This window comes from Rattus rattus, chromosome X (genome assembly GCF_011064425.1).
Source record: "Rattus rattus isolate New Zealand chromosome X, Rrattus_CSIRO_v1, whole genome shotgun sequence".
Taxonomy (NCBI): Eukaryota; Metazoa; Chordata; class Mammalia; order Rodentia; family Muridae; genus Rattus; species Rattus rattus.
Genome location: NC_046172.1, coordinates 49,908,053 through 49,980,141, shown reverse-complemented (window position 1 = coordinate 49,980,141; position 72,089 = coordinate 49,908,053). Strand labels below are relative to the sequence as shown.

Genomic DNA, 72,089 nt, shown 5'->3' with positions numbered 1-72,089 from the left:
CATTAAACTAAATGGAGAGAAACTTGAAGCAATCCCACTAAAATCAGGGACTAGACAAGGCTGCCCACTCTCTCCCTACTTATTCAATATAGTTCTTGAAGTTCTAGCCAGAGCAATCAGACAACAAAAGGAGGTCAAGGGGATACAGATCGGGAAAAGAAGAAGTCAAAATATCACTATTTGCAGATGATATGATAGTATATTTAAGTGATCCCAAAAATTCCACCAGAGAACTACTAAAGCTGATAAACAACTTCAGCAAAGTGGCTGGGTATAAAATTAACTCAAATAAATCAGTAGCCTTCCTCTACACAAAAGAAAAACAGGCCGAGAAAGAAATTAGGGAAATGACACCCTTCATAATAGATCCAAATAATATAAAGTACCTCGGTGTGACTTTAACCAAGCAAGGGAAAGATCTGTACAATAAGAACTTTAAGACTCTGAAGAAAGAAATTGAAGAAGATCTCAGAAGATGGAAAGATCTCCCATGCTCATGGATTGGCAGGATTAATATAGTAAAAATGGCCATTTTACCAAAAGCGATCTACAGATTCAATGCAATCCCCATCAAAATACCAATCCAATTCTTCAAAGAGTTAGACAGAACAATTTGCAAATTCATCTGGAATAACAAAAAACCAGGATAGCTAAAACTATCCTCAACAATAAAAAAGGACTTCAGGGGAATCACTATCCCAGATCTCAAGCAGTATTACAGAGCAATAGTGATAAAAAAACTGCATGGTATTGGTACAGAGACAGACAGATAGACCAATGGAACAGAATTGAAGACCAGAAATGAACCCCACACACCTATGGGCATGATTTTTTTTGACAAAGGCCAAAACCATCCAATGGAAAAAAAGATAGCATTTTCAGCAAATGGTGCTGGTTCAACTGGAGGTCAACATGTAAAAGAATGCAGATCGATCCATGCTTATCACCCTGTACAAAGCTTAAGTCCAAGTGGATCAAGGACCTCCACATCAAACCAGATACCTCAAACTAATAGAAGAAAAAACTAGGAAGCATTTGGAACACATGGGCACTGGAAAAAATTTCCTGAACAAAACACCAATGGCATGTCTAAGATCAAGAATCGACAAATGGGATCTCATAAAACTGCAAAGCTTCTGTAAAAAGGCAAAGGACACTGTGGTTGAGGACAAAAGCGGCAACCAACAGATTGGGAAAAGATCTTTACCAATCCTACAACAATAGAGGGCTTATATCCAAAATATACAAAAGAACTGAAAAGTTAGACAGCAGGGGGCAAATAACCCTATTAAAAATGGGGTTCAGAGCTAAACAAAGAATTCACAGCTGAGGAATGCCGAATGGCTGAGAAACACCTAAAAGAAATGTTCAACATCGTTAGTCATAAAAAATGCAAATCAAAACAACCCTGAGATTTCACCTCACCAGTGAGAATGGCTAAGATCAAAAACTCAAAGTGACAGCAAATGCTGGCAAGGATGTGGAAAAGAACACTCCTCCATTGTTGGTGGGGTTGCAGACTGCTACAACCATTCTGGAAATCAGTCTGGAGGTTCCTCAGAAAATTGGACATTGAACTGCCTGAGGATCCAGCTATACCTCTCCTGGGCATATACCCAAAAAAGATGCTAACATATAAAAAAGACACGTGCTCCACTATGTTCATACGCAGCCTTATTTATAATAGCCAGAAGCTGGAAAAGAACCCAGATGCCCTTCAACAGAGGAATGGATACAGAAAATGTGTACATCTACAATGGAATATTACTCAATATCAAAAACAATGACTTTGTGAAATTAAATAGGCAAATGGTTGGAACTGGAAACTATCATCCCTGGGTAAACTAACCCAATCACAGAAAGACATACATGGTATGTACTCATTGATAAGTGGCTAATATTTAAATGCTTTCGAATTACCCTAGATGCCTAGAACAAATGAAACTCAAGATGGATGATCAAAAATGTGAATACAGATGCTCATGAGAACACAACCAGAATACAGCAAATACAGGCGCAATGTTCTGAAATTCCCCTGTTCACCACCCATCCACCAATCCCCTTACCCTACTTGGGACCAATCAGTATAAAGGTTCCATGGAATCTTTGGCCATAAAAGAAGAGAAGAAGAGATACATCTTACCTCTCTATGTCATGAATTATACATTATTTAGAAGACTAACTTTTATTTGTAAATAAGTACTTTAACTTTTACCATAGAGCTAATATTCTCTGCAAATAAGAAGTGAAGCCCCTAGAAAGAGCTGCTAGGCACGACCTGTGAGTCAACCCTTGAATGGCTACAATCACAGTCCACTTTAGCTCTGTTTCCCATTTTTCTGATCTTCTAGAACTTCCTCATACATATTAGGAAACAAAAAGTGCCATCATTGCTCTAGGTAAAAATGTTCAGGACTTTAATCTAGGTGATGAAATCACTTACAAGCAGTCATAACATGGTACAATAAGAAGAGTCCAGCCTGGGTGATGTAGTAAGATGATATTTATACAAATAAACAACCTTAAATTAAACATTATAAAATACAATGTTTCTTAAACATGTTTTTATTTATATGGAAATTCAATGAAACCTAAAAGATTTCTGATAAAACAGGAACCAATTAACCAATAAACTGTTTTTGCTGATAAATCTGGGGCCTTTTACTATTCTTATTTGGAAGTGGGAGTGAGAGAATATATTGCAAAACATAATAATCAGAAGTTAAAGTTGCTTGTTCTAAAAAATAGAATGTAGTCTGTGAATATGGCAGAATAGAGAACTCAAAAAGACTACTGGTTAAAAAAACTTGTCTTGTTGATTATGTACATAGCTCTACACCTCCATGATATATTACTGAATTTAAATTTTAGTCTCACTAATGAACATGTCATCTTTCTAAATGGACTTGCCTTTGAGAATTTACATTTACCTAACACTGCAGCTGACACAATTATTTTCCACTGCTCTTCTGACTGATAGTGTCATTCACAGTATTACATTTTCTAAAAACAAAGTTCATGAAATCCTTAATAACTATACATACATCATAAAAGAAATATCTACTCCGATGCCATTTTACCCGAGTTTCTGGGTCACAAAGCTTGCACAGTTTGATTTCAATAGTACTGAATTCTTGAGAAATACGAGTGTTAACAAGAAATTAAACAATGATATATACAAGGAAGATTTTATGAAACCTTTTGTAGAAGAAAATGAGTGCCAGGGATCGAGTAGGAGGTGAAGGAAATGGCAGCACCAACTGTAGAACACCAACGATGATGCAGTACATATGGGAGACATCTCACCAAGGAGCACCTGCCAATGTTAGGGAATTGTAACTAAGCAGAGCACCAGCTCCATTTTCCGTTTTCCTTTTAAAGCGGTCAGTGATCATGATCTTAAGACATTTCTCTATACAGAGAAATTAATTTGTAATTATTTTTATTTGCTTTCCCTTTATAAAAGTATTTTAGAACCAAACAAGAGGCCGAAAAATACAAGATGCATGATTTAATCATTATTTTTAATTTCAATTTTCTCTCTATTATATATTATTCCACTTAGTATGGGTTGTTTTGTATCTTCAAAACAACCCCTATTGTGAAGCTATGTTCCCCTCTGAGTAATCAGATATTTTCATATAGTGATGGCAGCTCTAGCTGTAGCAGTAGTGACAGAATTGGTTTCATATGTGATTCAGGCATTCACTTGCTCATCTCTCAAAGCTTCTTCACAAATCCTGATAAGGGACCAAGGGTGGTTTTGTCGATTTTAGCCAAAACCTGCATGACTTTTATCTTGCTTGTTTCAGCATGGGCTTGGGGACCCCACAGGAACTCATAGCATGGAGGATCACTGTCGGCCACCTGCCGGTACTCCAGGTACTTCAACTTCACCAAATACTGGGTCGTGAGCTTCCTGGGCTCACCAAAGATGCGGTGCTTCTTCCCTGGATAGATTTGCTTCTTCTTCAGGATTTTCCACATGTCTTCTTCACTGGCGCTGTTGCCTTGAATGAAGATGTTACCCAGTATACTCATCAGGAAACTGAGTCTTGGGTGAGCCTCTACCAGCACTGGATCCTCTCATTGTTGAGCTTCAAGCTTGCTGATGAGGTTGTACTGTGAGGAGCTGGCTGGAGCTGACTTCGCACTCTCCACTGCAAAGGCATCTTCCAGCTTCTCAGAGGCTCATGAGGATCTCAGGAAAGTGTTTTTCATATTTCTTGGTGATAACCTTCGTCATAACTTCCTTGGTACTGAGCTTTTTATATTGTAGTTGTGGATTACAAACTGCAAAATCCAAGTCACCATTTGGTATAGATGTTCCTGATATAGAAAATAAGCAGTAATTTGAGATCTCATAAAAGCTTTCCCTTCTGTTACTGTCATTACTGACACAATTGTGGATCAAAAGCAAAAAGTGACTCCAGTATTGGTGGATGGTGGAACGTTCTTCCACTGTTTATGTACACTACAGTATCCAGCCTCATTCTGGCTATAGGAAGTAGAAACCTCTTTTGTTGAGTCTTCTGTTTTCTGAGCACCCTACAAGCCTGAGCATCTCTTTGAGTTTGGTGGTGGTGACTGCCTTTTCCACATGTTTGATGCCTACCCTTCTGATCTCAAGGCATGACTGATATAGAAATGATAATAAGGAGTGTAAACACTCTGCTGGAGTAGTAGACAACTGATTAAGGAAGAAACAGATGATATGAACACCTTCAGCATGGAACTCCTTTGTTGCTTTTCACAATGAAGGCTACTTTTGAGCATTTTCATGCGGGACCTACTTTACAAACACTTTTTACAAAGCCAGAGCTCCTGTTCTAATCAACCTGTCTCATGGGAATAAGGTGATTAAATGCTATTCTGAAGACTGTCTTTAGGGTCAGCATTCTACAGAGATGGCAACAGGTTTAAAGAGGTGTTTTTCACTCTACATCATCATATCAGCTCTTGCTAAATCCTGGGTCTTCTACTCCAACAAGTAAGTCAATAGGTTTCCTCCTGAGGTACCTAGGAAGAAGTTAAAGAAATTCTCACCCTATGATCCAGATTGGCTAGGGAGAGAAACAACTGAGAGTTATCAGGAGCTCTTTATATAACAGGACACATGGCAAATGTTTTGCACTAATCAACTTTACCTAATTTATAGGTACTTCTTTTCTCTGCTAAATGATGTACTCATTTTTCAAATATCTCACTTATTCTAGTTTTTTGTACCATGAATAAGATATAGTTATAAAGAGCTGCAATACCATATACTTGGGAGTCTGAGGCAGGATAATCACAAGTGCAAACCCTTTCTGGGCTGCAGAGAGCGTTTTAGTGCAGTGTGGGCAAATTAATGATACCAAGTCACAAAATTAAAAGTTGGTTTGTGATAGTCTTTTCCTCAGAAGTGTTGCTATTGAGGATAAGGAATTGGATGAATGATAGGAGACGGAGGTATGGTATGGATTATGAGGAGAGAATAGTAGTAAAAATAATATACTTATGAAAACATTTTGAAACATATGTTACATGCTCACTTAAAAACACTACAGTGATTAAAACATAATTAATTCAAAAGTAATGATTTTGAATATTACATTATAGGCACCTCAGCACAGTATATATCTATACATAGGCATTTCAGAGGAAGAAAAGGCTGACTCATCTTGTATATCTGTACTAACTTGTGCTACCCTATCACCCTAGCCTGGCAGCTATTTTATATTTGGTGATATATGTTATAGATATACTTTTTTTAACCCAATAAAATGATTGTTAACTCTGTAGATGTTAACATAATTATGGCCCTTATCATGCATCAAGGGAAGGGGAGGCCCATGGTCCTGTGGAGGCTTGATGCTCCAGCAGAGGAAGACCCCAGAAAGGTGAGGCAGTGAGGTGAGGAGTGAGTGAGTGGGTGGAGCAGCAACTTCATACATGCAAAGGGCAGGAGGAATGGGATGGGGAGTTTGTGGATGGAAGACTGGGAAGAGGGATATCACTTGAAATGTAAATGAATAAAATGATTAATAAAAAGTGAAAAAAACAAAAAAAATGAAGGTTCAAATGAGAGTTGAGATATCAGGAAGAAAATCCCACTGTGGCTATAAGGAAGTCTACATATACACTTTTCATTGGCAGTATTGCTCTGGAAATCTCCCTAGAATAAGCTTAGAAGCCTGTTCTTTTCTAATGACAAACCAAAAAGGAATGGATCCATAATGGAGGGCTACTAGGGCAGGAGTTAAGAGGAGTAAAGAGAGGGAGAACTATAGGCAGGATATAATGCACAAGAAAAGAATTTATTTTCAGTAAAAGGAAAATAGGAAAAGAAGACACAACAAAACTTCTTAAATACACAAAAAGCAACTCAATGAAAGAAATTTATAGCTTTAAGTGCCTTCATTAGAAAACATCACTATTTTAACGTGATATGATAATAAACTTAAGTGGCCTCAAAATCCACCAGTGAACTCATAAACCTGATAAACAACTTCAGGAAAGTGGTTAGATATAAAATTAACTCAAACACATCAGTAGGCTTCCCCTACTCAAAGGGTAAACAGGCTAAGAAGGAAATTTTGGAAATGACACCCTTCAAAATAGTAACAAACAATATAAAATACCTTGGTGTAACTCTAACCAAGTGAAAAATTTGTATGAAAAGAACTTCAAGTCTCTGAAGAAAGAAATCGATGAAGATCTCAGAAGATGGAAAAACCTCCCATGCTCATGGATTGGCAGGATTAATATAGTAAAGATGGCCTTCTAGCCAAAAGCAATCTACAGATTCAATGCAATTCCTATCCAAATTCCAACTCAATTCTTCGTGCGAGTTAGAAAGAGCAATTTGCTAGTTCATTTGGAATAACACGCAGGGATAGGGAAAACTACTCCTCAACAATGAAAGAACCTCTGGAAGATCTTAAACCTCCACAGTCTCAAGCTGTATTACGGATCAATGATGAAAAAACTGTATGGTATAGATACGAAGGCGAGCCCAGGTAAATCAAAATGGGGTGAAGACAGAGAAATGAATAACCCACACCTGTATAAACTTGATTTTTTAATAGAAAGAATAAAAGCAGTCAATGGAAAAGGCATTCCAGAAATGATGGTTGAAGGGAGGTGAGTATGTAGAAGATGCAAATTGAACCATTCTTATCGCCCTGTACAAAGTTTAAGTCCTAATGGATCAAGACCTCCACAAAAAAAAAAAAAAAAAAAAAAAAAAAAAAAATACCCACTCAAACTAATAGAAAGAAAAATGGGAAGATGGCAAACACATGGGCTCTAGGGAAAATTTCCTGAACAAAAACACCATGGCATATCTCTAAAGATCAAGAATCAACAAATAGAACTCCATAAAACTGCAAGCTTCTAACAAAGCAAGGACCTGCCATTGGACAAAATGGCAATAACAGATAAGAAAAAGAAGACAATTCTACATCTGATGAAGGCTAATATCCAAAATATACAAGGAACTCAAATTTAGACTCCAGAGGCAAATAACCCTATTAAATAGAATTACAAGTTAAAACAAAATTCACAGCTGGGGGTATCAAGTGACTGGAAGCACCTAAATAAATATTCAACATCTGCAAGTCATCAAGGAAAAAATCAAAACATCCCTACACTTTCTAAAGATCAAAACTCCAAAGTGACAGCAGATGCACATGGTGAGGGATGTGGAGAAAGGAACACTCTTCCATTGTTGGTGGGATTACAGACTAATTTAACCATTCTGGGGAAATCAATCTGGAGTTCACCTCAGAAAATTAAACATTGAACTACCACAGGACCCAGCTATACCTCTCTTAAAGCATATACTAAAGATGCTCCAACATATAACAAGAACATGCTCACTATGTTCTCATAGCCTTATTATAACCCAGAATCTGAAAAAAAAGCAGATGCCCTTCAGCAGAGGAATTGATACAGAAAATGTGGTACATAATGGAGTACTACTCAGATAGTAAAAACAATGACCTCATGAAATTCTTATGCAAATGAATGGAACTAGAAAATATAATTCTGAGTGAGGTAACCCAATCACAAAAGAACATACATGGTATGCACTCACTGATGAGTGAATTTTAGTCCAAAAATTCGGAATATTCGATACAATCCATAGACCACATGAAGTTCAAGAAGTTGGAAGACCAAAAAGTAGATACTAAAGTCCTTAGAATAGAGAACAAAATATTCACAGGAGGAAATACAGAGACAAAGTGTGGAACAGAGACTGAAAGGTCATCCAGAGATGGTCCCATCTTGGGATCCATCTCATATACTTCACCAAACCCAGACAATATTGTGAATGCCAAGAAGTACATACTTACAGGAGCCTAATATAACTGTCTCCTGAGAGGCTCTGTCAGATGCTGAGAAACACTGAGTCAGATGCTCTCAACCTATTCATTGGACTGAAAATGGGGCCCCCAATGAAGAGTTAGAAAAAGGACTGGAGGATCTGAAGGGGTTTTTAACCACATAGGAAGAACAACAATATCAACCAACCAGACCTTCCAGAGCTCCCAGGGACTAAACCACTGAACAGAGAGTCAACATGTAGGGACCCATGGCTCCAGCTACATATGTAGCTGAGGAAGGCCTTAATTGGTATCAATGAGAGGAGAGCCCCTTGGTTCTGTTAAGGCTCAATGCCACCACATAGGAGAATGTCAGGGTGGCAAGATGGAAGGGGTAGATTGGTCAACATTCTCATAGAGGAGGGAAGGGAATGGGATGAGGGTTCAAGAAATCAGGAAGGGATAATATTTGCAATGTAGGGAAGATATCCAATAAAAATTAACACAGGGATTAAGTAACATATTAGCTGAAACATACTGCAAGCTGTCAAGCAGAAGACATCACTAATAATATGAGTTTGCCAAATTTTTGGTGCAGTATCGGAAAAAGATTATTTGTAAAAAGGAATCCTTTAAAATACCTTTGCCTTCACCAACTACATAAAAAAAGACAAAGCACAAATGAATGAATTAATGTGGCAACCCTCCAAATTAGATAAACAATACCAAACCAAATACAAAGCCAGTTGATGTCAAATAATAAGAAAAATCAGAGCAGAAATCAATGAAATAGAAGCAAAGAATATAAAAACAAAAATTTCTACAAATGTTAAAGAAAACTAACAGAATGGCTAAGATAAAAAACTCAGTGACAGCAGACACTGGCAAAGATGAGGTAAAAAAGGAACACTCCTCCATTGTTGGCGGGATTGCAAAATGGTACAACCACTGTGGAAATCAGTCTGGAGGTTCCTCAGAAAATTGGACATCGTACTACCTGAGGACACAGGTATACCTCTCTTGGGCATATACTCAAAAGATGTTCCAACATAAAACAAAATACATTACTCCACTATGTTCACCAGCCCTTATTTATAATAATGAAACTAGGAAAGAACTCAGTTGCCCTTAACAGAGAATGGATTCAAAAATTTGTGGTACATCTACACAATGGAGTACTGCTCAACTATCAAAAACAATGACTTCATGAAATCCCTAGGCCACTGGAATGAACTAGAAAGTATCATCCCGAGTGAGGTAAACCAATCACAGAAAAACATACTTGGTATGCACTCACTGATAAGTGGATATTAGCCAAAAAGCTGGAACTAACCAAGATGTAATCTACAGATCACAAGAAGCTCAAGAAGAAGGATGACTGGATGACCAAAATGCAGATGCTCCCACTCCTTCTTAAAAGGGGAAAAGATTATCCATAGGAGGGGATATGGAAGCAAAATTTAGAGCAGTGACTAAAGGAACAGCCATTCAGAGCCTGCCCAACATATTTATATGTGACATATAAATATGTATACAGTCACTAAAGCTAGATAAGATGGATGAAGCTAAAAAGTGTATGCTGAGAGGGACTGGATATAGATCTCTCCTGAGAGACACATCCAGAGCATGTCCAATACAGAGGTCAATGCTAGCAGCAAACCACTGAATTGAGAATAGGACCCCCTCTAGGGGAATTAGAAGAAGGATTGAAAGAGCTGTTCTCACTGGTGTGAGGTGAAGTCTCAGGGTTGTTTTGATTTGCATTTCCCTTATGACTAAAGATGTTGAACATTTCTTTAGGTATTTCTCAGCCATTAGGAATTCCTCAGCTGTGAATTCTTTTGTTTTAAATTCTGGACCCCATTTTTATTAGGTTATTTGTCCCCCTCGGTCTAACTTCTTGAGTTCTGTATATTTGATATACCTTATCTGTTGTACAGGATTAGTAAAGATCTTTTCCCAAATCTGTTGGTTGCTGTTTTGTCCTAAATCCACGTGTGTCTTTGCCCAGAAGCTTTGCAGTTTTGCTGAGATCCCATTTGTCGATTCTTGATCCGACATGCCATTGGTGTTTTGTTCAGGAAATTTTCCAGTGCCCATGTGTTCAAGATGCCGCTAGCTTTTCTTCTATTATTTGAGGTATCTGGTTTGATGTGGAGGTCCTTGATCCACTTGACTTAAGCTTTGTATAGGTGATAAGCATGGATCCAAAAATCTTTCCATGTTGACCTCCAGTTGAACCAGCACCATTTGGTTGAAAAATGCTATCTTTTTTCCATTGAATGGTTTGCCTTTGTCAAAATATGCCAATAGGTGTGGGTTCATTTCTGGTCTTCAATTTTGTTCCATTGGTCTATCCTAATTGTCTCTCAACCAAATACTATGCAGTTTTTACCATGCTAGTTATGTATTACTGCTTGAGTTCAGGGACAGTGATCCCCTGTCCTTTTATTGTTGAGGATAGTTTTAGCTATCCTGGGTTTTGTTATTCCGATGAATTTGCAAATTGTTTCTGTCTAACTCTTTTTTGAATTGATATTTTGATGGGGTTGCATTGAATCTGTGGATCGCTTTTGGTAGAATTTGACCATTTTTACTATATTAATCCTGCCAATCCATGAACATGGGAGATCTTTCCATCTTCTGAGGTCTTCTTCAATTTCTTTCTTCAGCTTGCAACCCCATAAGAACAACAATGCCAACCAACCAGAGCTTCAAGGGACTAAACCACTACTGAAAGACTATACATAAACTGACCCTGGGCTCCAACCTCATAGATAGCAAGGAATAGCCGAGTAAGAGCACCAGTGGAAGGGAAGCCCTTGGTCCTGCCAGGTTGGACCCTGTGCAGGGAATGTCTGGGGGTACAGTAAGGAGGGTGGATAGGGGGACACCTGTATGGGGAGGGGGGCTTGGCCAGAAACCATGAAAATGAATAACATTTGAAATTTAAATTAAGAAATATATCTAAGAAAAAAAAGAAAAGAAAAAAGAAAAAGAAAACTAACATATCCTGAGTCCAGTTAACCAGGTAAAAGAAAGAGGACCCAAATTAGAAGAAACAGGGAAAAAATAGAAACATTATAACAGATACTAAGACAATTCAGGATATTATAAGGAGTATTTTTTAAAAACCTGTATTCCTTTAAGCTGGAAAATTTAAAAGAAATAGATTATTTTTCTAGAATCATCTAGTCACCAAATTAGACTATGAAGAAATAAACAACCTAGGCAGACCCATAACAAATGGGGATATTGAAATAATAGTACAAAGTTTTTCTGATAAAGAAAACAAAGGGTCCAGGGCCAGATATATTCACAGAAGCCTTCTATTAGCCATTTACAGAAGATATATAGACAGTACTTAAAGTATTCAAAAAATAAAACAGATGGAACAATTACTAAACTCCTGTAACTAGTTTCTATATGACTGGAACCATGTGAGACACCCACACACACACACACACACACACACACACACACACACACACACACACACACAAAGAAAAAAAGAAAACTACAGGCTAATATCCATAACAAACATAAACTAAAAGATCCCCAATAAAATACTTCAGAATAAAAGAAAGGCATACATCAAAAAAGATTATGAAATTTGAATATGCTGTTTCTATCTCTGAAATGCAGGGAATGTTCAACATAAGCAAGTCAATAGAGGTAATAAACTATACAAATAGATTAGTTAAAAGACAAAATGGAATTATTATCTATTATATATACAAAATTTGGCACCTTTATAAAAATTCCTGGAGAATGTAAATAAAAAAGTGCATACCTCAACATATTAAAAGTTTTATGTCAGAAACTTAAAGCCACCATCATGCTAAATGGAGAAAATCTGGTAGTTACACTGATCTCAATAATTAGAAATGGTTTTCTCTATTCTTTTCAATATTATGCTTGAAGTAGAAGCTTGAGCAGTTAAGCAAATGAGAAAATTTAAAGGGATAAAAGTAAAGAAATTCAACTATCCCAATTACAGATGACATGATACTATATATTATAGATCCAAAAATTGCTACTATAAACTTAGAACAATTTTAACAATACATCAATGTGGCAGGACACAGAATCATCTTACACATGGAACAAAAACATACAAACAAGAAGAACATGGACACACTACCAACCAGGATAGACTCAAAGTAAATAAACCATATAGAATAATGCTGACCAGGAAAAAGGACCTTGAAATTGAACTTTCAAATCACTGTCCAGAAAGAAATAAAGAAATGTAAGGCACAGGAAAATGGAAAAGCATCCTATCTTTATAGACTGGTAGAATTAATACTGTAAAAATGACCATTCTACCAAAAATCTTTTTATAAATTATATGCAATCCCAATCAAAATCCCCATCCCTTACTTGACAAAATAGAGAAAACTGATCCTAAGATCCATATAGGAAGACAAAAGATCTCCAGGTAGCCAAAACAATCATGAACAAAAAGAATAATGCTGGCAGGATTACCATTCCAGATCTTAAGATATATTGTATATGCTATTGGCACAACAGTCATATAGTGAAATGGACCCATATCAAAGATCCACATGTGAATATATGTAATATCAGCCTCTTATTATTTGTCAAAGAAGCCAGAAAGCATCTTCAAAAAATCGTTCTAAGAAAACTGGATGTCCACATGCTGAAGAGTGAAATTAGACTTGAACCCATCACCTTAAACCTGGTAAAAAAATTAATATAAAATGAACAAAAGGCATAAACCTGAAACCCCAAACATTGAAAGTGCTAGAAGACATTATATTACATGATGTAAGTGTAGAAAAAGACTTCCTAAGTAGGACTCCGTTTGTTCAAGAGTTAAGGCCAACAGTTGATAAGCAGGACCTCTTTGAACTCAGAAGCTTCTGCATAGCTAAAGAAACAATCAATTGAGTTACAAGGAAACCCATAAAAATGGAGAAAATAAATTTGTAGAGATTTACTATTCAGACTATCCAAAGACACAAACCACAAAATAAAAGAAAAGGGCCTATTTTAAAAAATGGGTCTAGGGGTCTGAATAGAGAATTCGAAAACAAAATGGTTACAAACATCTCAAAACAACAAATGCCTGAAAAACACCACAAGAACTCACCATTACCTACTTACCAAAAAAAAAAACAAAAACAAAAAAACAAAAACCTATAATACATGTAATTTAATGCATATAAACACACATACATTCTTTTTGATGAACATTTGTGATCTGGGCTGCTAGTGTACCTTCCAATAGCCAAAGACAAACTAAAACCTCAGTATCGGACATGAGAAACCCTCCTTTGAGGCTGGCCAAGGCTGGCCAAGAGATTCCTAAACATTTTACACTATTGCTATTTCCACTGATTACCTCTCAGAGGTGAAAGATGCACCTCTATTGCTAAAGACACCATATATTTCAGAAACAGAGCCCGTAGACCCCTGAGCTGGAACTGGCCTGAAAGTCATATCCCTGAGTATTAGTTTTCTTGGTACCAGAAGGTGCCATCCAAACTTCCAAAGGAGGGAGGCAACCAACAGTCCTACCTAATTATCATATGTATGACACATATCAGTAAACAGTATGACACAATAACTCTAAGTGGTCAGTAGTGACACACATACATTGGTAGTAACAGAACTCTCTAGTGGAACCTAAGACCTACCAAACAAGAGGAAGACCATGACTGCTGCTGGAAAACTAGCTCAGTTTAGTGACGTCATGGCTGTTGGAGGAGAATCTAAAATAACTATTATATTAACCCAGTATAATCCCTAAAAAGATCTATAAATATTTGTTCTTATACTTACATGTAAGTGAAGTCTTTGCCCCTAATAAAGTAAACCATTCTTTGTAATAAACAGAGACTATTACAGAAAACTACAACCAAAAAAATACAGAGTTACAGAGTCTGGTCCCAATGAATACATTCATAAACCACTCATATAAGGCTCATGGGACATGACAGAATAAAGAGAAGACTGTGAAAAATACAGGAATGAATAGTTTATTTGGATACTCTATCACCTAATAGCAGAAGCTATACTCATCAAGTCTCACCAACAAGACTGCACAAATGTGAGCTTCACGAAGGCAACACCAATGAAAATGCCAAACAAAATGGACAAAAGCCCATGAGGTCTCAACCCTACACAAAGAACTATAAGTAAGTGAAGAAAGATGGGAGCAATAGAAATGGCCTTCCATAGAGAGTAACATACCAATTGGTTTTGACAGGCCAAATAAGCCATCTTGAAAATAGACATACAGTTTGCATTATATGAACTAATATGTTATATTTTAGGAATATACATATCTAAGCAAATATACATGCAATAACAATTACTAAAATATTGTAATTAAAGTATATTAAATTATTTCTTTAAATAAATTAAAGGAATAAAAAAATTACTCCTCAAGTTTCTTTAGGTCATACTGTTTTATTACACAGATATAAAGCAAACTAGGACATAGGGTTACAACTGGGTAGGACTACTGCTTGCTTTTCTACCTTGGCAGTTTGCATAATACATTCTGATACTGTGAGAGCTATTCTTCAAGGAAGAGGCTTCCAGGTCAGTACTAACTCAATTTCTCCAAGTTATGAGGCTTAAGGTTATGGTGTGTTCAGTGATAGGGTCTTACATTCAAGTTCTAGAGAGCAACCAAGGACAATGCTAACAGCCTACATTACTGTGGGAGTCTCTTTGATTCTTTTGACCGCAACTCCAAAGGAGGTTTCTTATGTGTTGAACTTAGGTTTTTGTTAGTCTATGGCTCTTGGAGTGAACATTATCGCCTATGTGGCATCATTTCATTAAAACTATATATGAATATTCTTGGTTTTATTTATCTCTCCTTCCTCTGTCTCCCTCTATATTATCCCTTTTCTTCACCCTGTTAGAGATCCCCCCCGCCAGATTTTATCTTCCATCTTCATAGCAACTATATCCTATGACTCCCTTACTAGAGCTCCTTCTTCCTCTTCCTTAATTTCCTTACTTCTCCATTTACTCAGTTATATGCTCAGATCTAAAATTTAGGAGCTAGGAACTGTTCTCCTACCCTTATAATTCCTATATTTTCACATTTAATCTTCATCCTACAGCAACATGCCTGAAGAAGCGCCTTCTCCCATCCTAATCCTATTCCCCAGGGAGTCTATCTCTTTGTACTGCTCCACCTTATCTCTTGACTTCAAATCTTCTAAACTAATTTCCATTCCTTTGTTTCATCCAAAATTCTGCAATACCACTTTCCACCAAATACATCAGTGCTGATACTAGGCTGGAACACAGTATGTAGTGTTTTCACTTCCCTTTCTGCTCCTGATTCTGATCTCTCTAGATTTACTCTTAGTTCTGTAGCAGACTGCCTATAGGATCCCTTGTTCCAACCAGACATCTAGTCCCAGTTCGTGGGAAAACTTCCTTTTTTTTTTCCCTGAAAAAGAAAATCCTTCTGATTCTTTCTTTTGGTTCTTCTCAGCTTTTCCTTCTAACATGTTCCAATTCTCTTATGTTATCCTCTGACCTGCAGAAGCACTCTATACAAAGGAACCTATAGTCACTACACTTGAAAGAGGGGACAATAGCAACTAAATAACAAATCAACCATCCCAAAAGATAAGACCAGATATTTGTACGAAGAGTCACCTCAAACAGATGCCTAGATCCCAGTTCAAAAACACAAACATGAACTGTAAGGAAATAGGACTTTTCCAGAAACCAGTAACTTATTGAAATAGGCTCTGAGAAATATAATTTAGATAAAGCACATGGCAAAATAGCAATAATGAATAGTGAATATCTTCACGGACCTCAAAGATGCCTTGAACAAATGACTTAATGAAGGCCATAAATACACAAACAAATAGTTCAATGAAATAATCAAAACAGTTTAAAACATGAAAGTAGAAATAAGATCATTAAAGAAAATCTAAACTGAAACAAGATCAGGAGTGAAAGATTTAGGGTATCAAAAAAGAACCTCAGAGTTAATATGCCTTACCAACAGAGTAAAAGAGATGAAACGGATACTATTGGGAATTAACGTCAGGGTAAAAGAAAGTCATGCCTTAGTCAAAGAAAACCTGAAATTTGAAATATTGAAGCACAAAACAACCAAGAAACTTGGGACACTATGAAAAGACCAAATAAATAAGACTAAAGGAAGGAGAAAAATATCAAGTTCAATATACATAAAATATTTTTTTAAAAAAATCATAAAAGAAAAACTTCTTAATCTAAAGAAAAAGTTAGCTTTCCAGGTACAAAGACCATATAGAAAGCCAAATAGGAGGGACTAGCAAAGAAATTCCTCATGACACATAATATAAAACACTAAATGTATATGACAAAGTATATTAAAAGCTGCAAGAGGAATAAATCAAGTAACATTGTAAAGGCAGACCCATTAGAATGTCACCCAAATTCTCGATGGAGATTCTAAAAGTCAGGGAAGCTGTACACATATTTTACAAACTCTAAGGGACCAGAGATGCCAGCCCAGACTATCACACTTAACAAAACTATCACAATAGATAAAGAAAACATAAAAACATATTCAAGCAGTGTCAAGCTAGCAGCTCAGCTCTACAGAAGGCATTAGAAGGAGAACTTCAGTCTTAAGAGGATAATCACATGGAATCAATAATCCCAAAGCAGCACAGCAAAAGAACCCATACAAGAATAAAAAATAAGAAGAATCAATAAACATGGTTCATTGATAACTCTCAATATAAATGGTCTCAATTCTTTAATTGAAAGAACTAGCATTGTTAGGCCAGCAGATTAGAAGATACAATCCATCCTTCTGCTACATTCAAGAAACTCATTGTAATATCAAGAACAGGCATAACCTCAGGTTAAAAATATATAAAACAGTATTTCAATCAAATGGCCCCAAGAGGGAAGCAGGTATAGCTATTTTAATATCTGGCAAAAGAGAAAACATAATTAGAAAAATAAGGAAGAACACTGCATGCTCAACAAGGTAAAATCCACAAAGAAGATATTGCAATTCTAAACATCCATGTGCCCAACACAAGGGAATCCAAGTTCATAAAAGAAACATTACTATAGCTAAAATCACATATTGGTTCTCTGGCAGGGGTAGTGAGTAACTTTCATACCCTACTCTTAACAATAGACTTGTCATCCAGACCAAAAAAAAAAAACAGAGAAATGCTGCTGTTAAATAACATAATGAATAAAATGGACCTAGCAGACATCTACAGAACATGTCACCTAGCGCTTCTCAGCAGCTCATGGAAATTTCTCCAAAATCGATTAAAGCAAGTATCAATCTATGTAAGAAAATGGAAATAACTACCCTGCATCCTACCTGAAAACCAGGGATCAAAGTAGTACACAACAATAACAAAAACAGAAGAAATTATACAAACCCATGAAACTGAACTCACAATTGAATGGAGAGGTTCAAGACAGAAATAAAGAAGGATTGTTTTTTAAAAAAATAACTTTTAGAATTGATGAAAATTAAAACACAACATAACCAAACTTGTACACAATGTATGCAATACAAAGAGGCAATTTCATAACACTGCATGCCTACATTTAAAAATAAAAATGGGCACAGCAGTGACGTGTCCTGACTCTACAGATGTCTGCTTTAGGTATCGCAACAAGATCCGAAGTACACCCGAGAACCTCAGGAACCATGCAGAAGCCATACAGCGAAGCAGGGACTGCCTTCATTCAGTCCCAGCAGCTCCATGCAGCCACAGCTGACACCTTTCGGGAACACATGTGGCACATGGACATTGACTCCGTGCCCATCACGGCCTGCAACACTGGCATCTTTTTTTATTGTGCTTCCTAGTCTGTGGAGATGCTGAAGGAGATGATTAAAACTAGGATGAACGTGACAAAGCTGAATTTCTCTTACGGAAGCTATGAGTACCATGATCAAGAATGTCTGTGTAACCACAGAAAACTTTACATCTGATCCCATTCTCTACCATCCCATTATGTTGGCTCTGGATACAAAGGGACCTGAGATCCGAACTGGATTCAAGGGCAGTGGCACTGCAAGAGGTGGAGCTGAAGAAGGAAGCCACTCTGAAGATCACCCTGGACAAAGCCTACATGGAAAAATGTGAAGAGAACATCCCGTGGCTGGACTGTAAGAACATCTGCAAGGTGGTAGAGGTGGTCAGCAAGGTCTACATGAACAATGAGCTCATCTCACTGCAGGTGAAGGAAAAAGTTGCTGACTACCTGGTGACATACGTGGAGAATGGTGGCTCCTTGGGCAGCAAGAAGGGCTTGAACCTATCTGGTGCTGCTGTGGCTCTCCATACTATGTCAGAAAAAAAATCCAGGACCTGAAGTTTGGGGTGGAGCAAGATGTGGACATGGTGTTTAAATGCTTTTTCACCCAAGGCAGTCGAACGGCAAGAAGTTATGAAGGGTCCCTGGGAGAGAAGGGAAGAACATAAAGATCATGAGCAAAATCGAGAACCACAAAGGTGTCTGCAGGTCTGATGAGATTTTGCAGGTCAGTGATGGAATCATGATGGCCTGTGGTGGCCTGGTCATTGAATTTCCTGCAAAGATGGTCTTCCTAGCTCAGAAGATGATGATCGGACAATGCAACCCCATTGGGATGCCTGTCATCTGTGCCACACACATGCTGGAGAGCATGATCAAGAAGCCATGCTGCACCCATGTTGAAGGCAGTGATGTGGCCAATACAGTTCTAGATGGAGCAGACTGTATCACACTGTCCAGAGAAACAGCCAAAGGGGACTACTCTGGAGGCTATTCTCATGCAGCACCTGATTGCTGGAGAGGCAGAAGCTGCCATCTACCACTTGTAGTTATTTGAGGAACTCCACTGCCTGGTGCCCGTTACCAGAGACCCCACAGAAGCTGCCACTGTGGGTGCCGTGGAGGCCTCCTTCCGTGCTACAGTGGGGGCCATTATTGTGCTTTACCCTAAATGGGTCAAGAGTGTTCACCTAGTGGCGAGTACTGCCCAAGGGCTCCCACATCATTGCTGTGACACACAATCCCCAGACTGCTCACCAGGCCCATCTGTACCATGGCATCTTCCCTGTGCTATGTAAGGATGCTGTTCAGGATGAGGATGTTGATCTTCTTGTAAACTTGGCAGTGAATGTTGGCAAGGGCGTAGACTTATTAGAGAAGGGAGATATGGTCATTGTGCTGACCGGGTGGTACCCTGGCTCTGGCTTCACCAACACCATGCTTGTAGTGCCTGTACCTTAATGGCCCTCTGAAGCTTCTCTTCTAGCCCCCGTCCCTTCCCTTTCCCTAGCCTATCCTTTAAGCCAGCAACGCTTGTAGTGCTCACTCTGGGCCATACTGTGGCGCTGGTGGGCTGGGACACAAGGAAAATGAATGCTTCTGAAACATGCAATAGAGCCCAGCTATTTTTCATGGCCCTACCTGAGCCTAGGGTGAAGGAGGAATTCAGGATTGGAAGCCCTCTGACTTTATGACAGAAGGGCAGCATCATCTCTGTGTATTTTGCTACTGTAGAAAGTTATCCGAAGAATTCCCAGACCTAGCCTGGAGTCAGGAGATTTCAAGAGCAGGGGATGAGGGCTTAGAACCCAGGGTTCCAGTGTAGATGAGTTTTGGCCCTGGCCCTGACTTGCTTTCCCTACAGCTTTTTGCCACCCACCCTCCATCCCTACCCCGCCACGCGCGCACTCCACTGCTGTCACTGCAGACACCCCACTCTCCACCTTGTCTTCTTCAGAGTCTCCAGACCTGTTGCTATAATGCCCACCTGAATGTCAAAAAACAATAGCTGAAGCAAAAAAGAAAGAAAGAGAGAGAGAAAGAAAGAGAGAGAGAAAGAAAGAGAGAGAGAGAGAGAGAGAGAGAGAGAGAGAGAGAGAGAGAGAGAAAGACAGACAGACAGACTGGAGAGTGCTCATATTAGTAACTTAGCAACATACCTGAAAGATCTAGAACAAAAGAATAAGTAACGCATCAAAGGAATAGGTGGCAAGGACTGCACTAGGTCTTTAATCATTAAAATAGAATAAAAAAGCTATATTAAGAATCGATGGAATAAAAATAAATCAGTTCTTTTGAGGAAATCAGCAAGACTAACAACTCTTGGCTAAATGAGCTAAAATACAAAGAAAGAAGATACAAATTAATATTGTTAAAGGTAGAAATTGAGGATTACAACAAACATGGGAAATTCAGCGAATAATAAGATCATATTTTAATAATTTATACCCCACAAAACTAGTAAACCTAAAAGAAATGGATGGATTTCTTGACATATATAAGCAATTTAAACAATTTTAGTGTATGACACACTAATGAAATAGAAACACTAAAAAGAAAAAAACCTCTCAGCCAAAAAGAATCTAGGTTAAGATGATGAATTCTATAAAAACTTCAAATAAAAATTAATGTCAATACTGCTTAAATTATGATGCAAAATAGAAACTGAAAGAACATTTTCATATTCCTGTTTAAAAGCCTCTAATACTCTGATGTCAAGACCATAACAAAGATTCAACAATTAAAAAATGACAGAACAATATCCTTTATGAATATAAACTTAAAATTGTTCAGTAAAATATTTGCATATATCATTCAAGAATACATCAAAAAGATCATCCACCATGACCAAATAGGCATCATCCAAGAGATGCTGGGATGGTTCAACATATAGAAATAACCACAATATAAACTGAAAGAAAAACAAAAACTCCGCATGATCATCTTAGTAGATGTCAAAAAAGACTTTGAAGAAGTCTAAATGCTTTCTTGATAAAAATCCTACAGAGAAATTATGAATAAACATGATGTATTTTAACAAAATAGCAGTGCATATCAAGCCTATAGCTAACATCAAATTAAACGGAATGAAAACTCAAACAAATTCAATGAAAATTAGGAACAAGATGAAGTTATCAATTCTCTTCATACCTATTCCACATAGTACGTGAAGTCTTAGCTAGAGCAATAACACAACTAAAGATCAATAGGATACAAAGAGGAAAAGAAGAAGTCAAATTATCTTTATCTGTAGATGATATATGATTGCATACAGAAGTAACACTAAAAATTTAACCAGGTGACCCCTATAGTTGATAAGCACATTCAACAAAGTAGCAACATATGAAATAGATACACAAAATTAGTAGTTTTCTTATACAAAAATGCCAAAAAGACAGATAAAGAAATCAGGGAAATAGTTAACTTTCACAACAACCTCAAAAATATCTTGGTATAATTATAACTGCATAAATGAAAAACTTTTATTGTGAAAACTTTAAGACATTGAAGAAAGAATTTGAAAATGACATTAGAAGATGGAAAATCTTCCACAATCATAGATTGGTATGACTAATATTGTAGAAATTGACCTCCTACCAAAAGCAATCTATAGGAATAATGAAATCACCTAAAAGTTAGAACACAATTCTTTATAGAAATTAATAAAAGAATTTTCAAGTTCTTATGAAAAAGCTAAAAACCCAAGATATCTAAAGCAATCCTAAATAATAATTAAAAAAAAAACTGCCAGAGGTATCACAAGATTTCAAGTTATTGTATAAATCTGACTTAATAAAAATCATGGTATTAATAATAGATAAAATAGACAAAATGATCAAGGAATCAAATTGAGGACACAGACATATATCTATACACCTATGAAAAACTGAATTTTGGCAAAGAAGCCAAATATAAACAATGGTAAAGAAAGAGTATCAACAACACCCAGCATCTTCAAAAACTATTTCTGGTCAAATTGAGCGAATGAATGTAGAACAATGCAAATAGATCCATATTTATCACACTGCCCCAAAGTCATCTCCAAATGAATCGAGGACCACAACGTAAGTCCAAGTACACTGAATCTGATAGAAGAGAATGTGGAGATTAGCTCGTTGGCATGGAAAAATCTTTCTTAGCATAAGTACTAAGACAAAAAGCCATTAAATGGGACCCCTTAAAGCTGAAAATCATCTGTACAACAAAGAATACCATCACTTGTGCAAATCAATATCCTACAGATTGTGTAAAATTCTTTATCAGTTATACATCACACTGAGGGTGCATATCTAAAATATATTAAGAAGATGTTTTAAAAATTGAACTCAAGAAAAAAATCCAATTAAATATGGGGGAAAGAACTACAAAGTTCTCAAAGATTAAAGACAAATGACTAAGAAAGAAATATTCAACATCCTTATGTACCAAGAAAATGCAAAGCAAAACTAATTTGAGACTTTGTCTCATCCCAATCAGACTAACCAAGGTCAATAAAACATGATAGCTCATGCTGGCAAGGACTCAGAGAAAAAGGATCAGTCATTCATTCCTGGTTTGAATGCAGACTTGTACATCCAATACAGAAATTGCTGTGCCTGTCCTCAGCAACCTAGAAATAGAGCTAGCACAAGTTCCAGCTATACTGCTCTTTGGATACTACACAAAGTACTCCACAGCATACTGCAGAGATATGTGCGCATCTACATTCATTGTTACTGTACTTATAATAGCAACACATTGGAAAGAGCCCAGATGCCAATCAACTGATTAACAGATAATGAAAATTTGGTATATTTACAGAATGGAATATGATTCGCTGTTCAAAAATGAAATATTAAATTCAAAGGTAATGGTAGAACTAAAACAATTATCTTGATTGAGGCAATGTAGATCCCAAAAACAAATAATGCATTTTCTTCTAAATAGGGATGTTAGTTTTTAAGCTTTAAGATGTGTACTATAATCAGAATAACCACAGAGGTTACGTATCTAGTAGGGGACTAGAGGGAACAGACAATCTTTAAGGATGGAGAATTACATCATTATAAAGAGAAAAAATTAATCTAGAATATTTGTATTAAATGGGGAGGAGTTAAAAGAGAAAGGGGGGAAAAGAGTATGAGGTGAGACAATAACACTATGACCCTTAAAAATACATAAAAACCAACAGAAATAAACTACACCCCAGAGCCTGCATACCATTTTCACTCCACCATTCTGCCTGCTTTCCAAGAAGCTTACCAAACTCAGACACAAGGTAAGACCTTCCCCACCCAAGCCTTTAAACCACCAACTCTGCTGAAAACACCCCTAACAGCAGTAAACTGTACCCTATACCTTGTCTTCTATTTACCACCCCACAACTCTGCCTGCATTCTGGGAGGCCCACAGTTACCAGGGACAACCAGGTAAGACCCTTCCCCAAGCCATTGCTCCCTATATTCTCCTAAAACACAACCATCAGCTTTAGACTGCACCCCAATCCCTGGACTCCATTTTCTAGCCCACAAACTGGCTTGCTTTTTTGCAGGTCTGTCATCACCAGGAACTTCAGGCAATGCTGGTTCTAGATAGGACCCAAAATCCAGAGGCCACACAGGCTACAAAAATTTCAGGAAAGATACCCTACTGGTCCTAAAGTGTAACTAGTCACCAGAACTCCAGGCAACCCAGAAACTAGACAGAGGAAACAGAACAAAACGTGTAAAACATCTAAAAATACCCACCCAACAAAGATAAATTAAGAAATATGTATCTAAGCATATAATAATAGCCCAGAAGCCTAAAGGCCACAATAAAAGCACATTCAATAAAGCCAAGGCACCACGAGAGCCCAGTTATCCTGCTACAGCAAGCCCTGGATATGCTAAAAGCTGAATCACAAGAAAATAACCTTAAATCAAATCTTCTGAAGATGATAGAGACCTTTAATATGGAAATGAATCAATCTCTTAAAGAAATACAGGAAAATACAATCAAACATGAAGAAAATGAATAAAACTGCTCAAGACCTGAAAATAGAAATAGATGCAATAAATAAAGCACAAACTGAGGGAATACTGGAGATAGAACCTAGGGAAAAGGTAAAAAACAAAACAAAACAAAACAAAACAAAAACAAAAACAGAGTAACTACAGATGCAAGGATCTCCAACAGAAAACAAGAGACGGAAGAGAGAATCTCAGGCATAGAAGATAAAAATGGAGGAAATAGATCCATAGGTTAAAGAACATGTCTAACCTAAGTGTGTCTGACACAAAATATTCAGGAAATCTGAGGCATTCTGAAAAGAAAAACGTATGAATATTAGGAGTAGATGAAGATGATTCCTACCTCAAAGGTACAGAAAGTTTTTTCAACAATATCATAGAACAAATAGCTCAAACCTAAAGAAAGAGATGCCTATAAACATACAAGAAGCTTACAGAACATCAGTAGCTTCCACCCGGTAAGAAAATCTCTTGTCACATAATAAAACACTAAATGAACAGAGAAAGAATATTAAAAGCTCTAAGAGTAAAAGGCCAGATGACAGATAAAGGAAGACATGTCAGAATTACATCTGATTTCTCAACAGAGAATCTAAAATCCAGAAAGGCCTGGACAGATAATATTGCAAATTCTATGAGGCCACAGATGCCAGCCCAGACTCCTATACTCAGCAAAACTTTCAATCACCATAGATGGAGAAAAGTAGGTATTCCATGAGAAAACTAATTTAAACAGTTTCTGTCCATAAACCAAGCACTGCAGAAGAAATTAGAGAACAAATGCCAAGCCATGAGGATTTTCTACAACTAAGTAAACATAATTCGGCACTAAGAAAACCAAAAGAATGGAAACACACACACACACACACACACACACACACACACACACACACACACACACACACGGTGTGGGGAGAGAGAGAGAGACAGAGAGAGAGAGAAAGAGAGAGAGAGAGAGACAGAGAGAGACAGAGAGAGACAGAGAGAGACAGAGAGACAGAGAGACTACTATCACCAATGTCAAAATAAGAGATGTCAAAATAAGAGAGATTAAAAATCACTGGTCATTAATATCTCTCAACATCAACGGACTCAATTCCCCACAAAATAGACACAGATTAACAGAATGAACATGTAAAACAGGATCCACCATTCCACTGCATACCAAAACCAGACCTAAACATCAAAGATAGGTATTACTTCAACGTTCTGGGAAAAAAAAATTTCCAAGCAACTGGAAAGCAAGCTGAAGTTGTCATTCTGATAACTAATAATTCCAATTGAAGGGGGAGGGGTTGGTGAAGGGGAACACCCTTATAGAAGAAGGGAAGGGGGACAGCATAGGGGGCTTATGGATGGGAAACTGGGAAATGGAATAACATTTGAAATATAAATAAAAATATCCAATTAAAAATAATTCCAACTGAAATTAATCAAATGTGATGGAGAAGGACATTTCATACTAATCAAAGAAAAAGTTCACCAAGATGACATGAAGCAATTAAAGAGTAAATACGAAATTTATTATAATTTACTGGTTCATACATTGAGTAATCAAATCCAAGTTTGTCTCAATTGATATTACAAACAACAGACAAAAATCACACAGTTAATTAGTTTATTACTGTATTTGTTTCACCAATATGTGACATTACATTTCCATGAGAATCACTTTTACGAATTTATGTTTTCTTATGTAATACTAAAAAGGAACTTGTGGAAATTTTCCAATTTGTTTTTAAAGTTAAGAGTTCTTGGTTTTAACACTGAAATACAGCAATAAATGTATCAATCATAGCACTGAGAAACAAAGATTGTGAAACAAATTAACTTTCCATTAGCGGAATATTTGCAGTTCACCAAAGCAAATATACTTATCATTTACTCATGTATAGACAAATAAAAGAAGCTTTATTCCTGTAACCCATGAACTCGACTTCATAGAAAGCAACTACATTTCACACAGGAAGTGAAAGCTCAACTTTGGTTGCAGCTATTTGTAGAAGCTGCAGGACATGCATAGAGGACAATCCTTGCCCGCAGCAGCTGTGGGAACCAAGACTACAGATTCACGTTCTGCTCTCTCTATTTTTTCTTTAAGAGCTTCTTCATACAGAGCAGGGAAGAAGCTGGGAATGGTGTCATTGATCTTAGCCCAAACTTCTAGGACTTTCATTTTACTGGTTTCTATATGGGCCCGGTAACCCCACAGGAAATCATATTTTGGGGATTTACCTTTGGACATTTTGTGGATCTCAAGGTACTTTTGCTCAACCAGATCTTTGGTGATGAACCTTCGGGGTTCCCCAAAAATCAAGTGCTTCCTCCCTGCATATACTCCTAATATATTCAGGAATTTCCAGATCTCTTCCTCAGTGGCACGGTTGCCTTTTGTGAAAATCAGACCCAAGATGGTCATCAGAAGACCCATCTTTGGCAACCCCCTCTTGCCACTTAGAATTTCAGCAGTGGAGAGACCTAGTTTGCTGACAATAGCATAGGTTTCACTACTGTCATTGATTTTCTTTAACTGCATTCCAAAGATCATTTCCATGCGGAGGGAAGATTTCCTCAGGATGTCAGAAAATTGTATCTTGTATTTCTTGCTGACCACCCTCTGCATATCAGCATCTGTAAACTCTTCACTTTTCTTAAATTTGTCCAGCAGGAACTCTACCAGCATACTAGCATTCTTAGTAAGAGCATCATTAGATATCAGCTGAGGGATGGATTCTGCTTTGAAGGTACCTAGACATTCTGCATCACCACAGCCAACAGAACCCTCAGCCCCTTTATCAGAACCTGTACTGGACATATTTGCACCAGCAGATGCAGAAAACACAGCTCCCCAAGGCGTGCAGGCCTCAGAAATGCTTGGGGAATTAGCTTGACTAACAGGAAGAGATGCTGACCCTGTGCCTGACATACGGCGATCACCCTGAAGACCTTGGCTACCCCCACATGCATGGTGACGTTTGGCACGGGAGTGACCCTTCTTCTTGTGGCCCCGTGGCATGATAACAGGGGTCAGAGGCAACAGGCAGGGCTATGGTCAGGAGAGTTGGCAAAGCAGGAACCTGAAAGAATAGAATGACAACATGTGAGCACCATATCATTGCAAAGTAGAGAATACCTTTGCTTTTAGGAAGGTGTCTTTCATTGCTTTCCTGGAGGGAAACATACCGTGTTCCTTGTTCTCCTGTTCAGCTTGGTTAGGACTACTATTCTCTTGGTCAGTTTGAATCCCAAGAACACTGCAAAAGAAATTAGAGTTTGATACATTGCTGCATGATAGCCCAGTTACCTAGAGAGAGAGAACAGACTGTTCCCCCTGAATAAGACTCAAAATGCTCATGATCTATATTCCCAACTATCTATGTATTCATGGTTGTTAAAGTCTGAGTATAACTTTTCTCTGTTACTTCCTCTGAAGTTCATTCTGTAAACTTCTCTAGTTGCATACAGGAAAGTTTAAAAATCATTTCACTACTACCACATTATTCAGGGGACCTCAGGACTCCAAATTCTACATCCGAGGATATATTGAAGAGCCCTTGTCGCTGTTACCAAGAGTATATTCCCACACTCCACATACCCAAAAGAAGTTAAACAAGAAGGAAGGCACAAGTGAGGAAGCTTAAATCTCACTTATAAGGAAGAATAAAATAGTCATAACAGGCAAATGGAGGGAGGGAACTTGAAAGAAGAGGGTACAGGGAGGGAAATGGGCGGATTCGGGATCAGGTGTAGCGAAGGACAGGAAAGATGGCTATATGGACATGAAAATTAATGAAAATCTGCAACTGAAAGGGGTGACGAGGTGAGGACCTATCCAGGAGTAGACAGAGTCCTACGATAAGGGAGGTGTCCAATAATTAATGAAGGTGACCTTAACTGTGACTCACAGCATTAGGGATATGGAACCTAAACAGACCCCCTCTGCAGTCAGGCAGGAACCCCAGTAGAGACACAACCCACCCACAAAACTTGCACCATAATTTGTTATGTCTACAAAAAATGCAAGCACAGGGGATGGAGCAGAGACTAAGGGAATGACCAACCAATAATGGGCCCAACTTGAGACCCATCTTAAGCATCAATCCCTGGCACAATTAATGATACTTTGTTAGACTTACACACAAGAGCAAGTTATCCTCTGAGAGGCTCCACTCAGCAGCTGACTCAGATACAGACACCCACAGCCAAGCAGTGCATTGTGGGCTGCAAGGGGGATAGGAATTCCATGGGTAGACTAAGAGAGTCAACTAACCTGGACCCTTAGAGCTCTCTGAATCTGAACCACTAATCAAAGTACTTACATGGGCTGGACCTAGGTCTCCTGCATATTAGAAGCATAAGTGCAGCTTAGTCTTCATATGGGACCCAAACAACTGGAATGAGGGCTATCCCAAAAGCTGTTGCCTGTATATGTGATATATTCTAGCTGTGTTGCCTTGTCTGGCCTCAGTGGGAGAGGGGGCCCCTAGCCTTCAAAAGACTTGAAGTGCCAGGTGGTGGGATGATGGGGGGGGGCACCTGCTCAGAGAAGAAGGGAAGAGGAGGGGGAGTGATTGTGGGAGGGGTGACTGGAAGAGGGCAGTGAGCAGGATGTAAAGTAAATAAGTAAAAAGAAAAAAAAATTAAGTATGATTCCCACAACGAGCAAAGTCCCCAGCATGCAAGGCCCCTTGCAACAAAGCTCTCATCTCCCTATTCTACCAGAGACAAAGGTGGGTAGTACATCATTTTTTGTGGCTGCTTTCATCCCCAATTACTATCATACAGAAATTTGCTCTCTGCCCTCCTCCCAACCATGGATCATGATATCTGTACAGTTTTAACAATAAGCCTGTTTGTAACGCAGCAAATCTCAAAAATTTCCCTTTTGCTGCCTGAGTCAACCAGCCTTACCCCTGAGACTTCATTCCCTTAGAGACCAGACATTAGGAAAGATAATGGCCTCTTATTGTAACTGCCAGTGTTCCGGAACTCCAGAGACAAGTGTAAGGGTGGGGCCTGTGTGACGTCCTTTCTAGGATTAATTATGGTTTAGGAGAACTCACAGGGTTTAGTTTTGCCACTGTTTTAATTCAGATTATCCCCCAAGGCACATAAAATTTTTAAGTCTCTCTTACTTGGCCAGAGGACACATTCGAAAGCCTCAACCCTACAGGCCGTGAAAGCGGAAATCAGAGTCCTCTTCTTCCGGTTCCCTGCCTCCACCCTTTTCTAGGCGGCCAGTTCCATTGTTCAAGGCAAGGGGGAATTGTTCTCCCCCCCAAAAATGTTTTTTTTTCCTGTTGATATTTCACAGGCTAGGATATCTCTTGAATAAACTGACTGTAGATGTAAACCTCTCATTTCTATCAGAGTCCTAAATAGAAAGGAAGATGAAACAATTTTAAGTTTATGATTCATACCCACCACCTTAAATTATGGACAGTTCTCTAGGAGGTCAATCTTTCTTTGAGAGTCCTGAATCTTAAAGTTTTGTCTCCTTTCCTTCCGGGAATAGCTATATAGCCTAGGGTTGCCTGAAACTCTTGATCATCTTTCTTCAGTTTGCAGAATCCAGAGTTATCCAATGCTTGGTTGCTACCAATATTCTATTTAGATATTAGCTTATTTTAAATGTTTACTTTTATTTTGAGGCAGCATCTAGCTATATAGTCCAATGTAGCCTCACATATTCTGTATAACAGAGGGTGACTTCAAATTTAAAATCTAACTGGCTCTGCCTTTTTAGTGCTCCCATTTGTAGGCTTGAACACCTAAGCTCTTGATTATGTGTTAAGTGCTCAGATACATCTGTATTGCAATCCCTATGGATTTTAGGCCAGCCATCCAGAACCGGACCAGTCCTTAAAACTGCTGATATGAAATACTATATGATTTGTGTGACCACTTCTTTTTTTTTTCCATTTTAAATTTGAGTATGAGTTGATTCTATTTTATTACTTTTTATTGGATATTTTTTACTTCCATTTCAAATGTTATTCCCTTTCCCAGTTTCCCATCCACAAGCCCCCTATCACATCCCCCTCCCCCTTCTTCTATAAGGGTGTTATCCCTCCCCATCCACCCCCCTTCCCACCTCCTCGGTGTGACACACTTCTGATTGAACTGATTGTTATAGGTATATCAGCATGAAGGGAAGATAGATGCATGTTGGGTCCTTTGTAATTTGAGGTATGGCATCACTCTCTCCTTATGCAGCATCATGATACTGACTGCTGGCTGAGCCTGGAAATACAACCATTCTGATATAAAATCATCTCTTTCCCCTCAACATGGTATTCTGCAATACTACCTAAACGTAAAGGTGAAGGTATTAAATGAACTAACATCCAATTTTTTTTTTTTGGCATCATACTATGTTCAAGAGTTAAAATTTGAGTTTCAATCATATCAGATAAAGTCAGAAGACTTGATACTTGATTCCAACCTCATACTTGTGGGCATATTTTGATAAATGTGAGATTAAATGAATAACTATTAATCATCCGTTAATCTTTTATGATTTAGTGGCATAATCTCTCAACACATTGACTGAAAAGTTCTATCGTAGTCAGTTTGATCATTTGCTTTGGTATGTTTCATATCTGATTCTACTTCCAAGTACATTTATCTAGTTCTAAACATATTTGGTGGCACTGCTGTTAATTATTAATATCTCTTATTTACTTCACAATTTTTTCATGGTTGATTTCAATCACAGAAAGAGCTGTTTAATGGGAGTTGTCATATGTATGGTCATTAATGTAAAACAATGAATGTGAAAAATTAAAAATTGCTGACATCCTTACAGTGTTCTCATATGTAGCAAATAAATAGTATATATCATGATGTAGACATAATTCTTTCCTGTTTTATGAATAGGTTGTTATATCTACTCCATAAAGAATTTTTATGTTTCTATTTAGTTTTATATTTTTATAGTTGGAATATTCTTGATGTTTTGAAAGCTGTCCTTTCCATCAAATGATTAACCATGACTTTTAAATATATTTTTTTCATTTGTTTTAACTCCTGCACATGGTCATGTTTGCTTACGCTCTTAGGGTAGCACTGGCTTCCAGTGTACTCTTATCTAATGTGAATTCATTTTCTTGTTTTTACTTCACAAAAGCACAACACAACACAACCTATCTTGTGTACTCCTAAATTAGATACACATGAGCTTGTAGAAAATACTGTCTCCATGAGTAAGTTCTCTTACATACCCTTTTAATGGTGTATTGTCGTCTTGTTTTTGAATAAAGGGAAACTAACCTATTAAAATGGTTGAGTGATTATAATTATATAATTTCTCCTATACTTTTCTCCTTCCATATTCTAATATCCTTTCTCTCTTTAAAATGTATAGATATAAAATACCCATAAATAATATGTACAGCCAGATAGGCCGTATAATAGTATTTGAATGTATGTCTTCAGGGCTGACCATTTGCTATTAGGTCACCAAGTAGTGTGCCTTCCATTGAGAAAACTATGTCTCCAGTTTTTGGCAATCCTTATCTACTTGTAGTTCTTTAATGTAAGGTTGGAGCTTCATGGACATTTTATAGTACACTTTGGCATGTACATTGGTGTTATGTATATTCAGCTAGTGTTCAGGTACTCATGCCAGAGAGATATTGTATATAATCACAAAAATAAAATAACTTTTAAAATACTAAAGTAAGCTTGATATTTTGACATCATTTGAATAGAGATAAATTAAATGGCAATTTGTTCATTTCTACATACCTAATGAGATAGGTCCATAAACCTAATCTTGTCTAGAAGACTTTTTGGAAGTGTGTTGTACAACTTATTTAACTATACAAACTACAAATCATTGGTTTTCTACTTCTCTAGACCCTCTCTTACTTATCCTAGTTTTTTTTTTTTTTTAACTTTACTACACAGAAAACATTATCAAGTTTCCAAATACTACATGTGTTAGTGTTGTTTTAGGATGGATTTCTTTTTTGGATATTTTATTTATTTACATTTCAAATGTTATCTCCTTTCCCAGTTTCCCCTCCGCAAACCCCCTATGTCACCCTTCTCCCCTGCTTCTGTGGTGTTGTTCCCACCTCACCGCCCAGATATTTCCCTACACTGGGGTATCAAGCATTCACAGGACCAAGGGCTTCTCCTCCCATTGATGCCCAACAAGACCATCCTCTGCTACATATGCAGCTGGAGACATGGGTCTGTCCATGTGTACTCTTTGAGTAGTAGTTTAGTCTATAGGAGCTCTTGGGAGGAGGGGTCTGGGGGGGTTGACATTTTCATTCTTCCTATGGGGTTACAAACCCTTTTAGCTCCTTCACTCCTTTCTCTAATTCCACCATTGGAGACCTCATTCTCAGTCCAATGGTAGGCTGCAGCCATCCCTATATGTATTTGTCATGATCTGGCAGAGCCTCTCAGGAGACAGCTTTATCAGATTCCTGTCAGCAAGCACTTACTTCTTCACATTTGCAATAGTGTCTGGGTTTGGTGTCTGTATATGGGATGGATCTCCAGGTGGGACAGTCTCCAGATGGCCTTTCCTTCAGTATCTGTTCCACACTTTGTCCACATATTTCTTTTAGACAGGAACAATTCTGGATTAAAAATTCGGAGATGAGTGGGTGGCCCCATCCCCCATCCAGGGACCTTGCCTAACCTCTGGATAGGATACAGATTCTTCCTCTCCTTTGTTAGTCATTTCAGCTAATATCATCCCTATTGGGTCCTGGTAGCCTCTTGCTTTCCTGGCATCTGGGGCTTTCTGCTGGCTACCAGTTCCCCATCCCCTAATCTTACACAACACTGTTCAAATTCCTGGCTCTCTGAATATCATCCCCATCTCCCCTCATACCTGATCCTGCCCCCATTTTACCCTCCCCCATTCTCTTCCTTCCAAGCTTCCCACTCTCTACCTCCTGTGAGTATTTTGTTCCCCCTTCTAAGAAGGACTGAAGCATCCACACTTTGGTCTTCCTTCTTCTTGAGCTTCATGTGGTCTGTGAGTTGTATCATGGGCATTCCTAGCTTTTTTCCTAATATCCACTTATCAGTGAGTACAAACCATATGTGTTCTTTTGTGACTTGGTTACCTCACTAAGAATGATATTTTCCAGTTCCAACCATTTGCCTACGAATTTCATAGTCATTGTTTTTGATAGCTGAGTAATATTCCATTGTGTAGATGTACCACATTTTCTGTATCCAATCCTCTCTTGACGGGCATCTGGGGTCTTTCCAGCTTCTGGCTATTATAAATAAGGCTGCTATGAACATAGTGGAGCACGTGCCTTTTTTATATGTTGGGGCATCTTTTGGGTATATGCCCAAGAGAGGTATAGCTGGATCATCAGGCAGTTCAATGTCCAATTTTCTGAGGAACCTCCAGACTGATTTCCAGAATGGTTGTACCAGTCTGCAATCCCACCAACAATGGAGGAGTGTTCCTTTCTCCACATCTTTGCCAGCATCTGTGGTCACCTGATTTTTTGATCATAGACATTCTGACTGGTGTGAGATGAAATCTCAGGATTGTTTTGATTTGCATTTCTCTGATGACTAAGGATTTTGAACATTTCTTTAGATGCTTCTCAGCCATTCCATATTCCTCAGCTCTGAATTCTTTGTTTAGCTCTGTACCCCATTTTAAATAGAGTTATTTGATTCTCTGGAGTTTAACTTCTTGAGTTATTTTTATATATTGGATATTAGCCCTCTATAAGATGTAGGATTTGAAAAGATCTTTTCCCAATCTGTTGGTTGCCATTTTTTGTCCTGTTGACACTGTCCTTTGCCTGACAGAAGCTTTTCAAGTTTAAATTAATTTTATTATAATTTTCTATGGCAGGAAGTTTGCATGATTATTGTATATATCATTTTGATACAAAATAATTCCTACAAATATCTCTCCAAATACTGCTTTTTATGGCACTCAGATATTTTAAATAATTTGTTTCATTTCATTTATCTTTAATAATGCTTTAAAGACTCCTTAGATTTGTGTTTTCTTTAGAAGTATGTACTGCAATCTCTAAATGTTTTAAGGTATTCTTATAATGATTCTGTAGTCAATTTCTAAATTAATTTCTATGTGACCTTATAGAATACATTGTAATGTTTCTGTTTCTTTAAAAATGTTGTTATGAGTTATTAAAAGGGGAAGAATGTGATCCTTGTGTATGTTTATTCTATGTAAACTTCAAGGTGTTCACTATTGTGATCGATATTGTATAAAGATTACATACATGATGATTCTTTTCAACTAAATCATTATTAATTATTTGCTTTTGGGCTTGTAAATGACTCATAGGGGAATGTTAAAATATTTAACTATATAAGTGGATTTGTCTTTATTTTCATTAAAAAATTGTTTTATTTTGTGTATCTGGGTGTTTCATTTGTACGCATCTTTTAACTGCAAGTGTTGTGTGTACCTTGTGCCTCCAGAGAGTAAAAGAAGCTACCACATTTCATGAAACTGGAGTTAATGATGGCTGTGAGCTGCCATTATGGTGCTGGGAATTAAATCTGGGTGCTGAGGTAGAGCAAGCAGTTCTCTTAAATGCTAAACCATGTTTCAAGCCCTTTACAATTATTTGTAACACAGGAATATTCAGTATATACACAACTCTGATTGTTATATATTTTGGATAATTGATTCCTTTAATATCATATTGCACTGTCCTCTCTATGATAATTTTCATTTATCTAAATTCCATTTTTCAAAAACAAAGATGGCTATTTTATTTCTATTCAAATGTTAGAACTTTCTCTGACAGTCACTTTTAATATATTTTAACCTTGTATTTAATGTCAGTTTCTTGTATATAAGATGGCTGTTGTTTTCTAATCTACTTTGAAACATTTCAACATTTAGCTAGCATGTTTATGTCACTGACTTCTAGCATCCATATTGTGATAGTTATACTAATACATAGCAAGTGCTCTTTTGCTTTGTATGTTTTGTCATTTTGGGGCTGTCCAATTTGCTTTTGATTTTCTATGATAATTGAGAATTTTCACTTTCCTGTTTCCTCTTTTAACAGATATTGTTTATTTTCAAAAAGTTGTTGCTGATTTCTTTAGATATTTAAGTGAATCTTTGCAAACAGTTTAAGTCCACTTTAAAAGTCTCTTATAACAGTTTACTTATTTTTTAATTTGACTTTTCTTCAATATTTTATATATTGATATTTCAAATGTTATCCCCTTTCCCTCCATCTCCCAAACCCTCTTCCCCTTTTCTCTGCTTCTATGAGGATGCTCCTACTCTCACCCACCCACTCCAAACTCAACTCCTTGGCATTACCCTACATTGGGGAAATGAGCCTACATTTCACATAACCAAGGGTTTTTCCTGCTATTTATGCTGGACAATTCCAAACTCTATTAGCTATATGGCTGGAGTCATAGGTCCCTCCATGCGTACTCATTGTTTGGTGGTTTAGTCCCTGGGAGCAGTAGTAGGTCTGGTTGGTTGATATTGTTGTTCTTCCTATGTTGTTGCAAACCCCTTCAGCTCCTTGTTCTTTTCTCTAACTCCTCCATTGGGGTCCCCTTATTCAATCCAATGGTTGGCTGCAACCATCCTCATCTGTACAATAGGGCTCTAGCAGAGCCTCTCAGGAGACACCCATATCTGGCTCTGGTCAGCAAGCACTTCTTGGCATTTGCAATAGTGACTGGGTTTGATGGCTGCTTATGGACTGGACCCCCAGGTGCAGTGAGCTCTGAATGGCCTTTCCTTCGGTCTCTACCCTAAACTTTGTATAAATGTACAATATTTCTGATGACTAATGATATTGCACATTTTTATGTGCTTTTCAGCCTTTAGGTATTCCTCAGTTGAGAATACTTCATAAATGTTGCAAATATCTTTTAGCAGACTACTCTCAACTTTTGCTTCCTCTTTCTTGTACTATTGCTCTCATGTGTTTTTGCTATTCATAAGATGTAACTGAATGCAAGCATTTCATGCAAACTTTTATCTGCTAGATGTACTTAGAAAACAGAATAAAATGTTATAGTTTATGTTTATTTATTCTACCACACAATCACGTTTTCCTATAAACCTGTGCTTCTGACTTACATTTATTTTTTATGAAGGAATTCTTTTAATATGTCTTGCAAATAAGGTCTTGCCAAGCAGGCCAGATTTTGCTTTTCACATAGGAACTTTCCATTCTTCATGTTGAAAGAATATATGGTGACTATAGAATTCTAAGTTAGTGGGTTGTTTAAAAGAATTTATTTATTTAACTTCATTTGCTCTGATGTATCTATTTAAACTACAGTTAATGTTTGTATTTTTCCATTCTATTTTTAAGAGTCTTAATATATTATGCATAGGTATTTTTAATTGCCTACACTGATAATTCCTAAATATATTCCATATTAAAGGCTAATTCTAAATATTCATGGTATTTCATAGTTTTTGTTTTATTGAAAGCATGGTATGATGTCTTGATTTATAAAGAACTAATATCTGCACGCATTATGATATTTTATATTTTTCTGATTACGATTCATGTTGTATTCACTATATCCATAGGTGTTAAAAGCTGAAACTTTTGCTATTCTTCATTTTTGTCTTCTTTCTTCTTTCAAATATGTAATATTATCTTTAGTATTCCTGTGCTATTAACATAGAAGCCTTCTAGTGGGAAATGAGAAGAATCATTATATAATGCATCTTGGTGAGTCTGGCTTAACTACTTCATGAGGCCTTCTTAAAAATTTTATAACTCAGGCAAGGAAAAAAAAGTGAGGCACTTACGCTACTTGGCGTTTTACTGCCAAGTCTTAGAAAGCTAGAGTGGGGGCAGGGGGTTGTCTATTCACCTTCCCAATTTGTTTGAACTGTAGTGAAATCATATGTCACTTAGATTATGCTAAATATTAATAATTTTTCTTTTGAGGGCTTTGTTTTGAAGCACAGATTGCTCTGTCCATCTATCATATTAGATATTTCACTTCTTCAGCTGGCCATACAAAGGCATATTCATCTAGTCTACAGGATATATTGTAGGGACCTACATGGACTGACCTTGGCCTCCAACCGTATAAGTAGCAATGAATAGCCTAGTAAGAGCACCAGTGGAAGGGAAGCTCTTAGGTCCTGCCAAGACTGAACCCTCAGTGAATGTGATTGTTGGGGAGGAGGCGGTAATGGGGGAGGATGGGGAGGGAACACCCATATAGAAGGGAGGAAGGTGTTAGGGGGATGTTGGTCCAGAAACCGGGAAAGGGAATAACAATAGAAATGTAAATAAGAAATACCCAAGTTAATAAAGATGGAAAAAGAAAAATAAAGAAGTACAAGAAGTAAATCTCAAAAAATTTTGAGTCTCTAGCACACTGGAAAACACTTGCATTCTTACGTCTAAATAATTTATAGTATGGCCCAACAATTTGCCAAATAGTTTAGATTTTCATGCTGCCTCCATTTGTTGCTTCTGTTTCTGGACTTTGGTCCCACTGAATTCTTTATAACTTCCAGTGTATTTCTCTAAATTGAGAAATGAGTAGCTTGTCCTGTGACCTCAGAGGCTATCTTCTTCTTCTTTTTTTTTTTTTTGCTGTAGCCTAGAGGCCAAACTCAATACTATACTATGTAACATTTTCTCTTTCCGTAGTTGGTAAAAAATATGGTAGCTTTCTTCTTTAGGTCAATCAGAATATCAAAAGCTAATTAATATCAAAATTACATCATATATAGTATTCATTATCAGAACAGTGTTTTCTCACTAGTACCATATAGCATATCTTATAATACCTAATGTAATTATAAGGTGCTATTCATTTTTTCATAATCAAAATCTTAGAATGAAGTCAGCCTTCCTCCCCACATTAGGTCAAAAGTATATACAACTTATGATCATCAAAGCAGGATCATTGAGGAACTGTATGTTATTCTTTTTCACATTCTGTCTTCTAGGTCCTATTGCTTATAACCGTACTATGTAAAAACATTCTAATCTTATCCAGATATGACCCTCTAATACCAATCACATTAAACCATCACCTCAAAATTAAGATTTCTTCTTCTAAATCATATGAGGATTCTCTGGGAAATTAAGTGTCAAAAATATGCCCACCGAGAAATTTACACTTTTTGGCATAGACCCATAAGAACTTGAAAAGTACCACCTGCTCCATACTCAGTATACAGTAGGATAGATCTAGAAATATATTTGCTCTGTACCCACTGACACACATGGATATGTCTACACTTACTTTTTCTTGGCTAGACCTTATCTTTAAAATGATTCCTCTGTGTTCTTTTACTCTTCATCTTGCAATTGTTTGTATCACAGAAATAGTTAAAAATAACTATTTTTTTCAGAAAAAGATAATAATTTTCTTAGTCTCATGTACACATTATCCCACTTCAAATATCTCCTTTTTTCTGTTTTATTGAAAATATATTTTTCTCACACAATATATCTTGATTACATTTCACCACCCTCTATGCCTCCCCACCTCCATCCAATCCAGATACAGCCCCTTTCCTTCTCTCATTAGAAAAGAAACAGGCTTCTAAGGGGTAATATAACAAAATTAATACATAGGTAGTTGAGCAAACTAAAAGAAGGAAGAACAAACAGAGAAAGCACATCAGACCCACTCTTTTGCATACCCAGGGATCCCATAAAAACACTAAACTAGAAGCCATAATATATATGCAAAGGACCTATAGGGCAAAAGTGTGTGTGTGTGTGTGTGTGTGTGTGTGTGTGTGTGTAAAATCAATATTATAGAAACAATAATAAAAAGAAACAAAAAATTTAAAATAATAATTATGTATATTCATAATTATATATTAACAAATATATATGTTTAATCCCTGAGAAGTCACAAGACAAGATGCTGTTGAGTTTGTTTTATGTTGGCTATCTACTCATGTGGCCTACACTTAAGAGTATTTCTATACACACTGAGACTCCACTGGAGAAAACTAGATTTTCACTTACAAGTGGTTATCAACTGTAGATAGTTTCTGGATTAGGGATGGAGGCAGGTGGTTGTTTCTCCTTTCAGCTCTAGGACTCCATCTGGTGCAGACCCGTATGTGCCCCGTATGTACTACCTCGATTTCTATGACTCCATATGTGCATTGATCCTGTTGATTTAAAAGGCCTTGTTTTTCTTTGTGTCCTCCATCCCCTCTGGATCATACACTCTTTCTGTTTCTTCTTCCATGGTGTTCCCTGAGCACACAGGGGAGGGATTTATTTCTAAACAGAGACAACCTGCTTAGAGTTGGTGTTTCAAGGTCTTACAGTGAGTCTCTGTATTTGTTCCCATCTGTTGCAGGAAGAAGCTTCTCCTATGCTGGCTGAATAAGGCACCAATCTATGGGTAACTCATACAAGCAGTGTTGCTACCTTGAGGTGTGTCACCAAGTCATTGTGTTCCCCTGGCCAACTCAATACTGACCTGAGCAAGCTAGCTATGAAGATGATCCCCTTCCCATGCTTGCATTTCTTCATCCTCCACTTCAACCCTCCATCACAGCCCAAGGTAATCAGCAGTTTGGTGCCCTGACAGTGCCTGAGTTGACACAGGAGATGCTGATGCTAACAACATAATGGCTGCCTGTGACCCATGCCATGGATGCCACCTGACCATCACTTCTGTCTTCAGGGGCCCCATGCCAATGAAGGAGGTGGATGTGTAGATGCTGGCCATCCAGAACAAGAACAGAAACTACATTCCTAACAAGATTAAGGTAGATATGTGACATCCCACCACTGGGCCTGAAGATAGCCTCCACCCTCATTGGCAATAGCACTAACATCCAGGAGCTATTCAAGTGCATCTCAGATCAGTTCTCAGCCATGTTCCATCATAAGACCTTCCTGCACTGGTTCACCAGTGAGGACATGAGCGAAAGGGAGTTCACCAAGGCTGATAGTAACAGGAACGACCTGGTCTCCAAGTACCAGCAGTACCAGGATGCCATGGTCAATAACAGGGAAGAGGCTTTTCAAGATGAGGATGAAGAAAAGATCAATGAAAACGGAACCTCAAGCTGCTACATGAACATTTACTTTTTTCTTAGTTCTGATGATGTAGAATGGTGCCCTGGTCTAAGCATGTCACAGGTCACTCTCAAACCAAATACACTAAACTGATCTCCAGGTTAGCTGCAACAGAGAACTTTCCTTTACCAGAGAATTAGCAGTCCCAGCAGACAGGGAGATTTTATATAAAAACACTGAAAGCAAAGTAGTGGGTCTTACAGTGAAAGATCCCCGAAGAGAGACACTTACTCAAGTCTCAGGAAGTCTCGGACCCCAGACACAGAGAGACCATTTTGGATGTAATATGCAAAGGCGAGGTTTATTACGGAGATCTATTATGGAGATCTCCGGGCCGACACATATCCCACACAGGAGACAGAGGTGTCGACCCCGAGTGGCTGGGAGAAGGGCTTTTTAAAGGAAGAAGTCACAAGCTCCAGGAGATGGGGGGATGTCAAAAGGAAATACCAAAAATGTCCCAAGGGGAAACTCTCAAAGTCACAGGATTGTTCTTAAGGCTTTAGGGTTTAAATGAGGGGAAAGGTCAAGCTCTCTTTCTCCTGAGAACAGATCTTGATTGTCCTTTAGGGTAAATGTTTGTCAGAGTTGACGAGGCATCTGCATCTGAAACACATCTGGTTAGGCTTGACCTGCGGGTTTCTTGGAATACTCTCCACAGGACACAAGGTCTGGAGGGCACAAAGGGGACTTGAACAAACATCACTGGGGCAGAACAAAATCCATTACTCATTTACTCAGTCTGGTGATAAGCGGGAGGGTCAGTGTCTCTGAACCAGTTCTGTATTTTTAACAATCTGTCTTCCTGAGTCAGATCCTATTGCTGAGTTTTGAGCTAATTTAAAACTCTATCTTTCAACAGGGCTAAAGAAAGTGACTACCTTCTGATAGTGCCCCCACCAATTAGCAGTGGAGTTAGAATAAGGATTTGTTTTTCATCCTTGGTGATAAAAACTAAAGCTGCACAATGTTATCTTAATCGAATACACAATATGGAACTTTATGAAAATCCATTCATAATAAAATGCTAAACCTGCCCACCGGTCTCTTGAACTTCATCAAAGCACTACTATACATAGGTCTCATTTTTCAAATACATGTTTTGTGAGATACCAGAGAAAATCTTGGCAGAGGAAACTTTCAAGAATGCAGCCTATTATTTAACCAACATAATAAGCCAAGTGTGGTCAATAGTTCTAACGAAACTCTGGCATCTCAACCTTCAGAATACAAAGTTGAAGGTGCTTACAAAACAGAATACTTTTTTAGTTATAATACGAGAAAATTGATGGCATAGGAATTTTTACAAGAGGAAAATCTTCTAGAGTAAAAGGTAGTTTGGTATGGTATTATGGAAAATATCGAACCCTGTTAATTTGAAATAATAAATATAGATTTCTGCTGATTGATGACCTTCATCTTGTTACCTTTTCCCCTGTTCTCTAAAATAAGTTAGGAATGAAGATTTGGTCATTTAAGCCTATATAAGACAAGTGTGGCTTTCTACTTCCTAGATGTTCTACTCTTCTTAAGTAATTTACCCAGTTTGATATTTTGGTACAATATATCTTTCAATTTAAAAGAATACTATTGAATTTCATTACTGCTGTTTTTCAAATTGTGCTTTTTTCTATAAATTTCTGTCTCCAATGGCATACTTTCTAAGTCATTGAAATTTAATATCAAATTTTGCTACTATTAAAAAATGCATATAAGGCACTGGGTGGTTTGTTTTGCAGCAGGATTGCAATGGACAAGGCCACAGACCTCTAGGTTGCTTGAAGTTAGAAAGTGTTGCAGAGATTGACAGAACTAATTCTGAGTAGCTACTGTAGTCTTTCCTAATAGAATTCAATCTGAGGAAACATGACTAGGCCTGTTTTATGACTATTTGAGATCTTCATAAACAACCCAAAAACTCTAACTTTCATTTTACAGAATCAATTCAAAGCACAGTGCTATTGAGTTGGGCTTTTTGGTTTGCTTGCTTGTTTGTTTCTAATTGTAGTTATTTTCAGATTTGTGTTATTAAAAATGCTAATGTGGAGCAGGAGAGATGATTCAGGGTTAACAGCACTGTCTACACTTCAAGAGGCCCTTGGTTCATTTGCTACCACCTAACACAGTGCTTGAAACCAACTGTAAGTTTAGTCGCAGGGAACTTAGAGGACCAGACAGGCACAGGACAAATATACAAGCAAAGCACCCAAGAACATTGTGGGCAAGTACTAATGATTTTTCTGTAAAGGACTTGTTTTCAGTAAATTAAATATAGTTTAATACTTAAAGAAAGGAAGAAAAATCTTTTCTTCATTGTAAATAAAATAACCAAAAAGGTTTTACATTCACTTTGCATCCTGATTGCAGCCCCACTCCCTCCTCTAATCCCAGTCCCACCCTCACAAACCTCTCTACCCGCTACCCCCTCCCATTCTCAGAGAAGGGGAAATGCCCAATGGGTACCAAAAATACGAACACATTAAGAAGCATCAGGACTATGCACATCCTCTACTACTGAAGCCTGTCAAGGCAGTTGAGCTAGAGGAAATGGATCCAAAGTCAAATAATACAACTCGTGCCTGGTATAGAGGTACATATACAACATTTGTGCTTTTAATTAATAACTATGATTTCTTCTCATATAAGCAAGAGTTATATAGAAATAATGTCATAATTTGGTTATAAACTATAGCTGTACTATCTTTTATACATTGCTGCTTATATATCAGACCTCACTTGTCCATCTTTTTGTTTCTTTTTCCTTTTTTTTCTGTTTTTTTTTTCTGTTTCAAAATCAGTTGTTACTTTTTGTTTTCTTTGAGTTTTTTTTTGTTTGTTTGCTTGATTTATTTTATTTTATTTATATACATTTCAAAAGTTGTCTCTTTCCCTGTCTCCCTTCCACAAACCCCATCCCACCCCAGTCTCCTATACCCTGGCCTCAGTGGGATAGAATGTCCTTTATCCTGTAGAAAATTGATGCCCCAGTGAAGGGGATGGTGGTGGAGGTGAGGTGGGGGTGGGTGCATGGGTAGGAGAACACCCTTTCAAAGCAAAATGGAGTTTATTTCCCGCCTTCTACTCCTCCTAGGTTTATTTGTTTCTTTTTTTGTTCTAGAGCTTTTAGTGCTATCAAGCTGCTGATATATGCTCTTGCCTGTTTCTTTCTGCAGTCACTCAGAGATATGAGTTTTCCTCTTAGCACAGCTTTCATTGTACTCCTTAATTTTAATATTGTTCCTTAAGGAGCATTAAGTTCCAAGAGGCATTAACCTAAGGTACATGCATTTAATTTCATTTTCAAAATAGCAAAATCATGTCTTAAAATATCAGTTCAAAATATGATTTAAAAAGTAAATCAATAATGAGCAGTGTAAAAGTTCTTATTTGCACAAGAAAATAAAATAAAAATGATATTCATTTCCAGGTGTCTTGATGGACATGTGTTTTCAGAACTCTGTATGCTGTCCATCTGGAAATGTATATTAAAGCCTTTTACTAACTTCTGAAGCACAAGACTCCAGTGGACATTTTCCACATACTTGTTTGGCCACTGCTATGCTTAGGTAACTATGATTTTTCTTCCAACCTTACATGAAAGAGTCTATATTCAATTAAAATAAATTTGCTTTGGAAATCCATAGGGCTTACCATGATTGCTAACAGGTACCACTACTAAGTTTCCTAATGAATCCACCTTGTTTTTCAAAGCACTGAAAATCATTCTCAGTAAATCCCTTATTTCCAATTGGTTTTAAAACACAACTTTTTCTTTTCCCAGCCTACTTTTCCAGAGCTCACCATTCATCTTCCTATCACTTCATCCACTTTCATTGTCTTTTGCTACAGTTTTTCTTAGCATTTTCCCATTAATTTTTGCACAGAATATATTTTGATTATGTTTCCCCTTCCCACAGCTCCTCTCTGCCTCATTGTCTACCCAACTTAATGTTTTTGTCTCTCCAAAACAACAAATATAAAAATAACAAAAAGTAAACAAAACAAGTGTCAGAGCAAAACAAAATGAAACAGAAAAGTCTTACACAGAAAAACAAAAGAAAACAAAACAAAACAAAAAAAGAACAACAACAAAAACCCATGGAGTTCATTTTGTTGTTGTTGTTGTTGTTGTTGTTGTTGTTGGCCAGATATTCCTATGCATGGGACCTATCCTAGCATGTGCTTGATATACCAGGTGAAAACTCCACAGGAGAAAACTTCTTTTCCCCCTCCCAGTAGACATCAATTGCAAATAGCTCCTTTCTTAATGAACCTAGTGTCTACTTCTCACTCTCTGTGTTGAGAGAGACCTTCAGACTTTAAACTGAATATGCTGCCACAGTCTCTGCAAGTTCATAAGTGCATTAGACTTGAAGTGTCTGGAAGACCCTGCTTCCTTGGAATTGTTCACTGTCACTGGTACTAAGATTTAACACCTTTGTTTTGTCATTCTCCCAGTTTTAGTGGAAACAATTTCAGTTTTCCCATAGTCAGTAATTTTTGTTTTTAATTTGTCATATTTAGCCTTTTATTTTGTTATTATGCTTTTTGTATTCCTAAATTCTTAGGAATTATGTTAATCATGAAAGGCTATTATATTTTCTCAGACTTGTCTGGTAGTTGTTGGAATAATCATGCAGTTTTTATTCTTCTTTTTATGTGCTGCAATATGTTTACAGATTTGCACACTGCAATTTACATATTCCTGTAATAAAAGAAATTGATCATGCCATATTATCTTTGCAAACTATTGCTACATTCAATTTTCAATGAGTTTATTAAGGATATTTGCTTCTATAATTAGCAACGATGTTGGTGAATAGTTCTGTCTTTCCTCATGTCTGTATCAAGTTTGGTTACCAGGGTAGTTTTGTCTTCATAGAGAAATTTCAGAAGTGTTTCTTTCCCCTCCATTGTATGACACAGTTTTTGGAACACTACTATTAATTTATATTAATTAGTAGTATTAATTTATATTAATTTATATTTTCATGTGTGATATAATTTAACAGAGAATTAATTTATTTTCCTATGGTTTGGACTCACTACAGCTTCAATCTGTATTTGTTTTAAGGTTGTTTGCCTCCAAGTTTCTACTTGACTTCCTGTTCTGGCTTTTGCTAGCTTCCTCCCCAAGTTGCTTTTGACCTTGGTGATTTTCATTCAAAAGCAAATGAAGACAGTATCGCATATTTATTATCCATTCATCAGTTGATAGATAGACATATTAACTGTTTTTGTTTCCGGGCTATTGTGAACAAAGCTGAGAGCAGTATGGATAAGCAAGAATCTCTGTAGTGGATATATAGAGAACTTTGGGAATATGTCCAGGAGTGTTAGAACTATTTCTAGCTTTTTGATGAAATGTCACATTGATTTTAATTGTAGCTGAACCAGTGTGTGTTTCACTAACAGCTAATACGTTTGCCTTTCCTATGCTAGCACTTGTTGCTGCTGTTGCTTTACATTTGAGCGTAATTGTGACTCATAGAAGGAATTCGGTAGCGCTCCAACTATTTCAATTTTGTGGAATAGTTTGGAAAGTATTGGTATGAGGTCTTCTATGAAGGTCTGATAGAATTCTGTACTGAACCCATCTGGACCTGGGCTCTTTTTGGTTGGGAGATTTTTAATAAATGCTTATATTTCTTTAGGAGTTAGGGCACTATTTAGAAGGTTTATCTGATCCTAATTTAACTTTGATAACTGGTATCTGTCTAGAAGTTTGTCCATTTTATACAGATTTTCCAGTTTTGTTGAATATGGGCTTTGGTAGTAAGATCTGAAGATTTTTTTTAATTTCCTCAGAATCTTTTGTTACGCCTCCCTTTTCCTTTCTGATTGTTCATTTGCATACTCTTCTGTGCCCTTTGGTTAGTGTGGCTAAGGGTTTATCTATGTTGTTAATTTTCTCAAAGAACCAGCTCTGGGGTTTGTTAATTCTTTGTATAATTCTTTTTGTTTCTACTTGGTTGATTTCAGCCCTGAGATTGATTATTTTTCTGCCGTCTACTCTTCTTAGGTATATTTGCTTCTTTTTGTTCTAGAGCTTTTAGGTGTGCTGTCAAGGTACTAGTGTTTGCTCTCTCCTGTTTCTTTCTGCAGGCACTCAGAGCTATGAGTTTTCCTCTTAGCACTGCTTTGTGTCCCATAAGTTTGGATATGTTGTGCCTTCATTTTCATTAAATTCTAAAAAGTCTTTAATTTCTTTATTTCTTCCTTGATCAATTTATCATTCATTAGAGCATTGTTCAATTTCCATGTATATATGGGGTTTCTGTCATTTTTGTTGTTTTTGAAGACCAGCCTTAGTCCATGGTGATCTGATAGGATGCATGGGATTATTTCAATTTTCTTATATCTGTTGAGGCCTGTTTTGTGACGGATTATGTGGTCAATTTTGGAGAAGGTTCCATGAGGTACTGAGAAGAAGGTGTATTCTTCTGTTTTAGGATGAAATGTTCTGTAAATATCTGTTAAATCCATTTGGTTCAGAACTTGTGTTGGTTTCTCTATGTCTTTGCTTAGTTTCTGTTTCCATGATCTGTGCATTGATGAGAGTGGGATGTTGAAGACTTCCACTATTATCCTGTGAGGTGTAATGTATGCTTTGAGCTTTAGTAAGGTTTCTTTTATGAATGTAGGTGCCCTTGAATTTGGGGCATAGATATTCATGATTGAGAATTCATCTTGGTGGATTTTTCCTTTGATGAATATCCTTCCTTAAAATTTTTGATAACTTTTGGTTGAAAATCAATTTTATTTGATATTAGAATGGCTACTCTGGCTTGTTTTGGGGGAGCATTTGCTTGGAAAATTGTTTTCCAGCCTTTTCCTCTGAGGTAGTGTCTGTCTTCGTCACTGATGTATGTTTCCTGTATGTAGGAAAATGCTGGATCCTCTTTAAATATCCAGTCTGTTAGTCTATCTCTTTATTGAGGAATTGAATCCATAGATGTTAAGAGATATTAAGGAATAGTGATTGCTATTTCCTGTTATTTTTGTTGTTAGAGGTGTGTTGTTGTAAATAAATAAGAAAATAAAAATAAAAATAAAAACAAAAAAGGTAAAAACAAAGACGGTGAAATGTTTTCCTTCAGGGTGTTTTTCCCTGCTAGGGTTCCACACCTCACTGCCCCAGATATCTGCTGGATATCTTGGCATAAACTCAGCCCAGCCAAATAAAAATAAAAACGGTAAAAGTTTTCTGGCGTTTTACCCTGCTAGGGTCCTACACCTCAGTGCCCCAGTTATCTGCTGGATATCTTGGCAGAAACTCAGCCCAGCCACACACTTTCTTATACTGAGACTCTTACATAAAAGAGCATACAACTGGTGTTTTACCTTGCTGGGGTTCCACCTCACTGCCCCAGATATCTGCTGGATATCTTGGGCAAACATAGCCCAGCCACACACTTTCTTATACTGAGACTCCTACACAAAGGAACACACCACACAATAATCTTTGGTCCAATTGGTAGGATATAATTGCTCAGTTAAACATACAAAGTTCCCAGTACCATCTATCCCTTACCTTTTTATTTTACCAGGTCTCCAGCTTCTCCTTCTCCCACAACGACTCCTTGCTTCTCCTCTCTCTCTCTCTTTTCTTTACTCACTCTCCCAAATATATCAACTCTTTTTATGCTTTAGTTTCTCTTTCTCTTACAACGACTCCTAGCTTCTCCTCTCTCTCCATCTCCTGTCTCTTCTAACCCTTCTCAGTTCCCCATCGTTTCTCAACCTATTTTCTTTACTCACTCTCCCAAATATATCAATTCTTTTATGCTTTAGTTTCTCTTTCTCTTACAACGACTCCTAGCTTCTCCTCTCTCTCCATCTCTTGTCTCTTCTAACCCTTCTCAGTTCCCCATCTTGTCTCTAAACCGTTCCCTTCTTTCTCCTCGCTTCCTTCTCTTCTGCTCACTCTTTTAAACTGTACCATCCTCCCCCCCTCCTGCTCAGGTTCCACTCGCTCAACTGTCAACAACTGTCCTCTCTCAACCTAACCTCTGAATCTAATCCCCCTCCTGCTCCTGACTCCTTCCTCTGCCCAAATCTAGTGCTCTTGCCTTTATTCCACAAATTCAGAGAAAACTCCAAGGCAAACCACAACATTTCCCCCTTTTTGTCCAGTTAAAAAACCTTTTCCCTATACATAGGTGAACCAAGTATTATTACCATTCTGCAATTTATAAAACCAACAATACGCTGATCACCCAGTCCATCAATTCTGTTCACTAACCATGTCATCTATATTATATCTTGGCAAGGCAAACCACAACAGAGGTGGAATTTGTGTGGCTCTCTTCTTTTGGGTTTATTGCAAGAAGATTACTTTCTTGCTTCTTCTAGGGTGTTGGAGATTTCCATATATTATCCTTTGTAGGCCTGGCTTTATGGACAGATATTGTGTAAATTTGATTTTGTCATGGAATATTTTGGTTTCCCCATCTATGTTAATTGAGAGTTTTGCTGGATACAGTAACTTGGGCTGGCATTTGGGTTCTCTTAGGGTCTGTTTGACATCTGCCCAGGATCTTCTGGCTTTCATAGTGTTTGGTGAGAAATCTGGTGTGATTCCGATAGGTCTGCCTTTATATCTTACTTGACCTTTTTCCCGATAGTGCTTTTAATATTTTTCTTTCTATTGTGTGTTTTGTGTTTTGACTATTATGTGACGGGAGGAATTTCTTTTCTGGTCCAATCTATTTGGAGTTCTGTAGGCTTCATGTATGTTTATGGGTATCTCTTTCTATAATGGGCATCTATAATTATGTTGAAGATATTACTGGACCTTTAAGTTAGGAGTCTTTGCTATCTTCTTTACCTCTATCCTTAGGTTTGATCTTCTCATTGTGTGCTGGATTTCCTGGATGTTTTGGGATAGGAACTTTTTGAGTTTTAAATTTTCTTTAATGGTTGTGTCAATGTTTTCCATGGTATCTTCTGCCCCTGAGATTCTCCCTTCTTTCTCTTGTATTCTGTTGGTGATGCTTGCATCTATGACTCCTGATCTCTTTCCTAGGTTTTCTATCTTCAGGGTTGTCTTCCTTTGTGATTTCCTTATTGTTTCTATTTCCAGTTTTAGATTCTGGATGGTTTTGTTCAATTCCTTCACCTGTTTTGTTGTGTTTTCCTGTAATTCTTTTAAGGGATTTTTCTGTTTCCTCTTTAAGGGATTCTACTTGTTTACATGTGTTGTTCTGTATTTCTTTAAGGGAATTATTTATGTCCTTCTTAAAGTTCTCTATCATCATCATAAGATGTGATTTTAATTTTAAATCTTGCATTTCCTGTGTATTTGGATATCCAGTATTTGCTTTGGTGGGAGAACTGGGCTCTGATGATGCCCTATAGTCTTGGTTTTTGTTGCTTAGGTTCCTGTGCTTGCCTCTTGCCATCAGGTTGTCTCTGGTGTTAACTGGTCTTGCTGTCTCTGACAGTGGCTTGACCCACCTGTAAGCCTGTGTCAGCACTCCTGGGGATCAGCTTTCTCCAAGAGTGTTCTGTGTACAGAGAGCTTGTGGTACTGGGTCAGTTCTGGACACAGGAAGAAACCGAAAGGATCCTGTCCCAGAACCCCAGACTGCTCCTGGGTTTGTGTGTCCTGAGGATTCCAGGCAGGTCCCTATGAACAGAGGGAGTAGTCTCACCTCTGGTCTTAAGTGTGTCAGTGCTCCTGGCGACTGGTCTTCAGCTCTGGACACAGTCAGAAACCTGAAGGGTCCTTCCCCTGACTACTCCTAGGTTCCTGTGTCCAGAGGGCACTAGGCAGGTTCCTCTTGGGCAAGGAATGTGACCAGAAGTGGTGGTCTCCCCTGAACTCTCAGGATTGTCTGCATTTCTGAGAGTCCAGCTCTCTCCCCCATCGGATTTGAGTACAGAGAGCTGTGGGACCCGGTCAGCTTCAGGCGCAGGCAGAAACCTGAAGGGTCCTGCCCCTGTTTGCTACTAGGTTCCTGTGTCCAGAGGGCACTGGGTGTGTCCCTCAGAGCAGAAGTGTTGGTCTTACCTCTACTCTCAGGTGTGTCAGTGTTCCTGGCGACTGGCTTTCAGCTCTGGGTGCAGGCAGAGTCCAGAAGGATCCTCTCTCTGGGTGCTCCTAAGTTCCTGTGTCCAGAGGGCTCTAGGGGTGTTCCTGTTGGGCCAGGAGTGTGAGCAGAAGTAGTGGTCTCCCCTGATCTCTGAAGATTGTCCACACTTCTGAGGATCCAGCTCTGTTCCCAAGGGATTTGTGTACAAAGAGCTATGGGAATGGGTCAGCTCTGGGTGCAGGCAGAAACCAGAAGGGTGGTACTTTCAGAATAATATGTGTTCACCTTCTACTAACTGCTTTTTTCTTAAGATTGATTCCTTAATATCTCAAAGACCTTCAATGTTCTAGGCATTTCTTTTTGTTTTCGGACATAATACTAGAAGATAATAATTCATCAATATTATGGTAAATCCTGGTAATCTTCTTTCTGATTGATTTAGAATTCCAGTGTGGTTTTCTGCTGAGTTTATTTTTTAACATAATTATTGAAGTTTTATTTCTGAGAAATGGTGTTTGTAAGCTGAGAAGGCCTAAAACAGAAACAGGTTCATTGTGAATTAGAAGCCAAACTGGGTTATCTAACACTGTATCAAAAAGAAACAACTGACCTCTCTTACAGTCTGTCTTTCCACTTTGAGCTTGTACTCTCCCACCCAACCTACAGCCCTCAGAAATGCTTCAATTGGGCACTGACTCCTCTTCTCATTTGGGTCTATGATAAAATGGTATGGGTGCCCTAAGGCCTCAAGGTGTAGATCTTTTAGCTAATTCTGTGGATATTACAGTGGGATCCAAGAGAACGGTGATTTTTAGAACAGAGTTGGAGAAGTCTGAAAGTAACAAAAAATGAGGCAGCAGTTGATAATCAATTGATTTAAAGGATAAATATGAAAAATCTGAGAGTTAATCTTATTAAAGTTGTTGCCAGCAAACACAGAGGCTTAGACTCACTGCATCTGTTCTGGCGTGTTCAATTGCCAAGGAGGGCTTTTACTACATCAGCGAAGGTACTATCCTAGTGGAAATGAGAGAGCTGTGATTTTGGCTACTGACAACTGTCAGCTGTTGGTGCTATAATTGCTGAACTTCTAAAATAGTCTAAATCTGTGACAACCACTGAAGAAATTGCTCAGGTTGCTAAAGTTTCTGCAAATATAGACAAAGACATTACTTTTCTGGTGCATTAAAAAAAGGTTAGATGAAAGGTTACACTGAAATATGAAAAATCCCTGAATGATGAATTATAAAGTATTGAAGAAAGTTTGATAGCGGATATATTTCTGAGGCTTATGTTCTCTAGAGTAAAAAGAAAGTTTCTAGTATTCAAACTTGCTTTTGAAGTTGCCTGTGCTTATTGGAAGCCCTTGGCCATAATCATTGAAGCTATTTATGCAGAAACTCTAAGTACACTGGTTTGGAACAGGCTAAATGTTGGTCTTCAGGTTGTAGCAGTCAAAGCTCCAGTGTTTGGGGACAGTAAGAAGGATCAACAAGAATATATGACTATGGATGGCGTCAGATTTAGAGAAGAGTTGAATCTAAATCTTGAAACGGTTCAAGATCATTACTTAGCAAAGGTAGAAGAGGTCACTGGTACCACCAAAGAAAATTTTATGGTTTTGAAAAGAAATTGAGGGGCACATATCATATGCTCCAGCCCTACTCCCCACCCCCACACCTAGAGACAACCAGATTCCCAGGAGATCTGTCACAACCAGTAATACCTGACATAACTGGGATCCCCTAGGGTCCTAGAGGACTCAAGACTTACTGACCTGTTGGAGATGCATCATTCTTCCAGTCCGAAACTGTACAATTGGGCATCCCTCCCCACACCTCCCATACCCAGAGACAGCCTTATCCAAGGAGTTTCATCATAACCAGGTTCACAGGAGGAACATGCTCCAGTCAGAGACAGCAAGGCCAGTTAACACCAGATATAACCAAATGCTGAGAGGAAAGCAAAAGAACTTAAACAACATAAACTTAGGCTACTTGGCATCAACAGGAACCAGTTCTTCTATCACAGAAAGATGAACTCTCATTTCTGAATATCTATGTCCCAAATGCAAAGGCACCCACATTCATAAGAGAAACCTTACTAAAGCTCAAAGCACACATTGCACCCCACACAATAATTGTGGGAGATTTCAACACCTCACTCTCACCAAGGGACAGATCATGGAAACAGAAACTAAACAGAGACACAGTAAAACTAACAGAAGTTATGAACCAAATGGATTTAACAGATATTTATAGAACATTTCATTCTAAAACAAAAGAATATACCTTCTTCTCAGCACCTCATAGTATCTATTCCAAAACTGACCATATAATCAGTCACAAAACAGGCCTCAATAGATACAAGAAAATTGAATTAATCCCATGCATCCTGTCAGATCACCATGGACTAAGGCTGGTCTTCAATTAACAACAAAAACAACAGAAAGCCCACATACACATGGAAATTGAACAACACTCTACTTAATGGTAACTTGGTCAAGGAAGAAATAAAGAAAGAAATTAAAGACTTTTTAGAATTTAATGAAAATGAAGGCACAAGATACCCAAACTTATGGGACACAATGAAAGCAGTGCTAAGAGGAAAACTCATAGCTCCGAGTGCCTCCAAAAAGAAATTAGAGAGAGCATACACTAATGACTTGACAGCACACCTAAAAGCTCTAGAACAAAAAAAGCAAACACCCCTAAGAGGAATAGACATCAGGAAATAATCAAACTCAGGGCTGAATTCAACCAAGTAGAAACAAACAGAAACAAAGAATCAACAAAACTAGAAGCTGGTTCTTTGAGAAAATCAACAAGATAGATAAACCTTTAGCCAAACTAACTAAAGGGAAAAGAGACAGTATACAAATGAACAAAATCAGAAATGAAAAGGGAGACATAACAACAGAAGCTGAGGAAATTAAAAAAAAAATCATCACAGCCTACTACAAGGATCATGTGAAGCTTAACAAGAAGAAAGGCCAACGTGTGGATGCGTCAATCCCACTTAGAAGGGGAAAAAATCATGGGAGGTGGACAAAGGAGAGACCTGGGTGGGAGAGGGGAAGGGAAGGGAATAGGGGCATGGGATCAGGTGTGGAAGGAGACAGGAGAGAAGTCCAGAGGGCCAGAAGAATGGATAGAATTATGTAGCAATGAGGGTTGGTGAACAAGGAGAACCACTAGAAAGTGCCAGATGCCTAGTATATGAGAGGCTCCCAGGACCCAATGGGGATGACATTAGCTGAAATGCCCAACAAAAGAGAGATAGAAGAGACCACCTTCAGTAGGTAAACATGGCCCCCAGTTGAGGGAAGTGGCCATTCACCCATTTAAAAAAAAATAACTCAGAGTTGTTCCTATCTAAAGGTAATGCAGGAACAAAAAATGGAGCAGAGATTGAAGTTAAGACTATCCAGAGACTGCTTCACCTGGGGATCTATCATATCCACAGGCAGCAAACCCTGATACTATTGCTGATGCCAAGAAGTGCTTGCATACAGGAGCCTAGTATGAATGTCCTATGGGAGGCTCTGCTAGAACCAGACTAAGGCAGATGCAGACACAATCACCCATTGGACTGAGCACAGGGACACCACTGGAAGAGTTAGGGAAAGGCTGAAGGAGCTGAAGGGGTTTGCAAGCCCATAAGAAGAACAACAAGATCAACCAACCAGACCCCTCAGAGTTCCCAGGGTCTAAACCACCAAACCAAAGATATTACATGCGTGTGTGTGTGTGTGTGTGTGTGTGTGTGTGTGTGTGTGTGTGTGTGTGTGTGTGTGTGTGTGTGTGTGTGTGTGTGTATGGCTCCTGCTATATAGGTGGCAGAGTATTACCTTATCTGGCATCAGTGGGAGGGAAGGTGCTTAGTCCTATGGAGCTTCTTGCCCCAGCAAAGGGAATGCTAGAGGGGGTGAGAGCAGGAGTGAGTGGGTGGTGTGGGAACACCCTCCCAGAGACAAAGGCAGGCAGGATGGTATGGGCTTTTGTAGAAGGGAGACTTGGAAGGGGGACACCATTTGAAATATAAATAAATAAAATAATCAGTTAAAAAGGAAAAATAAAAGGAAATTGAAATTGGAAAGCATGTGCAAGAAATCACTAATAAAGTATATATGACACCTAGTGAACATGAAAAGGAAAAGGTGAATGAGAAATTTGATAAACCTTCAAATGTAGTAGCTATTCTTAAGTTGATATTGAAGTGGGAAAGAAAAACAGTTATAAATTTCTTCAGTTCTACTAGGGCAGCCTTTAAGAAGGCATGGTTCTAGGAGGTCTTTGGTGCCTTGAATTCATTAAGGCCTGCTAATGAAGATCAGAAAGCATGCATAGACATTTTTAGTGGTTTCATTTGACAATATCCAATTGTTTACTGCTGTCATTATGTCTAAATATAATTTGTTATATTTTTGAATAAAGATATTTATAAATTCCTTAAAAAGATAAATAAATGAAATAAAAACGAGACAGAAAATGTAGTCTATAAAACAAGGGGAAAAAGAAAGGAAGAAGAATGATAAGGACAAAATGACAAAACATCTCTTCCCACAGTGCTTGGATTTGAGAAATTTCTTTGTGTTGGGGTCTATGAGTTACCGCACAAACTGTAAAAACACCAATCTCAGTCAGACAGGGTCAGTTTATTGAACACACACAATAATACTGTTCTATCAGGACCATGGCTCAGAATTCAAAGAGTGAGACTACTGTCCTGAACAGTACAAACATTTCTCAGGACAGCTAATAAGTTAAAAAATGAAAAAAAATACAGTGAGCTCATAGGCAGGTGCAGGAAGTACTGCCAAATGGTAAACCTATGACACCAACTATTTTAGACATAAAAGTTTCTATTGATCTTGAGTTTGATGGGTCCTACATAAAATGTGGAATTTCTTGAAATTAACAAACCTCAGAATATACAGACCATAACAGGATATGTGATCAGTATGGCCTTGCTCTGAGTCAAGTTTTCTGTGTCGGTGACTAGCATATTATAACAACAATATGAAATAGCTGGCAGGCATGAAAGAAAATGACTACAGTTATACTGGAGAGAGTGTAGACCTTAACATTAGTGTACTGGAAAAGTCATTTAATTTCTGTCTGTTCCTAAGTATGCGGGCTAGGACTTAGGACCAATCCAAATTATGACATAAATGACAAGGCACTATTCACTCAAAATACTTAACCTTCTTGAACACTAGTAACTACTTCTGGTACTAGTGAGCTTTGAGATTTTGAACTAGATAGAAGTGGTTGTATTTGCTGCTGAAACTCCCAATCTGGGCACCCCTTGGCATATCAAATATTATCACCATGGCTTATTTTCACATGTGTTGGAGAGTTGAGGGAGTAGTTGTTTTAATTCCCTAGAGTGAAAGTTTTAGTAAAACAAACAAAAAACCACCAAAAATATCCAAAACAAACAAACAAACAAAAAGTATTTGGGTCTTTGGCTCTAGGCTAGCAAGGCAACAATGTCTCCTTACCACAGAGGATTTAGTCCAGCAACACCAGTGTACTTTTTTATAAAAAAAAAAAAAATCCCTGCTGTGTAACTCCTCAAATGGGTTTATATCAGAGACTTATCATCTCTATGAGTTGATTTTATGTCAGCCTTCCACACAAACATTTTGACAGAGTGTTCTCAGGTTTCCTGACTAGTAATTATTATGATTATTTCATATATTCCGGTACCCAGAGTGGCTTATAGTCAAATATTCAACTCACTTTTAAGATTTCCAGTAGATACAGCATTTCCAGATATGGGAAATGACTAGGTGGTATTCTCCAATTCTTCAACTCAAGTATATGTTACCACCACACTTATTGTAGGTGCTGGATGTAAAGTCTGGAAGAGCTATGAGTTTCTCCTGTGGCTGGGACCACCAATATGTTGTTACTAGGAGTCCTAACTCTCTCAAGTTTCTATGCATGAGACCTTGCATCCCCTTACAATTAGAATGGAGCTTACATTCTAATTATAGGCTACTTTCTGCTTCTCTCTGGTCTACCTTTGTACTTTTCCACGTTTTTGAGATTCCTTGTCTCCTCTACCTTGGTTCATGATGTGATTTATCTTTATTTTTTTTAGAATATAGATCATTTTTCTAACAGATTTTGTTCACTTTACATTCCAAATATCAGTGCACTTTTTCTCCCAGCACTCCCTCACACAGGTCCTGTCCCCATCCTGCTTCCCCTTCTCCTCTCAGAAGGGGAAGCCTCCCTCTGGGCATCACCCTCTTCCCACAGACACATCAAAGTCACTGCAGGACTAGGAACAGGCTGCCCATTTAAGAGGAAAGGGACCCACAGTCAGGCAACTGATTCAGGGACAGCCCCCACCCCAGTTGCTTGGGGATCCACCTGAAGTCTAAGCTGCACATGTGCCACCTATGTGTAGAGAGGCTAGGTCCAGCCCATGCTTGCTCTTTGGTTGGTGGTTCAGTATCTGGGAAGTCCCAAGCATCCAGGTTAGTTGACTCTGTTGGTCTTCCTATGGAGAATCTTGTGAAACAGTCAGGGGAAGTATTGGGACACCAGAAGAGGGGTAGGAACTCCAGAATGAAGTTTCTTTGGCTGTGCTCATTTGCAGGCTCAAATGGAAAAATCATATGATTTCCTACCCTACCCAAGATTACAAGGCCTGTTAGTTTAGTGAAGAATCCCTGTGAGTTCTGATCATCTCTTATGATCAATGCAGTGAAGTCAGAATTGGTTGATAATATCATTTGAATGTCATCTAAACAAAAATATTATATTTCCTGATCTGAATGAGGTGAGCTACAAGGCTACAGCAGTAGATATACTTCAATTTCTTAAACATGCCTTAATCCTTCCTAAGAAATCTACCTGATTTTATGCAAACAATATGGTTAAATAATTTATGTACATACAAGTCATCCGTTCCCCAACTGATTCTCCTTCCCCAAGCCTTTAGATCTCTTTAAATAGTCTTACAAAGAATGCAAATTTGCATGGATATATAAACACTTTCATTACCCTTTTGCATGACACTATTTAAACAATTGGACTCCTTGGAAATGTGTTTCATTTCCACCTTTATAGATCTGTATAGATATTCCATGTCTTTTATATAATGTGATAGAAAAAAAATTGTCCTGTGGTAGTTTACAAATTAGTCTTACATGAAAATGTTGTGAAGAATTATTTGTGCTACTAGAAAAATACTGGAGAACCAGAAACTTTATGACATTTATTATATTATGTATTGGTTTTGGATTCTGAGACAAGATAAATGTGAACATATTCCAGTGGGAAAGATGAGTCATATGATTCCCTACAATTATGAACTGATATCAAGTAAAATGAAAATTAAAAAATCCTTTCTCCCTTGGTTTCTCAGCTAGTCCCGCACAGTAAGGAGACATCACTAACACAATGTTGATGTTATCAAAGACACTGGCCAAATCACCTGCCCTTCTTCATTCATCTGATTTTATCACAGTTTCTTGAAAATCTTAGAATTCATACTATGGATGGTCATTGGTAGGCACCTACGAATACAGAAGGGATTTCTGTGCTCAAATGTATATTGGTAAATTCAATGACCCTTTATATATGAAGCATTTGTCCTAGCAAGTGGCTATCTATTTAAATTTATTTAATGTGTATGTATGTATGTGTATACATATGTCAATACCATAGCATATATGTAGATGCCAGAAGACAGCTTTCAGGAGTCTTTCTCTGGCACCAAGGTGCCATGTGGGTTTCAGGAATTGAACCCACATGTATCATCAGGTTTTACAAGAAAATTTTTACCTACCGATCTTTATATTTTTATATTTTATAAGAAACATCATATATTTTAGTTTAGCTTTGTTTTTTGAGGGAAGTTCTTGCTATATAGCATTAGCTATCCAGGAACTAACTGTGTAGACCAGATAAACACATAAACCTGTCTCTTCTTCCTGGGTTCTAGAATAAAAGGTATGCAGTGTCACAAGTGGATCTATGCACATATGTTATTCCGCAAAACTTCTTATGTAAAGAGCTCTTTCATTTAAAAAATATCAACCCTTTGACATACAGAGCTGCAGCCAAAGTCTCTGTAGAAGGCCGCTCCATGTCCTGGACAATCACACCGAAGCAAGGCAGGAGTTCCCCCTCCTCTGGTCCCAGGCTCCTCCTCAGAGGTCCATGGGGTTCCTTTGTTCAGACTCCGTGCAGTTTCCAGCAGCATCTGGATGGACAGGAATTTGGGAACCCCTGGCTCTATGGTCTCAACCTGTACCTTTTCTTACCCAGGCTGGGGTCTTCATTCTAGACTTGTTCTCCCACCCCCGAGCCATTAATGCCTCAGCGCTTCACTCTAGCCCAGCACCTGATGTTGGCAGAGGGTAAATGTAATCCAGCATCTGCCTGAAAGGAGTTCACACACCCTGACTGTTTTGAGAGGGAATGCAGAACCATAGGGATCATATAAGTATTCTCATGTGTGTTTTTAGAAGGGTTCTACATGATCAGTGGGGTGGAACTTCCTGCCTGGAAGCTCCTTGATCTTTACTAATTTTGAGTCTGGGCTATTTTATCAAATTTTTACACTTGAACTGCTGGCAAAGTTATAGTAATGGCAAGATTGCAGAGGAACCTCTCAACAGTAAGAGATCTCTGAGAAATATCTCTGCAAGAAAGAGGAAATGAAGCCAGATATTCTTGATGGGCTGAGTACTCTGGTAGGCCTGAGTATTCTGAAGTCCATGTGACCTTTCTCATATACACATAATTTGGTAATTTTCTCTGAAACCTATCTTGGGTAAGGGATACCTAAATGGGTGCCTTTCTAAGCATATCCTCTGTGTGTGAAATAGAAGAAGCAAAACAACCGTATCCTGTCACCCCTTTTGGGATCATACTCATGAGACTGTATGGCTTTAGTTAGGCACCTGATGTGTGGGAATAGGAGTCCTCCCAGTTTAAAATCAGGATCAGCGTGTCATCTTGTAGCAGCACTAAGGAAAACTTTCCAACACAGATAACTTGAAATGACAAGACTTAAATAACTGGAGCCTCATTATATACCACACCTACTACAGGTGATGCAATTCTAAGTAAAAAAAAAAAATGCTAGGAAACCCTTTCTTCCTTGGGATCACTAAACCATAGTTATGTTCTTTTCTGTCAGAAAACTAGTCTTTACCTCTAGCAGTAGATAGGTTGGAGCCTTGTTTTTGCTTTTGCTTGGGTTTAGTTGTCTGTTTCTGTTATTGATACCCTTTTGGCCTTTTGTTGAAAATAGACTTTTTTGCACACAGTATGTCCTAATTATGGCTTCCCCTTCCTCTACTCCCCCCAATTCCTTTCTACCCCCAGTGCAGTCCAGATCTGTTCACTTTCTGTCTCTCAGAAAACAAACAGGCTTCTAAGTTATAATTATAAAATAACCTATAATAAGGTAAAATAAAAACTAACACATTTGAATTGGACAAAACACATAGAAGGAAAAGTGCCTAAGAACATGGATGAAGCTGGATCCTGATGTACATTGATTCCCATTTTTCTGGGGAACCACCACACTAATTTGCTTAGTGTTTGTACAGGTTTGCAGTCCCACTCCCACCGGCATCCTTGCCAATGTGAGCTGTCACTTGTTTCACTGATCTTAACCATGCTGACATGTGTAAGATGAACTCTCAAAGGAGTTTTGCTTTGCATCCTATTTTAATTTGATTATTTGCTTTCTTAATATCCTATAATATAAACGGCTCAAAATATGTTTTTGAGTCCTTTATATGTTTTGGATATTGGCCCTCTACTGGATGTGTTGTTGGTAATTTTTTATTATTATTTTTAAATTGGATATTTTATTTATTTACATTTCAAATATTATCCCCTTTCCAGGTTTCCCCTCTGCAAACCCCCTATTCCACCCTCCCCTACCCTGCTTCTATAAGGGTGCTCCCCTACCCACACACCCATTCCTGCCTCACCGTCCTAGCATTCCTCCACACTGGAGCATCAATCCTCCCCTCCCACTGATGCCAGATAAGTCCCCTTCAGCTCCTTCCATCCTTCCCCTAACTCCTTCGTTGGGGTCCCTCTGATCAGTCCAGTGAGTGGCTTCAACCATCCTCATCTGCATCAGTAAGCCTCTGGCATAGCCTATCAGGAGACATCCATATCAGGCTCCTGTCAGCAAGAACTTCATGGCATGCAATAGTGTCTGGGTTTGGTGGCTGCAGATGAGATGGATCCCCAGGTGGGGCAGTGTCTGGATGGCCTTTCCTTAAATCTCTGCTCCACTCTTTGTCCCTGTATTTGCTATAGAAAGGAGAATTCTGGGGGTTTGTTTGTTTGTTTGTTTGTTTGTTTGTTTTATCTGTCAGCTGCCACGTTGTCCAAACGATGATGCAGAAGCCTTTCAGTTTCATGAGGTCTCATTGAATTATTGATTATTTTCGTGCCTGTGCTCACATTGTTCTTTTCAAAATGTCTTTTCCTGTGGTAAAGAGTTCAAGGCTATTCCACACTTTCTCTTCTATCAGGTTCAGTGTGTCTGGTTTTATGGTAAGGTCTTTGATCTACTTGGACTTGTTTTGCACAGGGTAATAGAGACAGATCTATTTGCATTTTTTTAACACGGGAGACATCAGCACCATTTGTTGAAGATGCTTTATTTGATTTTACAGAGTTTCTGGCTTCTTATCAAAGATGAGGTTTTCATAGGGGTGTGAATTTATGTCTAGACCTTCAGTTTCATTCCATGGTTCCTCATGTCTGTTTTTGTGCCAATACTATGCTTTTTTTAACTATAGCTCAGTAATACAATTTAAAATCAGGGATATTGATATTTCCTATAATACTGCTGCTATTCACTATTATTTTATTGTTTTAGCTAGGTTGCTGTGTGTGTGTGTGTGTGTGTGTGTGTATTTCTGTGTGCTTGTGTGTGTATATGTAGTGTGAGGTTTTTTTATGTAACTGAAATTTTTTTCTTTCATTATCTATGAAGAATTATGATGCAATTTTGAAAGGAATTACATTGAATGTGTATATTTTTGATAGGATGGCAGTTATTACTCTGTTATTCCTACTGTTCTATTAACCTGAGAGAACTTTCTATCTTGTAACATCTTTTATCATTTTATTTCTTCAATGCTTTGTAATTTTTATCATAAAATACTCTCATTTACTTGGTTAGAGTTACCACAAGATACTTAATATTTTTGAGGCTATTAGAAAATTTGTGGTTTACCTTATTTTTCTCTCAGTCTGTTTAACACTTTTATGTATGGGGGCTACTGAATTTTTAAATTAATTTCATATCCAGCTACTTTGCTGGAAGTGTTTTCAGTTTTTATATTCCCCGTAAAAAATTTAGGGTCACTTATGTATACAATCAGATTTTCTGCAAATAAAAATACTTGTCTTCTTCCTTTCCAATTTGTATCCACTTGATCACTGTCATCTGTCTTATTGATCTAGCTAAAACTTCAGGTACTATAGTAAAAAGATATGGAGAAAAGAAAAGATTGGAAACCTTGTCTTGTTCTGATTTTCATGCAATTGGTTTAAATGTCTCTTGATTTAATTTGATGGTGGCTATAGACTTGCTATAAAATGCCTTTATTATTGTGAGGTATGTCCCTTGCATCCATGATCTCTCCCAGGTTTTTATCATGAAGGGCATTTTCTGTATCTAATAAAATTATGATGTTTTGTTTTTCCTTTCAGATTTTTTATTTGGTGGATTGTATTTATCAATTCACATATGTTGAACCATGCCAGCGTCTCTGGGATGAAACCTATTTGATCATGTTGGATGACTTTTACATGTGTTTGTGAACTTGCTTTGCAAGTATTTTATAAAGAAATTTTGCAACTATGTTCATAAATGAAATTGGTCTGTAATTCTCTTTTGTTTTAGTTCATTGTGGTGGTTTGAATATATTTGGCCCAGGGAGTAGCACTATTAGGAGGTGTGGCTTTGTTAGAGGAAATGTGTCACATCTAGGGTGGCTTTGAGACCCTCCTCCTAGCCACCTGTGAGCCAGTCTTCTCCCGTCTCTCTTTTTGCATTTTGTATTTAATATTTTTATTATGTATTATTATGTTATACCCTTTCCTGGTTTCCCATCCATAAAACCCCTTATACCATACACCCCTCCCCTTGTTTCTATGAGGGTGTTCCCCCACCCACCCACCCATCTTTATATGAAGATTTAGAACTCCTAGCTTCTTCTCCAGTGCCATGCCATGCCTGCCTATCGACCATGCTCCTGCATTGATGATAATGGACTGAACATCTAAACCTGTAAGCGGGTCCCAATTAAATTGTGTCCTTACGGGTGCTACCTTGATCACAAAATAGAAACAGAGGAAACATTTTGCATTTTGTTTTAAGAGACCACAGTTATCTTAATGTCTCAAATCAAATGATGACTATCTTAGTTAAGGTTTCCATTGCTGTGAAGAGATAGCCTAAATTTTATTTTGTATCAAGAATTTTTTAAATTAACATTTTCTTTTGACGGGGGTATGAATTTGTTTTAACATTTCTTCAATGACTTAGATTCTGTATTTCCTCTTTCTTATACTGTTGATGAGGCTGTTGGTGGTATTCTGAGGTTCCTGTTTGAATTATTAAATTTTGCATGTCCAGATTTCCATTGATTTTGTTTTCTTTACTGACTTTATTTCCACTTTTAGGTCTTAAGCTGTTTTATGCATTTGTTTTCACTGTTTTGTTGTGTTTTCACAAAGACTATTTTATGGTCCTTTTTTTTTTTTCTTGTGCTTCAACTATGGTGCAGTTCTCAGGATCTGCTGTGGTAGGCTTACTGGGCTCTAGTGGAGACATATTGTCATGGATGCTATTCATTGTGTTTTTCCTTAAGCATCTGAGTATATGGAATTGAGAAGATTCTGATTTTAGGTGTTGATATCTGGTTTTGTCTTTGCTGGGTGGGTATTTTGTTTCTTGGTTTCTCTTGTCCCCTAAATTTCTTAGGAGACTGTGGTGACTGTCTGTTGCCTGGCATGAGATTCTTCTCAGATGCTTTTATGTGTGGCCACTAGGGGTTTCTGGTGAAATAGATTTCTGGGTATTGGAAGCTGACAGTTAAGAATAAAGATTGCAGACTGGTACAACCATTCTGGAAATCAGTCTGGAGGTTCCTCAGAAAATTGGACATTGAACTACCTGAGGACCCAGCTATACCTCTCTTGGGCATATACCCAAAAGATGTTCCAACATATAACAAAGACACGTGCTCCACTATGTTCATAGCAGCCTTATTTATAATAGCCAGAAGCTGGAAAGAACACAGATGCCCTTCAACAGAGGAATGGATACAGAAAATGTGGTACATCTACACAATGAAGTACTACTGAGCTATCAAAACAAGAACCGGATGTAGATCTCTCCTGAGAGACACAGCCAGAACACAGCAAATACATAGACGAATGCCTTCATTAATCCACTGAACTGAGAACGGGACCCCCATTGTAAGAATCTTAGAAAGGACTGAAAGAGCTTGAAGGGGCTTGAGACCCCATATAAACAACAATGCCAACCAACCAGAGCTTCCAGGGAGTAAGCCAGTTCCAAAAACTATCACATGGACTGACCCTGGGCTCTAACTGCATAGGTAGCAATAAATAGCCTAGTAAGAGCACCAGTGGAAAGGGAAGCCCTTGGTCTTGGCAAGACTGAACCCCCAGTGAACGTGATTGTTGGTGGGAGGGCGGTAATGGGTGGAGGATGGGGAGGGAAACACCCATAGAGAAGGGGAAGGGTTAGGGGGATGTTGGCCTGGAAACCGGGAAGGGGAATAACATTTGAAATGTAAATAAGAAATACTCAAGTTAATAAAGATGAAAAAAAAAAAAAAGAATAAAGATTGGGTGGGGAAGGCTGGGAGTATCCACAAGAATTAGGAAAGCAGAATGAGGCACCCAAATTCTGTGGGGAAGAGAGTAGACCACCCAAGAGTGTAGACATCCCGAGGCTGCAGGACAGACTGCCACCTCTGCACACCTTGGCCCACATCCCTGGTCCAAGGGGAAACTGTACAGTGCCTCTGGACAGGGGGATATAGGAACGGACAGCTGCTGGTACCCACAGTTCTGGTCTTCGCCCAGGTCCCAATTGATCCTGCCAAACAGCTCCCTGTACCCAAATCCCAAAACCTCAGAAGTGTGGATACTCCTGAGAAGTCAGAGGAGAATACCCTCTGCCCACAGTCCAGACCCAAGAGGGAATTGCATAGTGTAAACTGTGCCTGCTGGGTGCAAGGACCTACATGAGCAATCAGGGGCAGAACCTTTTGACTCCAGCCTGTGCCTAAAGCTGGAAGACAGTCTCCAGGAGCGCTGCCACAGCAGAGAACAGAGCACCTGTTCTCAGGAAAGGCTGAAAGAAAACAGGAAAACAGTTCTACAGGACTGCTGACACAGAGGCCTACAGCAAGGTCAAGTCACTCCAGGAAACAGCAAGACAAGCAAACCCAGTGGATAGAGGCAAGCACAGGAACCTAATCAACAGAAACCAAGACTACTTGGCATCATCACTGCCCAGTACTCCCTCAAAAGAAAATACTGGATATCCGAACACACCAGAAAAGAAAGATTTAAATTTGAAATCACATTTTTTGATAACGATGGAGGACTTTAAGAAAGACATAAAGAACTGCCTTAGAGAAATGCAGGAAAGCACAAGTAAACAAGTAGAAGCTTTTGGAGAGGAAACACAAAAATCCCTGAAAAAATTACAGGAAAACACAACCAAACAGGTGAAGGAATTGAAAATGGAAATACAAACATTAAGAGAGCACAAAGGGAGACAACTCTGAATATAGAAAACCAAAGGAAGAGACAAGGAGCCATAGACACAAGCATCACCAACAGAATAAAAGAGATAGAAGAGAGAATCTCAGGGGCAGAAGATACCATAGAAAACATAGACAAAACTGTCAAAGATAATGTAAAATGCAAAAAGCTCTTAGCCCAAAACATACAGGAAATCCAGGACACAATGAGAAGATCAAACCTAAGAATGATAGGTATAGAAAAAAGTGATGACTTACAACTTAAGGGGCCAGTAAATATATTTAACAAAATTATAGAAGAAAACTTCCTTAACCTATAGAAAGAGATTCCCATAAAACTCCAAATAGATTGGACCAAAAGAGAAATTCCTCCTGTCACGTAATAGTTAAAACACCAAATGCACAAAACAAAGAATGTTAAAAGCAGTAAGAGAAAAAGGCCAAGTGACATATAAAGGCAGACCTATCAGAATTACACCAGACTTCTCAACAGAGAGTATGAAAGCCAGAAGATCCTGGACAGATGTCATACAGACCCTAAGAGAACACAAATGCCAACCCAAGTTACTGTATCCAACAAAACATTCAATTAACATACATGGAGAAACCAAGATATTCCATGACAAAACCAAATTTATGCAATTTCTTTCTACAAATCCAGCTCTATAAAGGATAATAGATGGAAAAGTCCAACACAAGGAGAGAAACTACACCGTACAGAAAGCAAGAATATAATTTCCTTGCAATGAAACCAAAAGAGAGACAAACACAATTCCACCTCTAACACCGAAAATAACAGGAAGTGACAATCACTATTCCTTAATATCTCTCAACATCAACGGACTCAATTCCCCAATAAAAAGAAATAGACTAACAGAATGGATATGTAAAGAGGACCTAGCGTTTTGCTGCATGCAGGGAACATACCTCGGAGACAAAGACAGACACTACCTCAGTGTAAAAGGCTGGAAAACAACTTTCCAAGCAAATGGTCTGAAAAAGCAAGCTGGAGTAGCCATTCTAATATCGAATAAAATTGACTTTCAACTAAAAGTCATCAAAAAAGATAAGGAAGGACACTTCATATTCATCAAAGGAAAAAACCACCAAGATGAACTCTCATTCCTAAATATCTATGCTCCAAATGCAAGGGCACCTACATTCATAAAAGAAACCTTACTAAAGCTCAAAGTACACATTACACCTCACAAGATAATAGTAAGAGATTTCAACACCCCACTCTCATCACTGGATAAATCATGGAAACAGAAATTAAACAGAGACATAGAGAAAGTAACAGAAGTTATGAACCAATTGTATTTAACAGATATTTATAGAACATTTCATCCTAAAACAAAAGTATATACCTTCTTCTCAACACATCACGGAACCTTCTCCAAATTTGACCATATAATTGATCACAAAACAGGCCTCAACAGTAAGATAGAAATAATCCCATGCATCCTATCAGATCACCACATACTAAGACTGTTCTTCAATAACAACAATAATGACAGAAAGCCCACAAATATATGGAAGTTGAACAATGCTCTACTCAATGACAACTTGGTCAAGGAAGAAATAAAGAAATTAAAAGACTTCTTAGAATTTAATGAAAATGAAGTTACAACATTCCCAAACTTATGGGACACAATGAAAGCTGTACTAAGAGGAAAACTCATAGCTCTGAGTGCCTGCAAAAAGAAACAAGAGAGAGCATATGTCAGCAGCTTGACAGCATACCTAAAAGCTCTACAACAAAAAGAAATAAATAAACCCAAGAGGAGTAGAAGGCAGGAAAAAATCAAACTGAGGGATGAAATCAACCAAGTAGAAACAAAAAGGACTATACAAAGAATCAACAAAAGCAAGAGCTGGTTCTTTGAGAAAATAAACAAGATAGATAAACCCTTAGCCAGACTAACAAGAGGCCACAGAGTGTATATCCAAATTAAGAAAATCAGAAATGAAAAGGTAGACATAACAACAGAATATGAAGAAATTAAAAATATCATCAGATTCTACTACAAAACCTATATTCAACAAAACTGGAAAATATGGAGAAAATGCACACTTTTCTAGACAGATACTAGGTACCAAAGTTAAATCAGGAACAAATACATCATCTAAACAATCCCATAACTCCTAAAGAAATAGAAGTAGTTATTAAAAGTCTCCCAGTTATTAAAAGAGCCCAGGTCCAGATGGGTTCAGTACAGAATTCTATCAGACCTTCATAGAAGACCTCATACCAATACTGTCCAAACTATTCCACAAAATTGAAACAGTTGGAGCACTACCTAATTCCTTCTATGAAGCTACAATTACTCTTATACCAAAACTATACAAAGACCCAACAAAGAATGAGAACTTTAGACCAATTTCCCTTATGAATATTGATGCAAAATACTCAATAAAATTCTTGCAAACTGAATCCAAGAACACATCAAAACAATCATCCATCATGATCAAATAGGCTTCATCCCAGTGATGCAGGGATGGTTTAATATACGAAAGTCCATTAATGTAATCCGCTATATAAATAAACTGAAAGATAAGAACCACATGATCATTTCATTAGATGCTGAGAAAGCATTTGACAAAATTCAACACCCCTTCATGATAAAAGTACTGGAAAGATCAGGAATTCAAGGCCCATATCTAAACATAGTAAAAGCAATATACAGCAAACCAGTAGCTAACATGAAAATAAATGGAGAGAAACTTGAAGCAATCCCACTAAATCAGGGACTAGACAAGGCTGTTCACTCTCTCCCTACTTATTCAATATAATACTCAAAGTCCTAGCCAGAGCAATAAGACAGTGAAAGGAGGTCAATGGGATTCAAATTGGAAGGGGAGAAATCAAAATATCACTATTTGCACATGATATGATAGTGTACTTAAGCGACCCCGACAGTTCCACCAGAGAACTACTTAACCTAATAAACAACTTCAGCAAAGTTTCAGGGTATAAAATTAACTCAAACAAATCAGTAGCCTTCCTCTACTCAAAGGATAAAGAGGCTGAGAAAGAAATTAAGGAAATGACACACTTCACAATAGTCCCAAATAACATAGAATATCTTGGTGTGACTTTAACCAAGCAAGTGAAAGATCTGTATGACAAGAACGTCAAATCTCTGAAGAAAGAAATTGAGGAAGATCTCAGAAGATGGAAAGATCTTCCCTGCTCATGGACTGGCAGGATTAATATAGTAAAGATGGCTATTTTTCCAAAAGCAATATACAGATTCAATGCTATTCCCATCGATTCCTACTCAGTTCTTTGTAGAGATAGAGCAATTTGCAAATTCATTTGGAATAACAAAAAACTATACTCAACAATAAAAGAACTTCTGGGGGAATCACCATCCCTGACTTCAAGCAGTATGACAGAACAATAGTGATAAAAAAATCTGTATGATATTGGTACAGAGACAGGCAGGTAGATCAGTGGAATAGAATTGAAGACCCTGAAATGTACTGACACAGCTATAGTCACTTGATCTTTGATAAAGGAGCTAAAACCATCCAATGCAAGAAAGAGGGTATTTTCAAAAATTGGTGCTGGTTCAACTGGAGATCAGCATGCAGAATAATGCAAATTGATCCATTCTTATCACCATATACAAAGCTTAAGTCCAAGTGGATCAAGAAACTCCATATCAAACCAGAAATACTCACACTAATAGAAGAAAAAGTGGGGAAAAGTCTCAAACATATGGACACTGAGGAAAATTGTCTGAACAAAACACCAAAGGCTTATGCTCTAAGATTAAGAATCGACAAATGGGATCTCATAAAACTGCAAATCTTTTGTAAAGCAAAAGACACTGTTGTTAGGACAAAATGGCAGACAACAGATTGGGAAAAGATCTTTACCAATCCTACAACTGATAGAGGGCTAATATCCAAAATATACAAAGAACTCAAGAAGTTACACTCCAGAGAGCCAAATATCCCTATTAAAAAATGGGGTACAGAGCTAAAAAAAACATTCTCAGCTGAGGATTATCGAATGGCCAAAAAGCACCTAAACAAATGTTCAACATACTTAGTCATCAGGGAAATGCAAATGAAAACAACCCTGAGATTCAAACTCACACCAGTCAGAATGGCTAAGATAAAAACTCAGGTGACAGCAGATGCTGGCGAGGATGTGGAGAAAGAGGAACACCCCTCCATTGTTGGTGGGATTGCAGACTGGTAAAACCATTCTGGAAATCAGTCTGGAGGTTCCTCAGAAAATTGGACATTGAGCTACCTGAGGACCCAGCTCCACCTCTCTTGGGCATATACCCAAAAAATGCCCCAACATATAAAAAAGACACGTGCTCCACTATGTTCATAGCAGCCTTATTTATAATAGCCAGAAGAACCCAGATGCCCTTCAACAGAGGAATCGATACAGAAAATATGCTACATCCACATAATGGAATATTACTGAGCTATCAAAAACAATGACTTCATGAAATTCATAGACAAATGGAATGAACTAGAAAATATCATCCTGCTTGAGGTTACTCAATCACAGAAAAACACACTTGCTATGCACTCAGCAATAAGTGAATATTAGCCAAAAGGCTCAAATTTCCCAATATACAATCTACAGACCACAGGAAGCTCAAGAAGAAGGATGACCAAAATGCAGACGTTCCTACTCCTTGTAAAAAGGGGGAAAAATGGTCATAGGAGGGGATATGGAAGCAAAGTTTAGAGTAGTGACTCAAGAAATGGCCATTCAGATCTTGACACACATCTCGCCTTATACAGCCACCAAAACTAAATAAGATTGATGAAGCTAAAAAATGCATTCAGAAAGGGACTGGATATACATCTCTCCTGAGAGACACATCCAGAGCATGTCCAATACAGAGGTCAATGCTACACCAAACCACCGAACTGAGAACAGGACCCCCTTGTGGGGAAGTAGAGGAAGGATTGAAAGAGTTGAAGGAGCTTGCAACCCATAAAACAATGCCAACCAACCAGATCTTCCAGGGACTAAACCACTACCGAAATACTATATGTGGACTGACCCAGGGCTCCAACTGCATATGTAGCAGAAAACAGCCTTGTTGGAGCACTAGTGGAAGGGAAAGCCCTTGGTCTTGACAAGGTTGGACCCCCAGTGCAGGGGACTATGGGGGAGGGCAATAAGGTGGATGTATAGGGGAAACACCCGTATGGAGGGGGGAGGGAATGGGGGCTTATGGACAGGAAACTGGGAAGGGAAATAACGTTTGAAATGTAAGTAAAGAAATATATAATAAAAAAATTAAAAAAAGGAAAATGAAAGCAGAATGTACTAACAGTCTGCTTAGTCCCCTGGGAATATGGGAAAAGAGTGAGGTGTAGTCACAACAAAAGAGCTGGGGATGAGACTCAGGAACTGAAATTGGAAGAGAAGAGAGAGAATGAAAATCTGTAGTTAGCCTACTTCTTTCCTGGGTAAGAGCAGCCTGTGGGTTCCTAGGAAGTGCCTGCTAGAGATGTGGAGCAGGAGAAAGCAATGAATGGGAAGATGGAGTTTGGCAGGGGATGATATGTGTATCCACTGGAAATAGGGCTTGTGGGTGGTGTCTTCAACTGGTGGTTTTTTGAAGGGCTGGTGATGGGACTGAGGGATTGAATTTGGAGAATTTGAAGGAGATACGAAGATCTTCTATTAGCTAGCCAGAGTTAGGGTTCCAGCCTTCTATTTTTGTTGGCTTCACTTTCATTCCAAAAAAATACCTTTATTAGGCTAGACTATTAAAAATAACACAGGAAGGCTCTACTGGCAAGCCCTTCTTGTTTTTGAGATGATGCTTGCATCTGTAGAGCCATATTAGGCTTTTATTTTCTGTATTGAAGTGGATCATATCATTTTAACTTAACATGTTTTCTGTTTTTATAATGGAATATGATATTCAGGGTACTTTTTTAATTTGATGATTTTATTTATTTATTTCATTCTTTAAACTCTTTTGTACACTCCAGTCTTCATCCCCTCCTGGTCTACCCCCTTACAACTCCCCATCCCATACCTCCTCTTTCCCACCCCAGTCTCCAAGAGGATGAACCCGCCCCTTTACCATGACCCCCCCCCCAGACCTCCCCCCCCTCTGGGGCCTCAAGTCTCCCCAGGGTTATGTGCAGCTTCTCTCCCTAAAGCCAGCCCAGGCTGTCCTCTACTGTTTGTATGTCAGGGGCCTCATGTCAGCTGGTGGATGCTGCTCAGTGTCTGAGATATCTCTAGAGTCCAGGTCAGCTAAGATTGCTGTTCTTCCAGTAAGGCCACCCTCCTCCTCAGCTTCTTCCAGCTTTTCCCCAATTCAACCACAGGTGTTCCCAGCTTCCATCCATTGATGGGTGCTAATATCTGCATCTGATTCTTTCAGTTGCTTGTTGGACCTCTTGGAGGTCAGCCATGCTAGACTCCTGTCTGTAAGCACACCATAGCATCAGTAATAGTGTCAAGCCCTAGGGCCTCCCCTTGAGCTGGGTCCCAATTGGGCTGGTCACAGGACTTCCTTTCCTTCATTCCCCTCCTTACGTTTGTCCCTGCAGTTCTTTTAAACAAGAACAATTATGGGTCAGAGCTTTTGGTTGTGGGATGGCAACCCCATCCCTCCACTTAATGTCCTCTCCCTCCACTAGAGGTGGACTCTCCAACTTTCCCCTCTCCACTGTAGAGCACTTCAACCAAGGTCCCTCCCTTTGAGTGCTGATAGTCTCTAACCTCCCAGATCTCCAGTACATTCTAGAGGGACCTCCTTCTAACCTCCAAGGTTGCCAGTTTCCATTCTTTCTGGTGGCCCTCAGGGCTTGAACCCTGTATACCCCAATGCATGACCATGTCCCCACCTTCCCCTCCCTTTTTCCTCTCTCACATCCCTCTACCCCCAATGGATGCTTGTAAATTTTACAGACTAAGACTTTATCAGCTTAAGGTTCTGTAGGCTGAGGTATTAGAGAGATCACATCTATTGAATGCTATATTTCTTTTTTTTTAGTTCATTCAAAATTTTATCCAATAAACTTTGATCCTATTCACCTCTTCCCCAACTTTTCCAAGACCCACATCACATCCTTCCCTACACAATCATTTTTGTGTTCTT

The 72,089-nt window shown here is 38.2% G+C and overlaps 1 protein-coding gene and 2 pseudogenes across 1 annotated transcript; 2 read left to right on the top strand and 1 right to left on the bottom strand.

Annotated features, from left to right (window-relative positions):
- Positions 1 to 17,976: 17,976 nt before the first annotated feature.
- LOC116888772 lies at positions 17,977 to 19,562 on the top strand (annotated as a pseudogene).
- A 6,130-nt stretch (positions 19,563 to 25,692) lies between these two features.
- LOC116889360 (melanoma-associated antigen B4-like) lies at positions 25,693 to 29,268 on the bottom strand. The gene is made up of 3 exons (XM_032890468.1): positions 29,227 to 29,268; positions 27,275 to 27,345; positions 25,693 to 27,168 (listed from the first exon to the last, which is right to left on the bottom strand). Exon 3 carries the CDS (start codon positions 27,105 to 27,107, stop codon positions 26,085 to 26,087), a length of 1,023 nt encoding a protein of 340 aa, XP_032746359.1. The 5' UTR covers positions 27,108 to 27,168; positions 27,275 to 27,345; positions 29,227 to 29,268; the 3' UTR covers positions 25,693 to 26,084.
- Positions 27,871 to 40,227, top strand: LOC116887886 (annotated as a pseudogene).
- Positions 40,228 to 72,089: the final 31,862 nt, after the last annotated feature.

Excerpts from the sequence above, each read along its gene's own strand:
- LOC116889360 (XM_032890468.1), bottom strand. The coding sequence starts at position 27,107 with ATGCCACGGGGCCACAAGAAGAAGGGTCACTCCCGTGCCAAACGTCAC.